Consider the following 53,264-nt stretch of genomic DNA (forward strand, 5'->3'; position numbering starts at 1 on the left):
CTGCTTTGACAATCCTCTGAAGGCTGAGCTCATCTCTATTGCTTCTGCACCTTTACCACACCTTTCTCTTCCAGTCAACTTTCCATAAATACACATTAACACAGCACTCTGAGAACAGCTTCTGGATATTCATCAATTCAGCAGTCTTCCCCATGACTGTGGTTGTGTATACTGAACCAGAGCGAGAGAATAAAGGCTCAGGAAACGTTTTGCTATATTGTTCAGAGCATTTTTATTTTTTCTTCACGACTCCATTTATCGTATGTACAATATGTAAACACGAACGAGACACAAGCCCATAACAGACATGCTCACAGGGAAGAACATCCAGCCAAAATGCAGATTTTGTTTACACCTACCAAGTTGTTGAACTCTAATGATCAGCTTTGGATAAACAGTTTGAACAGAGTTTGCTCTGAGCTGACATTCATGTGAAGCAATTTGTTTTTCAATAACTTTGTTTCGACACATAGAAATTGTGATTTATTTAAACATACTATAAAAACACTATATATAGCACTATAAATATTGTTCAGGTATTTTCTTACAAAAACTTTTTACAGTTTACATTTTTTAGTCATTTCTGATAAATCACAGATTTTTTTATGCAGGTTTATACAACAAGGAACTTCAATACAAAAATGTATGAGCCAGAACTGCCATCAAAAAGGAAACAGTTGAGACATGTCATGAAGTGGAATCAGGTTCAAAACTGAAATTGCATAACTCAAAAACTTCTGATGGCACCGTGATGAATGAGAAACAGCCAAGAGGCTGTTAAAAATGTATCAGAACATGAAAAATGTCTACAAAGTAAACAGTTAAGAAGTGCATAAGAGCAGCATTGAAAGTGTTAATGTGGCAGATATTCTGATTGGATACAATCTTGTTCAGCCTTAAATCGAAGTGGTAACAAAGCCATTACAAAACTACAGTATGAAAACATACAGACTCACATTTTATTTCTTAAGACAGACTACTTTCACATGGCGCATACCCACCTGAACACAGACCTGTAGATACTCTGGATGAGAGATGAACCAAAATAAGGGAATGAAAGTGATTTGTCACAGAGGTGCAGGCCTTCAAGCTCAAATTTTGACACGGCCAGCACAACAGTGGCCTTGCAAAATGTGCGAAGGTATTGGTAGTGTAGAAGTTAGGTCACAGTAACACCAGCACTGTCCTTATTCTTTTCCATGTATGCAGGAGAGTTGCTTTTGTCCGATATGGATCCTGCTCCTGAGGGCAGGGTCTGTGCAGAAGGCGACAGTCCTGATGTTTTGGTTGAAGGGTCCGAGTTGGGTTCTGCTTCTTGCTCCTGTTGTGAAGCTGTGGCTATAAGGAAAAGCAAAATATAAATGAGAATATCTGCTTGGTTTTCTGTCTATAGAACATACTTTATTAAACAGGTGTCTAAATTAGATCTCTATATTGAACACAGAAGAGCTTAATGGATGTGTTACCCGACTGTGTGCAGGACTTCATGTGTTCTGGCCAGTGGGCTTGCTGGCAGGGGTAATCACAGTAACTTGTATTCCAGCAGCAGTAAAAGATGGCCTCCTTCCTGCAGTTTGCACACCACTGTTTCTTTTTGGTCTCATCCACTGCTTGCTGCTTCTCAGACTCCATCTGCTTTTTCACCTCAGCCACCAACCGTTCTCTTTCCTGCTCCAGACTCTGCCTCATCTCTGCCATCGTTAGTTCTGCATTTAGACGAGGCAAAATAAAACAGTTAGTTACAGAAAAAATACCATCCCACTGGACTTCCACCCTCAGAGGACAGGTGAGGAAAGTAACTTACCAAGATTGTGCTTCATCTCTGATAACTCCTGCTGATGGAGCCACTGGAGCTTTTCAATTTCTATCCTTAAACGTCTTATCTGTTTTAAAAGAAATACACAGAAATTAAACTGTGTCCAGTTATATTAAAATATCATTAAAACCACCTAGAAGCTCAAATTTACCTCTGCGATTGTGTTTCCTGATGTGCTTTTGGAAAGGTCATTGTAGATCTCAGTCATTGTCCCTTTTATCGTGTCCATGATCTATGAAGTTTTGCCAAAAAAAAAAATCACATTAGTCCACAATAATTGTTTATATGGTGTAAAGAGCAGTTATGAAGTTTATTTAAGGAAGATCTGTCCTTCTGTTTGTGTCACATACACAAACCTGTGTAAATGTTCATTTTTGCAACCTTACAGAGTGTTTAGAGAAATTCACACAGGTTTTGGGATTTAAACTCACTTTGTTTGTGTACTTTGCTATATCTGCAGCCACGTCTGCCGAGACTGTCGGGATCTGCAGGTCAGCTGACAGGTATGAAGAGCTACCAGATGTGACCTGGGCAGATGTTGATGAGGATGAACTCTGGGGCGGGTCTTTTTGTTGCACTATAGGACAAAGGTAAAAAGAAAGAAGGTAAACAAACATTTTCCTGCACATTTTTTTGATAATGACATGTCCAGTGTTCAGCTATGCGTTGCACTCGCTATGCAGAGTGACGGACAGCCCATCAGGAATTTAGGCAAATGCCTAAAGGGCCACTCAATGATAGACAGTTTGGACCACCAAGAACGAAATATCATTCCACTTATTTGAAAAAGATCATACAAAAAGGCTTTTAATTGTAGGGTACAAAACACAGAGCACAAAAATGGGTACAAAAATGTTGATGAATGGATTTAAGACCAAAATTGTATTTAAATTATTGTTTTCTCCTGCCATCCCTCATGGTAGTAACAGTAGAAAGGTCAAAAAGTTTAAAGACAGGACTCAAATTTAAAGTTCACAAAGCCTCACTTGGCAAAAAAAGTTGATTTGGTATACTTAACAACTAAAGGGAAGAGGGAAAAAGAAGAACACTTGTTTAGCCAAAGGCATTTGGCGCAAAGATCATCAACAAGTGAGCTATCACACTGAGAATTACTCTCTCCTTTCTACAGTATGCTAGGCATTTTCCAAAAGACTACAGTAACACACGCTGTTGCAGTTTCTCAAAGCCAAGGAAGGATCCTAGAACGGCAGTTTTTGGAGGATATGACTGCCATTAGAGGATTGATAGAGGAGGAAACAGGGATGAGAGAGTGGGGGAGAGACATGCGGGAAAGCACCCACAGGACGGGCCCGAACCTGGGCTGCCAGCGCACATGTGGTGCACCTTAAATCACCAAGACCAGGAGACCTTTGAACAGAGGATCTTCAAGGATGGAAAGTTTCGTTTACTTGTAGTAATTATCCACAATCAAAAAATAGCGCAATATCAGGAGGAGGCAAGGTCCAATACACTTTCAAATATTCCGTTTCCAACATAAAGAGGTTATCATCCTAATTTTATGGCATCAAAAGTAAAGCTAGACAGGCAAAAAGCAGTGCCATTGAAAATGATTATACTCTATGAGGAATATTATATTTTCATATATCATATATAATGTGATTACATGATGATATAATAGCATATTGGACGGTGCTGGGTAAAAGATGTACTACGCTGCTTTTAGGACCATATTTCTGCTGCTGGCTATATGGGCGTGACCATTCCTATGACATAATCACGCACACACTTGCAAGCCTGTTCCAAATGTATGTTTAACAGTTGCCAGGGAGCTGCCCCATAATCTGTAGAAACTGGCTTAACGTTCATGATCATCTTTAAAAAAATCACTAAGATTAATTTTGAATTTTTCCAAGGTTATGTGTTCTTAGTGATCCACATATTATAATGAATGAAATACTTTGCAATTTACGATTTCATTACTCAAATGCCACTGCTGTTACATTGAATCAGCTGTATAGGCTGTAGGCTTTAGTTATCACATAACCACAAAGCTGTCGGTCTGTTCAGAGACAATCTGATATGAGAGGATGCACTGTAACAAACACTGCATTAAAAATGCTTTTCACTGATTGGTCAGATGAAGTGAAAATGTCTTATCTTGGACAATATTTTGGTTTCAATCTGATGTTGTACCAGTGAGGATAAACCTTACATCTCTGTGGTGCAACCACAACTTAACATACAACTCCTTAAGCTTTAATTTACCAGTTTCAATAGAAGGGTCAGTGAGGACTTTACATCACAGGGTTTATGCATAGTTGGTGCAACTGGCCACAGATTCATTATCATGCATGTGTTTGTACCTTTGACTGCCTGTCTGGTCTGATAGCGTGTACTTGAAGAGGAGTTCTGCTGCTGTGACTGCAGCTGCTGTGGACTTCGTGTCTGACTCTGAGCCTGTGTCTGCGCTGCTGACTGCTCTCCATGCTGCTGCTGCCGCTGCACCTTCTGCATGTGCCATTTCTGAGATGACGTCTGAAATTTGGTTGGATTCCAAACCACCGCCCGCTGCACAGCCTGAGCCGTCTCTTTAGGCAGTAGAGGGCGCTGTTTCTTCACAGCAGCAGGTGCTGGGGATGTCGTTGAAATGGAGCTGGGAGCAGAGGAGGGAGAACTGGTTGCCGTGGCGGTGCTGGGCTGACCAGAAGCTGCGGTAGAGACAAGGTTGAGGGCTGCTGTGATGGCAGGTTGTAAAGAGTCTTTCAGGTTAGAGGCGGCTTCCTGTGATTGTGCAGCTGCTGCAGCTGATGACGGCTGTTTACCTGCACGGAAAGAAAAAATCATTTCTCTTTAAGAGTTAGGCATTCTGATTTTAATACTGCTGGTACATATATTATTCAGCACACAGTGTGCTCACTTGAATCTGCATTGGGGGGAGACTGCATGTTTAGAAATTGTGTTTAAAAGTTAGATATGGGCATAGCACACCTATAAACCTTGCTCCCGATCGTTGCTTCAGCTCTAGGCCACATTTGCAGTCAACAATGCACTTCAATCCGACCAAACAACCATTTTGATTGAATAGAAGTGAGGGTATTGTGGGTTCCAAGTGTTGAAAAGAAAAAAGAATGTGTCAAAAAGTATTTCAACTACTAAAAGAGCAGGTATACAATAGGAGCACTGGTTTATTTTTGTTTGTTTTTTTTAGTTTATCTTACACAGAGTCTTTAAAGTGGAACATTAAATCAGCATAACCACTGATGCAAGACTCTGAACACACTTTTACTCAGACCCTGCAGAAAGTCTAATCTAGTTCACAGAGCATGGGGATAGACTGTTTGATGAAAGTGTATTTCCTGCTACCTTACATGTTAAAATACCTTTAGATTTGGTGATAGCACGTCATTATAGCATTAGCTTTGTAGTTACACGTCTTTGTTTGGTTAAGCATTAAAACAATGCAATAAATTGTTGTACTAAGTATTGAACTATTCAGATAATTTATAAAAATGCAGAAAACTTACTGATGTGTTTCTACATGACATAATGCTGTACTGACAATTGATTAAAAAATCAACTAACTGCATCACAATGAATCCCATATCTGCGAAACGATCTGAAATAATGTGCTTCTGAATGACACTGGAACTTTCTACAAGTCTTTGAAACAGCAACATTTATATGAGAAAAACTGCACACAGCATGGTAGACACTGACAGGTACAGGAGGAGGGTCTGAGGACAGATTTTCTACTTAATCAATGTCAGATTGCGTTGATCTTTTGAGTGGATGTTGGTGGTTGTGATATAACATCAGTGTCATTAATTAGCATACATTCTTAATCACATTATTCTTTCTTCAGATTAATTAATGGAATTTTTGGGCAGAAAAAGTAAAAATGTTTTTATAACTTTCAGTTTTAAAGATGCTTATATTAAAGACATGTTTATATTTAGGAGTAGTTTCTGTTCAAGTCCATTTACTGCCTGAGACCCTGCGTGTACATCTGAAGACATTACATGTTGGCTTTCCTACAACACAGTAATAAATTGGAATTTTTGAGATAATGGTCCAGAATTTCCATAAGAATTTAAGTAATTTGCCTGAAATGTTGGGGGGGATTAGCTTAAATATTATCAGGTGAAATTTCAGAGTATATCTGAATATATTGTCAGATTACATTTTTTAATACAATGTGGGGGGGTCTGAAATTTGACCATTTTTGTCATTTTTTTTAATTTTGGAAGGTTTTCAGAAATCTTTCCTGGATTAAGACAGTTTGGGGGATTTTTTGGGATGTTTGGGCAATTTGTTTGGACATTTTCAATAACTTTCTATGGATTAAAGGGAAATTTATTTTCAATTTTTTGGGAAAATTATTATAAATTCTTGGGTGGAATTTGCCTTTAGATGGAAAATTATCACGAATTTTCATGGTAATTTTAGGAAAGTTTTTGGGATGTTTTGGGGAATTTGTTTGGAAATGTTCCATGATTTCCCCTGGATTTTGGGGAAATGTATTAGTATACTTTTGGAAATTTGATTACAGTGGGGGGGGGGGGGGGCTTTGAGATTTTTGGAAAAGCTTTTGAAAATTTTTTAGAATTTCCATGGATTTTGGGAGATTTTTTAAATTAAAATATTTAGGCTTTTTCGAAATATTTCCCTGAAACATTTGGGAAATGTTAAAGACATTCTAAAAGTGGGATTTTCAAAAGATTCTCAAATATTTTCACAGAATTTTTGGAGGTTCCTAGTGCTTTGGAAATCTCTTCTTAAATCTTAATGGAATTTTTCCAAGACCTCAAGAACTTTTAGTAAAAAAACATCCTTTATCAAATTGAGTTCCAACAACTGAAGAAATAATTTTGTTGTGTACTGTCCAGTAAATGGGTCTATTGTCCTCATTTGCTGACATTTTTTGGTGGAAGCTACTTCTCCTTAAAGACAGGGCTTAGATTTTACACTTATCAGGTCCCAGATGTCCCAAATAAGTAGGAGAAACGTAAAATGCACTCCCAACATAAGCTCAGGTCTCAGGAGGTTGAGAGCTCTGATGAAAGCAGTTGTGAAGCCAGGGAAAAGATTTTTTACATTTTCTGCTCTCCTCAAACAAATGACAAAAAGAACTGAAACTTGACACGCTGGCCTCATTGGATACTTTCAGGAGGATGTTAAAGGACAAGGAGGTAGACACATGTAGCTGTAAACATTCTGCACGACAGGCTTATGCCTGCTGTCAATTTTGACAAATATATGCTACTCTCTTTTAAGCTATTCATTTGGCTCATACTTGGTTTGTTTTTATGTATGACTGGGGAAATTTTGATAACTGTGCTGCTGCCCGTCTTGGCCACGGCACTCAGTCTAGCAGTCAGTGAGGTTTCCCTGGTTAAACAAAGGTATGATAAAAATAAAGTCACAATGGTTACAGCTTTTTAAAAGCCTCTGACAACACCCAAATAAGACAGCCGAGAAGGGTTGATGAATACAGAATGATGCGTGGGACAATAGCTGTTTTGATGGACTGCATAAAAGTCTGCTCTGACCTGCATCCTGCTGAGTACATGTTAAATGACTGTCATTGTTCTTATAATGGAGGCACATGTCATCATGAGAAACAGAGGAGAAGCTGGTTTATAAGAGTATATAAGTATGGGGACTCACCTTCCATTTTGGCAGCATTAGACTCTTTGGGAGTTTTGGAAGCAGAGGCCCCCGCCTCTCTCCTCGCCCTCTTTGAGTCATGACCTCCATGTTCATCGCCCAGGTCAATCACCAGCTCTCTTTCAGAATCAGAGTCTCCCTCAGCTATTGATGCAGCAGCTGCTTTGCCCTCCTCTGGTGCTTTGGGCTTGTCAGCGAGGGCCTGAGATTGGGGCGTCCTGGGTTTTTCCTGGAGGTCCCGATCAGGGCCATTACTAGCTTGCTTGTCTTTGAGCACGGGTTCAGAGGTGGCTTTATCTGCTGTCCCTGTAATCCCCTCCTTATTCTCTCCCTCTGTGCTTGCTTTTGGCCTTTTTCTCTCTGTTCTGTCTTTGTCATCCTGCGTGGAACTCTTTGGCTTGTGGTCCTCGTCACTCAGATACTCGCTGTCACTTGAGTCGGATTTCTCAGAATCCTCAGAGTCACTGTGATCCACACCTTTGTACACATCTTCAGAAATCTCATCTATGCCTGTGTAGAGAAAAGCAAAGATTTTATGCCATAGTTTAAAGCTGAAATCCTTCAAAAGAGAGGGGTACAAGAAATGCAGATGTTTTCCTTCTGTAGTAGGAAAAGGGATAAACAGTATGACTAAAATAGAAAAATATCAAACATTTCTTATTAGAATGTGATAAATTCCTGTTTCACCAGTGTTGCACAGAAACATGAAATGCTTCTCTACTAACAGTTCTGTGACTAAAAAACTAAATGTAAAAACATGCATGTACCAAGCTGTGCCTTGCAGCTCTCGATAGTCTTGTCTAGACTCCTGATAGGTCTCTTTGGGGTAGGGAGGGCAGCTGAAGACCCTTGCTGTTGCTGACTTTGTTGTTGCTGCTGTTGCACCGACTCACTCAGTTCCTTCAGATCCATCTCAGCCTTTACCCGATCTACAAGGAGCAGGCTCAAATATTAAATATATTTGAAATTTGAAAAGTAAGATTTATCATTTCTCTATGTACATGTTGTTTGTACTGACCTAGATTAAGATTAAGAATGCCACCTGCGCCTGCAGTCCTTTCCTGCTTTGGCATCAGTCCGGAGTTAAGGGGCTTCGGGCTACCTGCCACACTGCCTGCTGGACCCATCTTCCCGGACACTGGAGATGCTGTCAATGCAAAAATAAGATGAAATCAAATCAAATCCATGTAATCTTTGCTCCACATGTTTTTTTTTCAAAAAGCACCAATGACATCGTGTCTCCACATTCAGATTGGTGTAGATTTTTTTTGGCTTTTTAAGGATACCAGAAATACATTTTAAGTTGTTAAAAGTAATTTAAAAGCAAACTTATACTCATTTATTCATTTTCATTTACTTTCCTCACCACCTTATGAACATAAGTCAGTATTATCTTTTAATCTTGCTCTGATTTGGTCCCAAATTATCACCTGAGGGGAATTTTGAAAAAATTAAATTAAAAAGTGTTATCCAGCTGATTGTCTATTGGCTATTTGGGCTCAGTAGGTAGAGAACAACAGGTTTACGAAGCGTTTTCCCAGGATGGCTGTAACTGTTGTCTTTGACCAGCACTGTCCACTGCATCAAGTATGAATGGACCAAACCTAAATGGCCTCACCCATTTGATTACTGAAGATGGAATCTGAAGTAAATTTATGTTTGTCAACGTATTGAAAACGATGTCTCAAACTAAATTTCTATCTACCAAGGCCTTGTCCACACTCAGGCAGATATTTCTGAAAATTGAGGTTTTCCTCCTCAGTTTTCAAAAATAATCCCATCCACACAAGACAATTCCTCAAAAACATCTTTGCCCATATGAAAACCCCAAAGCATACTTTTACATGCTGTAAGAAGTGTGCTGTGTCATCGTATTCTATGATAATTTATTATTACAGGTTCTTTGCATCACACAGAATCAGAGATTCTGATGGAGGACAGAAAGTAATCTTGCTACCAAAAGGCCAAGTTTCAAGCCAAGAGTTCAAAGTGCAAAAATATAAACATTCTTAATCCTTAAGCTACATTTGTGTCCTGTTTCCTCAGCTGATGTCTGCTAAGTCTCACTCATGACGGGAAATCCGTCTATTTAGAGAGATCCTGACCATTTAGATCAATCCACTAGACCAGTTTGGCTTTTCAAATGTGGATTACATAACCACAAAAGGATAGAGGAAAGAAAACTGTCCCGAAAACAGGAGCGAGTTACTGTGGCTAACTCTAGAGAGCCGTTGTTTCTCAGAACAGGCTTGATTGTGAATGGCACATCTTTACTTGATCGCTTACTCCACAAGGTTTATTTGGTTGTCAGTGCATCACTATTTCAACTAAAAGCATGTTTGTGACTAAATGAGGATTTCTTTTATATGTTAAAGGGGCTAAGATAGCCTTTTGCTCAGCTCAGGCTTCCCTAGACTCTTGTCTTCCTTCATCTAGCTAAACAACGCTGGACAATAGAAGGTCTGCAGGAAAGAGTCATTTGTAATATTGATCACCTCAATACCAGGTAAATCAGTCAAACTGCAGAAAAGAAAAATCACTTTTTTGTAAAGTGTAGCAATCGTACTCAATGTGTATAGAAATCTTCTGATGATAATTGCAGCATACAGGTCCATTTAGAGCTGTAAAGTACTAACTTTCCTCTGTTCCCATTCATTCCTATCAGCTGTCCTCCATTTCCTGACCCCTGACAGATATTCCAGATCAGGTGATTGCAAACAACCCGTAAACAAGTCCAGCTCACTAAGAGACAGCAACAATGTCCTTGGTGTGAACATTTCCTTTCTGTGTGAACCCTAGATGAATTTTTCAAAAAGGTGCATTTTCAACTAGAAAAGCACTCGGAGAGCGCAGACCTCAGCCATTAGCCCTATCTCCCAGTAGTAAGGAATCCTTTAAAAAATTCCTGGATCCAGACGGTGATCTGGATCACTCCCAAGATCTAATCAGTTCTTCCTTATGCCATTTCTGACATTTCCTGGAAATTTCATCAAAATCCATCCATAACTTTTTGAGTTATGTTGCTAACAAACAAACTACTTAAACAAACCCTGCCGATCACATAACCTCCTTGGCGGAGGTAATTTCTTAAAACACCACTTGCATGAGTGCAAAAGGCAAAAACACAAAAAAACCTCAGTTTTAGAAATCATCTGCCCACCTGTGGACAGGACCCAGGACAAAACAGGGAGGTGAAGCTGAGGTATGCCTCAAGCCTCCTGAAAAACAGCCCAAACCTGCAGGCTTGCAGTCATATCAGCAATGCCACTAATCTGCATAACTTGTATTCTTCTTCAAACCAAAACAAATAAGTGTTGAAATATTCTCCCCACATTCAGTGTGTGTCCATAAAAACATGATGTGTTCAGACAAAAATTGTTTTCTGAATTGGGCTTCAAACATAGTTACTTCGGCTGTAAAAATTGATATTTTAACAGGGTTGTGTATGTAGTTTCTGTTTTTTCTGCAGCCAGACTCAAGTGCAGTCATGAGTAACTATATTTTTTTTGCACTTCTGCACTAGTTTCCTTTTTCAGCACTGGAATGTACCACTTAGTCAGCACGGAAACAATGAGTATGATTGTATGATCATTAATTTGATAACTGAGAATGATCAGGTAATCTGATGTAATGTGTTTGCATGCACTTCAATAACCCCTTTTCAGCGAAAACCTCATTTATAGTTGTCTGTCAATAGATAAATTACCTTCCATAAGTAAATGACAAAAAATTCAAGCTTCCTGTTGTTTTCAAAACTGATGATTATCCACACAATCTGAAAAAAATCTAACTTGATTCATGTTGAGTGAGCAATTTCTGAAGTATTGGGTGCACTTTTGATAACGTTGCAAGTTGATACAACATATTATTCTGAGTTTCTTAAATTATGCACGATATATAGAATTAAGCAAAGCCAACATTTTTGGGGGGTTAAACTGTAACATTAAATTACATTATATATTTCTATTGGAAAAACTTTTTGCCAACTCAACATTTTGTAGCTATTAGCATGTTTTGGGCCCTTCAGCTCAAAAAAGCAGTGAAACTCATTACATAGCTATTTAACGTTGGGTCATCACATTCACTTTTACAATACAAAGCAGTGTTTGCCAAATGACATGAAGAGCCAAAGGAAAAAAAAGTTTTTTGAGAGGAAGTTTAGAAACTGTCTAGTTTTCAACATAATGTTGCTGTTGGCCAGGGCTGTGTTTGTGGAGTTGCTGCACATGCAAATCATGCTTAATATCCTTTTTTGTGTTGTCTCTATGACTAAAAAAAGGAACAACCTCTTAGTTGCAATCAATCAGCTTGCCACCACTGTTTGCATCTTTTTCCACTGTTGGTTGCATGCATTACTCATGCAGAGATAGAATAGAAAAGAAGAAACCAGTTTAAACTGTTTACATGCTTTGAATAATCAGATTATTGGGGTAAAATGCTCAGTGTAATCCAACAATGGGCTCTGTCTGATAAGAATATAGGATTATGCTGTTTACACGACAACTTGAGTAATCAGGTAACTCCACATATCAGATAAAAATCTGACCCATCTCTCAAAAATTAAAAAGGAAAAAACCACCCTGTGCAGACTAAGGTTAAAACTCTTCATAAAGCACCTTAATTACAATATTGTAGTGTTTTTGATCCATTATTATGATGCAGATAGATATTAAAGTAACTTCAACATTACTCACCAGTACAGTCCATTGATTCCTCTCCAGTGCTGTAGTGAAAAGCAGGGTTCCTGCTGGCCTTCTCCATATCCTGCTCCCCATCAGACCCTGTATGAACCGAGGAGTTTGTGCTCATGGGAGACCGAGGCATGTCTGTCATGGAGACCCTCCGGCTCATGCCACTTGGGGTCGAACTCTTGGAAAGCACCATTTTTGGAGAAGCAGTTATATCAAAGTTGAAGCGAAGTTTATCCGGTTTCTCCGTCTTTACCGTCCCAGCACTCGGGTTGGAGGGGTCCAGAAGCATCTGTAACTGGTTGTTGGGGGTGTAGGGTGTACGAAAAGGAGCGTAGTTGAATACTCCAAATTTCTTGCGAATGTTTTCCACATAGACTTCCATTTCCTGCATGGCACTGTTGAAAATGCTCTTAGTCTTTTTCACAGAGAAAGGGATCTCTTTGGACATGAGGTAGCAGTTGTTGATGGGGACCCATGCCCTGCATGAAAGCACAGAGAAAAGAACAATAAAAATGTTATAGCAAATATGATGCTTAGTTTTAACATCTCCTAGCTGTTTGTGACTGCTAACGTAGCTCTACTATTCTGCGGTATAAGTGTGAGAGATCTCATTTCTATGTGTGCTGATTGCATTAGCATTAGAACATTTCACAGTTATGACAGACACATGCAAGATAGAGCCTTTTACAGTGGCTGTGCATTTATCTCACCTGTCATGTTGCCCAAAGAAGCGTGCGTCTACCTGCCCATCCTTTTCCCGAAGTGCTTTTGCTGGCCAGAAAGGAAAGCCCTTTAGCTTAGCCCAGACCAGGGGATGGGGTTGACTCTGTCAGCCAAAAAAAAAAAAAAAAAAAAAAAAAAATCAGTGCCAAACATATATAAACTATAATGTATTATTTCTACTTTAATATCATATGCAAGGCATGTCAAGACCTACACATGGCTCACAGAACCAGTTGTCTCTTTTTTGGCATGAAGACAGATAGCACTCTGGACAAACCTCAATCTCATTCATCTGGAAAATCATAACAAAAAAGATGCTGTTCATTTTCAAATCGAACAAATCATCAGAAAAATCTCCTCAATCCATAGAACAAATCTTGCTTCTTTACCTCATGTTCACAAATCTTTACAATGACTTTCGCAGTCGCTGTTAATTTGTGGTTACCTGGAACAGAATGGCAAACTTAGTCTTTGTTGTCTTAGCGTGAATAGGGGGGTTACTGTGAAAGAAGGAGCAGCTTACCTCCATTATAGATGATGCAGTTGTGTAAGATCCATTTCATATCAGCAAGAAAGGCTTCTGTGCAGCCATACATCTTCTTCTTGATATTCTGTGAAAGGCAGAAAGCAGCAAAATCAAATGCAAGAAACATCAACTATGAAATAACACCTCAGAATGTAAGACCAGATCTTGCTCTGTAGTACTGTATGGTGCGTTTTCATGTTTAATGCACCTGTTTTAGTTATCAAATCAGTATATTTTTTAACCTATGGACTGTAGCTGGAAGTAGTTTGAAGTTACAGCAGAGTAAAAAAAAAGTTTTATTTTTATTTGTGTAATGTGTGTACCTGTGCTCATACTCTTTTAAATACAGCAACCTTCTGAATTATTCACTTTCTAGTTCCTGCCTGTACGTGTCTTTGATATTTTAAATCCTAAAAACTTTAAGAGAAGAATATTTTAAGGAATTTTGTGCTTTTAAACCACAGGAACCAGGGTCTAAATTTAGTTCTGGGGTGTTAAATCTACCCCAAAGTATAAACATTATTGCATCCCTTCACCAGATGTTTTACCTTTTATTGATTCTACAAATAAAACATGGTCAACATAATCTGGCTTTTTTGAAAAAAGTGTCTGCATAAATATTTACCTCCTTCAAGTCAGTATTTAGTAGATGCTGTGTGGATAGGTCTCAGTCAGGCTTGCACATCTGGACATTGCAATTTTACTCCATTCTTCTTCACAAAACTTCTCAAGCTCTGTCAGGTTGCACAGGGATCAGGCATGAACAGCCCTTTTCAAGTCCAGCCACAAATTCCCTATCAGACTGAGGTCTGGGCTTTGACTTGGCCACTCCAAAACGTCACCTTGTTGTCTTTAAACCACTTCTGTGTAGCTTTTGCTGTATGTTTTGGGTCATTGTGTTGCTGGAAAATAAATCTCCTCTCAAGCTGCATTACTCTTACAAACTGAATAAGATCATCTTCCAGGATTTTCCTGTATTGTGCTGCATTCATTTTATCTTCTACTTTTACAAGCTTTCCAAGGCTGGCTGTAGAGAAGTATGGCGTGTTTGTGGTGATGTGCAGTGTCTGGTGTCTACCAAACATCGCATCTAGATCACCATTTAGATCTCATCAGACCAGAGAACTTTCTCCCACTTGACCGTGGAGTCTCCCACATGCCCTGTGTCAAACTCCAGTCGAGATTTGAACATGAGTTTTCTTCAGCTATGGCTTTCTCTTTTCCACTCTCTCACAAAGCTTTGACTGGTCCTAGGCAACAGTTGTTGTATGCAGAGCTTCTTTCATCTCAGCTGCTGAAGCTTGTAACTCCTTCAGAGTAGTCATAGGTGTCTTGGTGGCCTTTCTTACTAGTCTCCTTGCATGGTCACTCAGTTTGTGAGGATGTCTGATCTAGGCAGATTTACACATGTGCCATAGTCCTTCCATTTCCTGATGATGGATTTAACTCAACTCCGGTGGATGTTCAGTGACTTGGAAATTTTTGGCATCCATCCCTCGACTTATACTTTCCAATAACTTTTTCTCTGAGTTGCTTGGAGTGTTCTTTTGTCTTTATGGTGTAATGGTAGCCAGGAATACTGATTAACAAGTGACTGGAACTTCCAGACACAGGTTTCCATGTACTACAGTCATACTTGAGACACATTCACCACAGTCAGGGGATCCCCATTTCCCTAACTGTGAGACTACTAGCACCAACTGGCTAGACATCTGTTTGTAGAAAACTGTTTTTACTTTTGACATTGATGAGGTATTTTTTTCTTTTTGTCAAAAAAGCCAAATAATATTGACGATGATTGATTCATAAAATCAGTAAAAAAGATTAAACATCACACTTTCTATAGACACTGTAGATCAAGCTCTTGATAACTTGTATGACTACAAACCTACACAGGCATCTTTTATTGTGTAATAGATTATAAGACTGTGTCAGTCCCCTGACCTGACCCTTCATTACAAATTAAAAAAATTATAATTAACATTAAAACTACAAATAGTTTCTACTAAAAACCTGACCATAACATTTTGTCTGTAAATAAATATATTTATTTGTGTGTATTTAAATATTTGATCCTTGGCATCTAAATCTTTAACAGTAAAAGAACTGATACCACACAATAATCATCACTATGTCTTCCTGTAACCTGGCTGTGTCAGGATGCCTGATCTTTCAGGACTTTATATCTCACTGGAAACCCAGGCAACAGTGGGTCACAGGAACCATTTAGGCCGGCCACACACTACAGGATTTTAAGCCCGATTTGGGGCAAGATTTGCCTCCCCTGACGATCATGGGGGCGTATACCGACTGGAGCCTCATTGCAAACGATTATTTGTCTGAGCAGTCTGCATGTGTGTGGTGTCAACACGATTAATTTACTGCTCCAAATCGCATCGTAGCCTCCCAAACCCTGAATCGTAAATATCAAACATGTTTGATATTTACAATTCTAGGTCGTAGTGCTGCTGACAGAGTACGCACAACACCCAGTGAGAGCGAGCACATCGGGTAGCGTCACCAGACGAATTTCACCGCTCACAACCATAAATAAAATGGTACCTTAATTCCAGCCAGGATTTTGTCCTGAGTCTTTCCCTTGTTTTATTGTTGCTGCACCTGTAACGCATGCCAGGACACTCTGTTGTGGAGAGACAGCAAGACGGTATCAAGAGACATCCGTGTTTTTTTTCCTCAAGTCACGTGATCAAGTGAGGTCGTAGGTGTGAAGCCTCCAGTGATCTGGCAATATGGCTGAGACGTCTAGTGTGCGCATTCAGAGGATTAAAGATGATAAATCTCTGGAAATTTTCCTGAAGTCTGTGGTCTCTCATGGTTTTAAAATCGTTTCAGATTAAAAAATCGTCTAGTGTGTGGCTGGCCTTAGAGCCTTGAGGAGAAGTTCGTAGGACTAAAAGTCCTGGGTAATTTTGGTAGAAAATAACCTTTGGTCCCTTCTGCTCATTCCAAATTTTTTGTATAAATTAATTAACTGAATTTGAAAAAGATGTTACCTTCTCTAAAGTAGACAGGTCCATGGGATGGAAAATGTACTCTGCATAATCTGGATGCTGCTCAAGGGACACTGGCTTCTGGAAAGGCTCAGTCTGCCCACATCAGACAAATAGAATGAAAAGAAATGGATGTATTAGACAGTTAGCATCTTTTTTTCTGTTTTGTGTTTAAATATAAAGCTATTTGGAGGACAAAGACAGCTTTTAAACAAGCAAACTATAGGATGGACTTACCCCAGGCTGTTTGATCTTTTGGAGTGCAAATTTCAGCAAGTAGGACAGTTGGTCTATTGTCAGCATTGTCATGGCCTTGCTTTGGGTTTCAATGCACTCAGCAACAGTTATTTTCTGCAACAAGAATAAATATTTAATGATTTATGAAACAGATGAGCATATAATGACAAAAAAGTTATTAGAGCTAGTCTTTGGTCATTTAGGTGTTAAATTTATAAATGATCTGTGGCTGATTTAGCATGCACATACACATACATGAGTGAATCATAAAAAATAGTAGTAATTTGATTAAATTTAAAGAATAAGATTCAAAATTACATTCTTCAAATATTTAGATTTTTTGTTTGAGCATTCAGCTTGCAGGGTGTCACACCATGTGTCATGGAGGGAGAAAAACTCATGTGTTTGTGGATTAACCACAGATAAAAGCAGGTAATATCATTGATTTTCTTCCTTGTTGACTGACACATGGTCTGACACCCTTTTTCAACTAAGCAAGCAGGTTTGTGTCTTGATCCCACAATCATTTGTGTACCATCACACACATACACACGTCTACAGCGGGATACCTCACACTCGGGACAGAACCAGTCGCCCTCGGGCTCGGCTGGTAGTTTGAGGCACTTGGCGTGGTACACCCTGGGGCAGAGCTCACAGCAGAGCACCTGGCCCTCGCGGTGGCACAACCAGCAGTAGAAGTCATTCCTGCCGTCCTGCGGTACAACATCAACAGGGTCTGTGGTGAGTGCTGGCTGCTTCATATAGTAAAAGGGACCATGTCTTAGCTCTGACTGAAATGCAGGCAAGAGAAACAGGGGGGCAGGTTTCAAAAAACACGCAGGAACACAAAAAAGGTGCAGTGCAACAAAAACAAGGCAGCAGTGAGGTGGGGGAAGCAGGGAAAGCAGCATAGAGGGAAGATAGAGGGGAAAAATCCAACACAAGACATTTCAAAGCACAAAAGTAAACTGAGCAATCATACTGTGACTGTGTGTGAAACTAAACTCACCTAACAGGTTTAGGGTGTGGGCTTCAGGAAAACTCCTTATCCTTTTACATGTTCTAAGTAGAAAGCTCATCTTACACCTCAGAGTTTACACAACATACACTCACCTATCAGTTTATCAGGCACACCTGATCTGCTGCTCATTAACATCTTATCAGCCAATCACATGGAGGCAACCAATGCATGTAGGCATGTGGACATGGTTAAGAGGATCTGCTGAAGTTCAAACCAAGAATCAGAATTTGGAAAAATTGTTATTTTACTTTTAACTAGAGTAACTGTGCTTTTACTTGAGTACAATACTCTTGTACTTTTTTCCACCTCTGTTGACTACACATTAGCACATAGAGAGAGAATGATTCTACATCACATTTCAAAAAAGTAACCAACAACTCCAAAATGCTCTCGTGGACAAGTTGTGACCTGCACATTCACCACACTATGAAATAATAACGTATAATTATGTAACATTACGACACATGAAGCAAATACTCTGAACTATTTCTTGAGTAAACTACTGGGCGGAGTGACACAGTGCAGCAGCCATGCCTGGAGTGTAGTTCCGGCTTTGCATTTAGCTTTAAAACATCTCCGTCTCGTAATGTTCCATGATTATTTCATAGCTGGATTGTGTATTTGATGAGCTTGATGAGGGAAAGCCAGAATACCATCTGCTTACATTGAGTTGGCACAGCAGGTCTGAACTCAGCAGCGGCCTATCTAGAAACAGCTTGCACAGGCAACTGAAGGTAACAAACCTATTACTAAGACAATAGGAATTATGGCAATGGACGAATTTGCCAAAATGTTGAAGTATCCCTTTAATATAACTCCCAAAGTGTTATTTAAACTCCATTCTGAGTGAAATGGTCTTCAGTGTTGGAAATTATTTGATAGTGTTGATCCACCAGTGTAAGTTCACCTGTAAAGAGTTAATTGATCTAAGCTCCATCCACTGTCATCTCAAATCTGGGGGGATGTGTGGATGATGTTTCCAATCATGCCCTTGGAAAGAGTGTTAAAATGTAAGCTGTAAATGTGTTTAGTTGTGTATGGATGTTGCCTGATGTACTTATCCTTTTTGAGATTCATTTGCTTATGTTTCTGATGGATTGTTGTCAGTTTTGATGCAAGACACATTTGCACCATGACTGAAGTTATCAACTGAGTTAGGGTTCCAGTCTGTGCCTTAAGTTATTCCTAAAGTATGCATTGCCTTGCTATGGGGATGACTAACATTATCAATATTGTAGTTTAACTATATGCAGTGTTGACCAATATAAACAGTTTTACAGTGCTATTTTTACTCTATATGCGTTTTCAGTGCTGGGCTCATCTGAGTATTTCAGAAACTGATGATCTACTAGGATTTCAGCAAAATATCTTTGAGGGCAGAGGTCATGACAAATGGGCAAATTGATTTGCTCTTATAGAAAGGCAACAATATCTCACATAATCACTCTTTACAACCAAGGTATGCAGAAGAGTATCTGTGAATGCACAACATGTCAAACCAGATGGGCTACAGCAGCAGAAGACCACACCGGGGGTCACTCCTGACAGATGGGAACAGGAAACTAAAGCTAGGGTTCACAAAGGGTCACCAAAAGTAGAAGAAGACTGGAAAAATGTTACCTTGTCTGATGAGACTCAATTTCTGCTACAATATTTGAATGTCAGGGTCAGAAGTGGCATAAACAACATGAAAGCATGCCAGCCAGACCAACAATTGCAGTCACATTTCTTGGTTTGAACTTAAACAGACTGTCTTGACCACGTCTACACGCCTAAGTGCATTGGTTACTGCCATGTGATTGGCTGATATTTGTGTTAACAAGCAGTAAAATGGGTACACTTAATAAAGAGTTTTCTTACTGAACTGTTCACTGATGAGTGCCATACTAGAACTTGACCAACATTACACTCATCAATAAAAGCTGATGTTTAGTAAATGTCAAGATGATGCTTCAGAGTCTAAACAATGCTAAACTCTGAGCCTACAGGAAATCTATGTTTTCAATTATCATTAATGGTGGTTGTTCTCCATCTTTCAACCAACAACCATTCACGAAAGAACAATCGACATTGTATAAAATACTAAGAAATTATCTTTTAGTTTCATGCAAATTCAAGGGAAGGTCTAACTAATCCACAAAGGGAATCAATCACAACCAAAGTAATTTTGCAAGCAAATTAGAAAAAAAAAAACATGTCAGGGATTCACTCTTACAAAAAACAAACATTTTATTCATTCTTTATCAAACTGTAACACAATTACCATAGGTGATGGATAAACAACACAAATATGCAATGTGTCTGAAAATAAGTAACTTTAAGTCAACCATGCATCCATAGCACTGCTCCAGACCCACGCAACACACCTTTTACAAGATGAACACATACACAAGACTCTACAGGTAGCACCCAAACCCGTTTGTCTGTCTGTAATCTAACAGCATGAAGTCACTATCAAAACTGGCATGCTCTCGCAGGCAATGTGGATCAGTTCGTAAGTTCAGCACTTGTGTTAACAACTGGTATATGCAAGAAAGGACAACTTAGACCAGAGTGTGGTTTTGCACTCAGAGGTGTCTTTTCAAGTTGGTTTCTACAGGAAGAAGTGTTTTGTGTGCTGCAAACGCACCCAGAGCACCATGTGTTTTTGCACAATGTGCTGTGAACGCCTCTGGTTTACAGACCTTTAACTTGAAGCACCCAGTGTGACTTTATTCCATTTCCCACAATCTAAAGGACGGCCTTCTTTTGTGGTGGTGGCAAAGCTCAGAGTGGCTTGGAGACGGCTGTCTTTGAGAACAAAAACTGAGGTTGCAGTAGGAAAGATGCCTAATCCTTTATGGCTTTATCTAGTTCCCATGATTTAGGTATTTCATTGTTTTGAAAAACTTTCGATAAAGGTTGTTGATTATTTTAAGAACATTATTTGTCACATTTAGTTTCATTTTTAGGATGAACAAGGAACTTAAAATACTTCCACTGAAATGAGTGACTAGATGTTACGTTATTTGAAGATAGTAAGACAGTGAAGGTTTCAGTATCAGTAACAAAACTGCTAGTTTAATGGTTGATTGATGAAGTATATGCTGTATAAAGCAACCATCCCACATTCACACCCACTATGCACATACTAGATAAGACAGGAGAAAGAAGTAAATGTCTGAACTTCTTTTAAAAGTGCTCTTCAGCGAGTACTTGAAATATAACAAGTACCCCCAATCACAACAAAGGCAGTCTTTCAACTCCATCTTCGAGACTAACATATCAAACACACACACTTTTGGTGTGACAACAAGGGCAGACAAATACTCCTATGATCTGGGTTTTTAGCATAGCCTGTTTGGTAGCAGTTTATGGATGCTTTCTAGCAGAGTTTCAGTAGCACTTTTGGAGGTGTTTTGCCTCTCATTTGAACGACTTCTTAAGTTGGAAATATCTTCAAGAACCTCGTCTACGTTCAGTGATCTTTTGGGCTAAACTTTGATTTACTATAACCAGGGGTGGAAAGTAACTCATTACATTTTCTTTAATTACTGTAATTGAGTAGGTTTTAAGGTACTTGTGCTTTTTAAATACATTTTGAAATTGGTACTTTCACTTCTACTTAAGTACGTTTTAACTAGAGTAACTGTACTTTTACATGACTACAATACTCTTTTACTATTTCAACTCTGTAAATTACACAGTGGTACATGGTGAGAGAATGATTCCACATCACATCCCATGACAGCTGTTGTACACAGAGAAAAATGGACTGTTGGTTTTAATGTGTGACACATTGGCACTGTGAGCGAAGTTATCCACTGAGATAGAGCTCCTGTCTGAGATTTTAGGTGCTCCTAAAAAGACATGCATGTTTGCAGGGGGACCTTTGCAGAAGGGTGTTTTCCCTACCATTGCTTTCCCCAAATTGACTCCATTGTGAGCTCAATGCCTAATAAAACAATCTTCTTCCTTGATAATTGTTTCACACACAATAGGTTGTTTGCAATCACGTGATCCCCAATGCTCGTTGGGGTTCAGGAAGTGGGGTACAGCTATTAGGAAAAAATGGGAATGGAGGAAAGTTAATACGTAACAGTTCTAAATGGATCTCTACGCTGCAATTATCATCAGCATATTTCTACATGGTCCCTAAATGGTCATTTTTAACACCATGTAACAGATCTTTATCCCAAACACTCAGTCCTGCATACCTCCTAGTGTCGTCTAGCCAGATGAAGGGAGACAAGAGTCTAGTAGAGTCAATCATGTTTTGTCCCAAACATGCCTTTAATTGAAACGGCATGCACTATCAACCAAATAAACCTTGTGGGGTAAGCAACCAAGTGATGATGAGCCGTTCAAAAACCAGCCTGTGCTAAGAAATGTCTCTTTTATGTTAGCAGCGGTAGCCACCTCCCACTTGAGTACCAGTTTCCTACTTACATCCTTTGGCTTTTTAAATGTAGATAAAATAACACCATACTGGTACTAAATAAAGAGCCATCTTGGAGCCAAACAACCATTTCTACCATGCGTGGTCAAATGATCTGGGTCTTTTAAAAGAGACAGATTTTCCATCACAACAAGCAAGGCTAAAGGTTGGTGAGACGGACAACAGGTGAGAAAACGGGTAAAATCATGTTTAATGTGCTAAATCTTGGCAAAACTGTGAAACTGTGAAACTTTTTGTGGAAGCAAACCATACACTCCAAGGGATGTTCTCTGCTGCTATTGTTAAGGTGCAGTGTTTAGTATTGCATTGCCAAAATATGAAACCAACAACACTCATGTTGTCTTTCTTTCTCATAATTTTTGGCCCTACTGAAGTCACTAACTCCACTTTAAGGTGTGGAAGGACTGACCGCCTGTAACAACCTGTATGCTAGTGTTTTTTCCCCACAGCAGCCACAGCCTTTGAGAGCACGCCAGATGTTGAGGTGAGCACCACGGAGCCCTTACCTGGTCCTTGCTGTTGCTGTTGATGGCCCCGGGCTTCTTCTTTTTCTTGATAGGGCTAGGGGAGGTGTCTGAGGGAGAGTGTCCATTGGAGGAATGTGTGGGGCTGGAGACCTTTCTTTTCTGGGGTGCACTCAGTCGTTCGGCTGACCCTGCTGGATCAGGGACTGGATGCAGGGGGAAATAAGGTCATGAGACAGGAGACGGACTTGTATTGCTCTCAGGTCCAACACATTACTAACACTTAAGAAGATTAAAAGGCGGGCCTGCCATAATGGTCATTAGGCTATTCTTAGAGTTTACCTAGGGGAGAAAAACAATGATATTCCCATCATCCTATACTTAAATCTAAGAAAGAACAAATTAGATCCAAACAGTCAACCAAGGATTTCATGATAAGGGGCTGCATTCAGCCTTAAAATTCTCTCTTCATGATAACATTAAAATCTACTGACAGCAATTACATCGGATCTAAAAAGCAATTACTGAAGATGCCAGTTAAAAACATTAAATTACCACTTGATAGTAACAACAGCTACAGGGCTCCCTCTAAACTAACTACACCCTGTGTTGATACTTGACACAGATTCTAAACAAGCAGACAGCCAGGCATAATGGATTTGCTCTGTGATCTAAAGAGACAAGCAAAATGCATTGCACCACCCTCCTAAATATCCTCCCCATCGTCTCAAACTGACACACCTAAGATGTTTGACTCTTAATGTGAGCTGCTCGGCCTCGGAGACTTACCTTTGGATCGTGCAGATGCATCCATTCCCTCTACCACATCAGACTCTGCCTTTACCTCCTCCTCAGCCAGACTGCAGAGCGCCGAACAAGAGCACACAGGAACACAGAAAGAGAGGCAAACACAAAGTCAGAAAAGGCTGTTCACAAACCACATCAGCATAACAGTAAACAAGTGGAACACCACCTAAGGCACCCAGGTCCCAGAGGGTCTGTCAATAGGGACTCTGCTCTGCAGGTTTCCATTGTTATTGTTTTCACTTGATTTCAGCACATCCCTGACACCGGGGTGCCGAGTTCAAATCCTTCACTCCTTTATCAGTGACAAACAAGCTTGAATATTGTCTTTATGTTTCAAGAATGAAAATGGTGACAATCACCATGGCAACGCTCCTCTCTGCCGAGCACAAGTTGATATTCACAGCAACACAAAGGGCAATTTAGCAGACATTACTCTGCACCTCCGTCCTTCAGTAGAGATCGAGGCTGCAGATTGTACTCAGACGAGGTCCATGCTTTGACGCTGACAAATACTAAATAGTCTACTCCAGATTACCGGAGGGGCTGTGTCTCATGGTGATTAACAGTTTCTGCAGCCCCTACTGTAACAACAGGTTAGCCCCTGCAGGAATTGGGCCCTTAGTCCAATAACAAAGGCTCAATCTAAGAAACCTTACACAAGGTTTATGTGAATATTTTTGATCTTAATCAACTGTGCATGTATATTTCAACTAGCTGCTGCTGGCAAATGTCGCAAATATATGTGACAATTGGTAGACACCTTTTTAAGATCTATTCGCAACTGCTGAATCAAAAACAGGACTCAAAATGTGCCTGCTAACTAGACCAACAAATGCGTGTTATAACTCAATCAAACTGCTGATTATGATCTGTCCAAATACTACAAATTCAGTGGCTTCAAACACGTATCAAGCACAGGAAAAACCTGATTTCCCAGCCCTCTGGTTCCACTCTCATCTCATTTCCTCTGAGGAAAAAAAAGATGAGAATAAAAGGGGGTTCTGGCGATAAATGAAAGTCTTTGAGAGTTTGGCTCCTCCTTTGTCAGTGCCACAGAAGGGTCTGGTTCCAAGGATGTAGCTTTTATTCTCCAGCCCCAGGGAGAAAACCCTCACGAGGACCCCTGACAGGTCACACACTTGACCAATCCATAGCTTTGGCTGCAGCTCTGCTTTCCAGCTAGGGTGATGGGTTTACAGGCTACGACTCAAAGGTCAACCACATATGAGGGATAAGCCTTTTTCTTCTCTTCTGAAAGTTAAGGAATGCTCTTCTAGTCCCCTCCTCCACACTGAAAGACACATTCCTCACCTAGTTGATTAAACGTCAGTTCTGATAGGAAAAGAGAGGTTAAGTACATATCCTGGATGTGATTACATCAGCTACAGAAGCCAAAACAACTCAGAGGTTTCATAAAAATCTTCTTTCTCGCACCAGATTGACTCTGCTGCTCAGAACCATAAATGCCATCAAGGCTTAATTTAATCACAGACATATTAAAAGTTAAAGAACATATCATAGCTTGTGTTGTTTAAGATATGACAAAGGTCAAGCAGAGGTCTATAATAGAATGGCCTATGGGTGTCTAGTTTCAGCCTGCCAACAGTCACACATACACAGAAGCACACCCCAACCTCCCCGGGGCCTTCCTGTTCCGGACTGAGAGAACAAACGAGGCCCACATGAACACAAGAAAACGTTAGCCAGGTCGCTCTGCTGCATGAAAAGAGAGAGAGCATTCGCCACCACCACCAGCCACAACCCTACATTATAAACACTCTCATGGCAAGACACTGCTGCAACTACCAGGCCGACAGGATGATCAGCAGGAAAAGGTGTGAGCTGCTCCAAAGGGCAGATCAGGAGCTATGATCCAGGAAGAGTTAGGCAAATAAATCCTCAGCAGAATCTGGGATAAATTCCAGAGAGAGACGTGGGTTCGAGAAAACACTGACAGCATTCCCCTCTGCATGTAGTACCTGATGGATAAAAAGGAAACAACACTGACTCAATGCCTTCAGACTCCACTCCTGTGAGAGAGACGAGCAGGGTTCTCTCGTCACAGAAAATGGAGGCCACAGCTTGCTCCCCTCCCCCCTCTCCCCCATCCCCCACTCCGAGGCTCAGACTCAGGCACTGGCACATCCATGCAGGAGGACCACAGAGATCTGAAGAGATTACAGTCCAACAATTTAGAGAAAAAAAACACAAACACGGCTATGTCAAGGCAAACCTTAACTGGTCAATGGCAGAGGAAGAGGAGAAAAAGAGGGAGAAAATCCAGCAAAGTGAAAGCACCAATCTCTCTGGGTTATTTATATATTTTGTTTTTTTCTCCTCATGTCCTCGATCTTGTCTTCCCTCCTTCCTTGTGAATATTGCTGTCATAGAATAATTTGATTTCATTTTGAAGAAAGAGGGACCAACAGTGGGAAGCCACGCTCAGATCAAGGCAAAGCTGCTCTCCTTTCCTTAGAGGAAAGGCAGATTCTTACATATTAATATCTATAAGGCAATCCATGCAAACATATTGTGCCTTTTTCACAAGAAACTCTGTATTTGAAAATATCCTTTCTTGCCCTGGTATGATAAACTCTCTAGAGAGATTATAACGTTTTGTAAGAAACATCGAGCTCTCACAAGATGAACAAACACATGCAGACAAATGAGGAAATGCAGTCTCTTTCTTTTAGTTTCTGAAATTAACAAGCTAAAACAGCTAATAGCCGAGGGTACAAATGATATTCTGCATTTTCTATCATAATCAAAAGACGCCTCTTTAAGCACAGCACATTATGAATGTTCAAGTATCAAACTACTACACCTATTATCACAGATTATGCTGCAAATAAAGAGAGATTTGACCTGGATTTCATATAAAGCTGTAAAGGGTGAATCAAAGATGGCTGTGGAATTTTCCAGAAGGCCCTTGCTCTCCCTGCTGCTCTCCCTCTGATTGTCAATCTTTAACCTCGACTGCAGCTGCAATTGGCTGGAGGGCCAACAGGGTGGAACATTATTGGTCGGCTGAGCTGTGCCACACGGATCACAGTGTGCAGGCTCCCCTCTTCCTCTTAAAAAGCATTTTTTGCTGCAATGCAGAGATTTCCCCCCTACGTTACGCGATTCATATGCCTTTATTTATCTTACAATTGTCTGCAGAAACGGTATAAACAAAGAGGGGTTTGAAAAGGGCCCTTTGGGTGATCACATTTGTGGTTGTGATGCATGACTTCACGGCTGTGCTCTTTAACATCTTCCGTCCCGTTTATGGGTTAAAAAGGGAGGCCCGGGCAAGTCGCCCTAACACAATAACTCCAAGCACTTCTGAATTTTTAACTATTAATAGAGCCCTTGTGTTACAGATTCACAAGAGCAATGTGGAGTGGATTGTTTTAATTTGGTAGCTATAGATGACTATTTGGTTTCTGTTTCACAGAGAGAGTAAGTCAGTCGTAATCTGAGAGGAAACTTTGGTTTTATCATTATTTGCTGGCCATTGTGTAAAGCCGTAAATGACAAATTCCTTGCTTCCCACGCACTGTTGAGATAGATGATGTAACTCTGTGCACAGTCTATAGAAGGGAAAAGCTTCCTCATACATCCTATTTCTTATGAATATCCGTATAGCTAGACAAACGTGTGAGTACCTCAATCTAAAAGGAGCTTTATATTCTCTCAGATCCACAAACATTTCATGTAAAAACATGTACTGTCTCTATGTTGTGTTTAGCACTGCTGTCTGAGCTGTGAATAGAGGACTCAAGTTTTCCTAATAAGAGCCCTCTGTAACACAAAATGGCCTCTGTGTGCCTGTCTGGGGATCAGACGTGGAGTGGAGGAAGCAGTCACAGCAGAGCTCTGGAACCGACATGCTCTAAACTTAGGGCCTGTAAATAAAGGTTACATGTTTTTTTATTTCAGGTTAGACTGTAAGAGTTGGAGGATTTTTCAGGGCTGTTTCAGTAATCCTCAGACGAACCTGTAGTGCAGAAACTCAGCTCAGTACATTTCAGTGTGTTCATAATTATGCAGCTTTAGTGTCTGAATAATTTACTTAGAAAACCCGTTGCAAACTAGTATTCAGTTATGGCCCTTGTCCTCCTAACAAGCACATCTGTTGCCCCCCACGACTCTTCCCAACCTGGCTTGACGCACAAGAAAACAGCATAGAGCCAATCCATTTACAACGGGTACATAATACCCCCTCCTCCTCCTCCTTCTTCTTCTTTGCCCATCCCCCATTCTTTCTCTGCCAGCCTACAACACAAGACTGCCAAAACAGAGAGGAGATGTGGGTGCCATTTCTAACTCTAACTCTCTTTTGCATTATAAAAAAGGAAAAGGATTTGCCATGGTCCACTCTGCCTCCTGTATGGCAGCCTGGTTGTCTGGGGCACCCATGTGACCCTGAGACACAGGGAGAGAGCAAGGGTGAGAGTCGTTACCCAACCCCCCACCCTCCCTCCTCAGCCCTGTGGAGCTGAGAGGCCTGCCGAGGCCTCCAATCCACCCCAACTCCTCCTCCCTCCTCCTGCTCATGCACACTAAACTGATTTTAAGGTGTGCACATTCATCATGAGAAACCAACAGTCAGCACAACAACAAGAAGGAAGCCATGTCGTTATCAGAGAGTTGAGATAAAAAAGACAGAGCTTACCTCTGTGGATGCATGGCTGCCTGACACACTGTTATGTCAACACTTATAAAACATGGAGGACACTCTCAGCCCTCAGCCGGGGAAGGCTCCGCTCTTCAGGCAAGGCGATCAGGCCCCAGTGATGTTAGCCAGCTCCTGACTGGTCGATTTCCTCACAGGCTAGATGCAAGGCGGCGTCTGATTGGCCGAAATGTTTCCTGAGTAATTATCTTTGTTCAGTGCAGGCAGGGGCAGCACTGTGAGTGTCAGAGACAGAGGAAGAAAAAATAAGCACAGACCCAGGCCTGAAAATCGCAAATTCTAGGATTAATATAAGTATTTTCGACATACAAACCCAATATGACAACATAGTCAAGCTTCCTGGTGCAGATTCTTGCGGTGGTTGTCTTATTTGAAGGCTTTAAAAAGAGAAATGGCAGCTTCTGGACAGGGGAGCAGGACACTATGGCTTCTCTGCACAAGCCTCCATTTTTTATGTGGAGAGGGCCTTTGTTTAAACTCCTCCCTCCCTCTTGGCTGTTTCCAGAGAAAAGAGAGGCTGTAGCTCCTCACCTAATTTGGCTCTTCAGACTGCAAATAAAGAAAAGAAAATTAGGCAGTTAAAATGAGGAAATTTGCAGTCAGACCACTTGTGTGATATAAAGGAAACAACGTGGCTCTTATAATAACCCTAGTATATAATGACCCATTAAGCAGTTTCCAAACACAAAAAAAATTACAACTAAATAATTTAATGTTTATCCCCGTTGCTGCCTCAATGTGAAAATAGATGTTTATGTGTGTGGAATGTTCACTCCAATATCACTGCAATAGAAATTGACTATCTAAATCAAAACCAGGCTTTATTTAACCATTAATTTTACCGCAGCATCACTCAGTTTGAATTAATACGCCATTTCACAATTTGTCATGCCACACTGCATCCAAAAATTTGAGACACATAAAAACACCATCAGATCAGGAAAAAAACTGTATCATGATGCAGTCCTATACATCACAATAAGAATTATTTGTGAATGAATATACAATCACACTATCAAGTTATTCTCATAATGCAGATTTTACGGTTATTTTAGAAGGCTGAATTACACTTAAAGGTATCCAGGGGGTTTCTCCCCTCCAGACTTTGAAGAAGGGAAGTCCAAAAAAGGGGGAAATTTAGAGAAATGTAATATGTCTCCAGTAATTATTGTATCTTATTGAATAACCCCATTGTATTCATACATAAAATTCAAAGCTGAAATGCAGCAAAAAAAAAAAAAAGCAAAGAAAATCATATATTAAACTGTGGTTTAGGGAGAAAAAACCATCTCGCCCAACGTGGGGCTCGAACCCACGACCCTGAGATTAAGAGTCTCATGCTCTACCGACTGAGCTAGCCGGGCGCTGAGCACTCATCTCCGCCAATTCCAATAATATTGAATTGATTCTATTTTTTAGCTTTAATTGTGCAATATCTAAAGCTGCGTCACGTTGCTCTAGTTTTGCAAGACTAATACCGAGACGGGCAACGTAAAGGGCCTGTTGCTCCATCCCTGTCTCATACTACCCTCTAGCGTCGAAGAACGAAAAAAAAGGATGCACTTTACTCCAAAATGTCATACCTCACACTAGCATTTATCAAATTAAAATGTCAAAAACACAGCAGTCAACATTATCACTAACCAACTGACAAAATGGGTATCTTAGTCAGTGTATTTACAGAAGCTTCCTGAGGTTAATTAAAGTCATACTTGAAGGTGAATCCGTAAGGTCGCCAGCACAGCGGACGTTAGCTAGGCTGCACTTGTTCGCAAGCAAGAGTACCAATCGTGTTTAGTTTCTTTAGCACCTTAACCTGACTGTTGGCTTTCTTTATAAATCATTCATTTTAGAATGAAGAACACATAAGCACATTACGGGACTTTTACCTGGAAGTTGCCTTCAGCTGACTTTAAAAGAAGAGTATGGTCAACAAGTTATTTTCCCAAAAAGTAGCTTCGAGCTGAAAAAATATAAGGGTTTGTAGTCGGTTAAGTATCAACGCAAATTTTAAACTTAGACCATCATATCTGTGGCAAAATATCGAGTCAACATTAGGCTGACCCTCTTCGTCGTGTCCTTTGAAGCAACAGCTTGTGCCACACCAGCCTCGAACCAGCAGTCTCTGGATGTTAATCCTGTGGTAGCCAAATTGGCTCTTCTAGCCAATCACCGATCGCCTTTTCCAATCACTATCAAAATAAAACATCGGCATGTTAAGAAGAATATTGTGGTTAATTTTAATTTCTTGTTACGTATGCGTTGCAGTTATGCATCAGACACTTTGGAGTTACTTACTTCTTGTTAGTATTTACTTTTTCAATTTTGCCATGTTGCAGCCTAACGCTGCAATGGTTTACATTCAGTTTTTCCCTACACCCAGTACCTCATGATGTCAAAGTAAGAACAGAAGCCTCAAGACTTTTTTTCGACAAAAAGTAATCAACAAGCACTGCACACCTGGACCAGGGGAATTTCTGCCATTCGTTTTTGCAAATCCTCTCCAGCTTTACAGGTTAGATGGGGACAGTCTGTGGACATGCATTTTCAGGTTTTCTCCAGGGATGTCCAATAGGCTTCAAGTCAGGGCTCTGGCTGGACTACTCACAGAGTTGCCCCCAAGCCACTTCTGTATTTTCTTTACTGTGAGCTAAAGGTCACTGAAATGTTGGAACCGGTTTACATTGTGGGTATCACTGTATGTTGCCCCATTCATCTTTCCCTCAACTATATATACAATGTGTTTTTCAATATATACTAAATTGGAAAAACAAAAAAAGAAATGAAATATTCTACTTAGTATTTTTTTATTTTTGGTGTATTTTTACTTTTTGTGCATTTTAACATTTCAAACAAATTGCCATACCTCTACTGTTAAAAACACATTTTGTGAAGAGACTCAAACTGCAGTAAAATTATGATAGAACAATGTTTGTGATTTTTCTTATTACTCTTTTCAAATGGTCTTTAATATTTTTAATCAAGAATTAATCAATTAAATTGGAAAAAATAACCTTTTAGATGCCAGATTTGTTCAGAAATCTACACCCTATTGTGACATATACTCAAATAACTTTTTATTATAATTTTCACCAGCTGACCAGTCTCAGTGATATGCTAGAATACTTATTTTGGTAAATGATTGCCTTTTTTCTTTTAACAGTGCAGGGCTAAACAAAACTGACACAATTACTGTTAACAACAAATGAGTAAATGGGAAAATACATAGAAATATTAGTCATTAATTTTGCTTTCCCTTTCTATGTATCAGTATCAACTTCAGCTCTGATCATGACCAACGAGTTTTTTTGCTGAAGAGCGGCTGCACCTGCATAAACAAAAATCTCTCTGTCTCAGCCTTGTTTACTCTTTAGCTCCTTGCAATTGGCTTTGCAAGGAATTGTTATGGAAAAGCTGTGCGGGTATTGGCAAAGGGGTCACAGGGGTCGTGTTGAAAAATTATTTGCATCAAAGGGGCTTGAGAAACTTTGTGATCTCTGAACTTCAAAGGCACATGAACAGAATGACTTAAAAGTATTGTTTGGGGTAGACTTGTTCTCTGGGCCCCCATAGTCTTGCTTTTGCTTTGCTTGTAAGTGGACCTGACTACACAGGTCCACTTATGTCCAATAATGTTCCACCCTGTTGGCCCTCCAGCCAATTGCAGAGCAAGATGAGGATGATAAAGGAGCAGAAAGCAGGAATAGAGAGCAAGATTATGATTATGGAGGAGAGGAAAACAGGGACAGAGAGCAGAAAAGAGTCTTTTACTCTTTTTCTGCAATTATTTTTATTGCTATGGCAATAAAACTAATTGATTTCCATGCCAATAGAGCTATTTGAATTGAACTGAATTGACAGAGAGCAAGACGAGGCTGATAGAGGAGAAGAAAGCAGGGACAGAGAGCAAGATGAGGATGATGGAGGAGAAAGCAGGGATAGAGAGCAAGATGGGTCTGATAAACACATAATCATAGTTAAAATATTGCTCATTAATATAGGAACATAATAGTTAAAAATAAATGGAATAGAATAGATATTCTTAAAACAACCCAACATTTTTTGTTTAGCTGTCTGGCTAAGCAGGGCTTTTTGACATCTTTTTTCTAGGGTCCAAAAATCCCAAGCTACGCCCCAGCATGGGGGGTACTCTACACACAAGTATGGTGATTTTTGAAAATCACTTTGTTATCTCGAGGTAACAAGATCAATAAGGGTACTAAAGTTCAACAGATCTGTTTATGAGACCTTAAACAATAAGTGATAAAGCAATACAAGTCATCTGAAGAAGACGATTACGTGGAGCACGTGAAGGCACCACAGGCCTGGGTTCTCCTTCTACGTCAATGACACTGGGCGGTTCATGAATGGGTCTCTCAAGTGGGAGGGCCATTATCTGACTTCACCAGGCAGGAAAAAAAGTGGGTGTTGCTGCGCCGTAGTGTTTGGTTTGGTGCGATGCATCTTCATGACTGTTTTTAAACACAAGAGTAGCGGTTCACTGTGCTTAGGGACTGCGGTGAAGCGATCCGCCTCGTGCAGAGCAAACATCCAACCGTTGAGACGTGCAGGCCACGCGCCGCCGTGCAGCGGGGAAAAGCTAGCTCCAACCAGGCGAGAGGGGAGAGCCTTGTCGGTGAGCCATGGGTTTCCGCAAGAAGAACAAGAGCCCACCGGTGCTGAGCCACGAGTTTGTGATCCAGAATCATGCCGATATGGTTTCGTGTTTGGCCATGATTATCCTTCTCGGCCTGATGTTTGAGGTACTGTGTGAGTGGACAGGACAGGAGCTGTTGTTAACCGAGTGATGCTAGCTGCTGCTAACTGTCGTTAGCTTGACATGACAGCAGCAGCACTCCAGGGGCAGGGCGCTAGCGTGTCTTTCTCTTTCCCTTCTCATGTGTCTCACTGCCTGCCAGAGAAGATGGCGAGGAGGCCCATACAGCTGACAGGTCATTTTACAAGAAGGCAAATTCACTGCCCCCTTTGCAAATCCATACCATAAGATGAACGAGGCCTGAATCAACAAGGTAGTCAGGCTGTGTGCATGCAAATCATATAATAGCCCGCCCTCGGCTTTGACAGAGCTGACTAGGACCTTGCCACGTTTGAATGAAATAAGACAGCTTTCCCATAACTTGTCATCAACCAAATCCAAGCCATTTCAATTTTTAATAATATGGAAATTCACCAGATTTAGTCCTTATCCACTTTTACTTGTTAAGATGAGGGTAGTGTAAGCTTGAACGGAGTGAAGACACAATAATCCTGACACTATAAAGATAACACAGCAATCACAGTGAACTTTTAATGCATCAAGGTTTACTAGAGACCCCTGGCAGCCCCTTCAGACAGCCCCTGGTGGTCCCAAGACCCCTGTTATAAGAAAGAGGAGGTTTAAAGCTGTAATACTGACTCTGCAGCCTTGGCTCATTACACATGTGCATAACATTATCCCTGAATTTTCACTATTGTTTGAGTGATGTTGGAAGACTTACATTTTGTTCCTGGACAACTGTGAGAATAACTGTATTGTCACAAGACCAGAATATTAAACTTTGCTGTAATGCTTGTAAACTTCAAGTATTATCATTCATGTTTTGATACAAACATTAAAGAAATCCCAGGCACCTAAGTCTGTAAAATGACCTGTTGCTAATCAACAAAATCGCAGGCAAGTTTACAGTTAGGGTTCTTTTCTGTTAAGGGACGTCAGTGGTCCGGTGAGGGTTTTTTCCTCTCACTAAAATGCTGTTGTAATTCTATTTGTGTTTCAGGTCACAGCAAAATTTGCCATCATGTTCATCACAGTCCAGTACAATGTAACACAAGTTCTTGGTGAGCCAAAGCAAACATTTTGCCTTTCACTCATCTTCATTGACTGTACATTCTGCAGTCTTAATCCATAATCTACTCACAAGTGTTTTAACTTTGCGTTTTTCTGTGTTTTTGCAGATGAGAAGAGTGAGCCGGTGAACCTGTACCAATACGGCCCTAAAGATGTGGCCACTGTGTTTTTCTACCTGCTGATAGCAGTCATCCTTCATGCGTTAATACAGGAGTACATTCTTGATGTGAGTACATTGACCATATAATCTGCTTCTTTTGTTGTTTCTTACACCGTGGCTCTCTTCTTTATATTTTTAAGTTTTGTTGCTATCAATTTTATGAGGGAATTGGAATGACTTTAAAGGAGCTGATCTGATTATGATACCATCTGAAGAGCTGCCAAAACAGCCTAAAAGTGGAATCAGCAAGGACAGCAACAATGTAAAGATGGAACGCAAGAATGAATCATCCCCCCTTTAACATTAACTGATTTGTTTTGTCTCCAAAAAAGTACTCTAAGCCCATATGCCAGTCATCATCACCTGGCAGCCCAAAGCTCCCCATTCAGCCCAAAAAAGTTGATTAAATTCAAAAAATGGGAGGGGGAAAGAAAAGATATTGTGGTTTTATAGGGTATTTTTTGTCTTTCAATCCCTACAGCTATCAAATTAACCCCCAATCAGGATTGCAACAGTTTTATCTGGAATGACTTCATGTTTGAGCCACCTTTTTACAGAAATCAATCTGTCAGAGATTATTAGTGAATCTGATCCATGATAAGTATGTACTTGCCTGTCCAGTCCTGATAAAAATGCAGTTTTCTGTGACAACTTTGCACTTCATGCTCTTGGAGAGTGGGATTTTCCTGCCTGATAATCAAAACAAAATACCTGTTTCCTCCATTTGTTTTTCACCAATCAGGTGGCTGCATATTAGCATCAAACCTAATGATGTACAACATGACAGATCAAATCATTTGATTGCCCATCGTCAATAGGGACTGATCACTCTGTTGATGCCAAGAAATTTACACACATTTTGAAAGAAATTACAAATACTAATACAAAAAAACAAATGTAGCTGATGACCCCTGCCATATACTATAAATTATGGCTGCTACTATTAACATCTGCTGTTTTTGTAACCTGACACGCCAGATGGATTTGTTTCACACATCCATCTGGGAAATCTTCAATAAGAAACATTTGAGAGGATTTGAAAAAAACTCAGTGTGACTGGATGAACGTTCTGTCTGTCACATCTCTACGGGCCAATAAGAGCAACAAAACACGTGACATAGCAGTTATTGAGCTGCACATGCGCAGCTACTAAGGAATAACGCAAAACATGGCGGCTATAGACATGTTAGTACTTGACTTTTGTCATTTTTGAAAAGAAAAAAAACTCACTGCTGTTCTTTGTTCTTCTTCTAACTAAGAAATGTTGTCAAGTTCTGATAAAACTGGCGCTTTAGCAGCATCCACGCTAATCTCTTCCTCCATAACTGCACCAGCTCTTGCTGCTGCTTGTTTACGTCACGACTCTGCTGCGTCTGAAATTGCTGCCCCTCGTCCTGATTGGTCCTGTCACTTTCTAATCGGGCCCAAATGTTTCAGATGGGTGCTTAACAAGATGGGTTTGCCAGTGAAAAACAAGGAAACGGGCGTGTCCATCTGCTTTGCACGGTTACTGTTTTTTAAGTTATGTAGAAGAACTGATTTCAGATTATTTAATTTTTTTTTTTTCAAATGTATCAAAATGTCAGCAACAATTGTTTTCCTTTAACATCATTTTAGCCTGTGTATACAGCTCCAGAAATAGCTAAGAGACTTCTGCAAAAAATATCTTATTCCGTTGTTTGTAGGTTTTTTTGTTTGTTTGTTTGTTTTTTGTTTTTTGTTTTTTTTTTTAGTAAAATGAATATTTTTGTTTAATTGTAACCAACATTCCTCCCAACTTCAAAATGCAAGTGTCTTATTTAGGTTGTTTATTTAAGGAAAATAACAACCGGTCAAATAATAATCTGCAAATAATGCAGGGAAAGAAGTCCCCATACAAATTTAAGCCAACGCATGCTAATTTGATTTATTTATTTGAATGAATTTGCCTTATATAAAGATAGGCTCACTCAGCACAGCGGTATACAGTATCTAATAATGTAAGGCATTGGGAAGATACATGCATATGTAAAACATCACCATAAATGATCAGCGGCAGCAACGGGCCTTTTCTTTGCAACAAAAGGAAAAACAAGACTTATTCTTAAGTAAAAGCCCAGTTGAACTCTGACTTCTTTACAGTTTGCTCAGTATGAATTTCAAAAGCCACAGAAACCAAAAACCCAAGGTATTTATTAAAAAACTCAGACCCAATCACATCACTACTAGGTGTGGTAATGGTAGGCAGGTTAAGGCTTCTTCTTTGAGTTTGAAAACATCATGAGTTTGGTTTTGTAAGGATTAAAAAACTATTTTAACTTACGCATTGTGTCCTGTGCAGCATTAAAAGCTTCCTTTAAGCAACAGAGAGCCTGATGCTGTGTAAGAGCAGAGCAATAAATCACAATTTCATCTGTATACAAATAAAAGTTTACATTACATATGCATTTTGACCGATACTGATGATATAAAGTATAAATAACAGCGGTCCTGAGACTGAGCCCTGAGGCACTCCATTTTTAACTTCTTTAAGATATTTAGAAGTGATTTTTTTTTAGCCTGCACAAACTGTGCTCTTTTTGATAAACAATGGTCAAATGTTTTTACTTAACAACATTTGATTAAATAATTTTTACTTGGTCCATTTAATATTGAAGAGAATATCTCAAGTGGTTCTAACAGACACGGAAGCTGCTCTTACCAGTGTCTATTGACTTTCAACACATGTACACCTCAGGCATAACACATGCTGAGTTGATGATCGCTTGACTGGATGGCTTTTTATACCTAGAGTGACACAAGATCACATCACAGTAATGTGAAAGGCTGTGTGAGGTGCCTGTTAATCTGTATTACAGCTGTATTCAAATAAGAGTATTTAATTCTTAACTTTTTCCAAGTTTTCCCACTCTTTCCAAGTCTTATATTTGACAAAAATGAATAGGTACTTGTTTTGCTATCAACATGTCAAACATTTTTTTTCAGTATGCAGATCTCATAGTGTTTAGGTCATGCCCAGTGTTTTATTGCTTTAGTCCTCCAATCAGGCATCCAAAGCTACAATCCAGTCTATGTTTCCTTTCCCCCTTTATCTTTCTTCCAGATTTCAGACACAATCTGCTGTAAGATCTCTCTAATTATTGCATTAAACCACCAAAAAACAAGATCTAAAATAAATGAATAAAAGGCTGACACAGCTGTAAATTATATATTTAAAGACCCCGTGAAGTGAAATCCAAAATTTGGGTCTTAACACACTTGATATGTCAGAATATGGTTGCAACATGTAAAAACACTGAGATCTACATGTGACTGAATTTTGTATTTAGACCATTAGAAGGTTTTCACCTCTTTCCTGGCTTGGTTTAATTTGGGCGGGGCTTATGATGTCACAAGCTCACAGTGGGGAATGACTCCGCCCCTCTAACACTACAATATAAATTCACCAGGCAGTTTATCTCAGTACAGTCTGTTGTTAGCTGATGTCAATGCTTTTATTGAAAGTTAACATTCAGTTGAATGCTGTTTTTTGCTCATTGTGAGGTAAATTGGCCAAAGCTATCAGCTACAGTGGTCTATGGATTATTTAAAGTATCATAAGAGAGATTTGAGCCAGAAAATAGACTTTGTTTTTTTCTCTTGCACAGAGCCAGGCCGCTGCACTGGCTAATGGCATGAGTGCTTTTCTCCATTCAGGTTGTAATATTTTTTTAAAATTGAGAGGGTTGTATATTTCCTGAGTGGGCGTGGCTTCAGCTCATCCAACAGACACACCAACACCTTCCTGGAGCAGTTTTTACTGCCTCATTTTTCATGATTTTTCAATTTTATAAACTTGGAGTTGTTTTATTTAACTGAAATTTGAACTAGGGGGTTCATAACACAGTGACCTGTCATACAACAAACCTAAATACAATTTATTTTCACTTTATGGGGTCTTTAAATGTTTATTTATTACTCTAGTTTAAGAGGAGTGCTGTGTATCAGCTAATTCTGAAGTCAGCGAAGAAAAAGTGTGTCAAAAATGGCATTTGAACATCTGTAACAATAGAAGGTCTTTCAGTCTCTTATAATAGCAGATACAGGCACTTTGCTCACTTTGATAATGTATGTGTAGTTTTTTTCATACTCAGTATCAAATCATACAACATGTGGTCTCTGGTCTGGTCCATGATTTTAGTTTTGAGTTTGTATGTAATCAGGCCAAAACCTTCCAACTATACAGAAGCAGAATGACAGAAACATTACTCTTGTTTTTCTTCTCATCTTTTGTCTTTCATAAGACGTATTCCCAATGGATGCATATAAATAGTAGTCCAACAATAAAGTCTTTATGGACCAACAATGTTGAAGGATTTTTTCAAACATCTGCCTCTGTTTGAACAACAGGAGTCCACTTTACCTGCTGTTCTTCAAACAATAATCATGAGCCTTTTTAATCATTGAAACAAAGTGTGGCAGTTAAGAGAAGACTTTCCAATGTGTAACTAACAAAAATACTTTTAGTGTACTCTTAAAAAAACTCATTGTGAAAGAACTTGTGAAAAATGTATGAGTAACTAAAGTGGAGCATACTTTCATAGTTTAAAAAAAGTAAAGAACTGCAAGTCCCCCACATCAACCTTTGGTGTAAATGTGTGCTTTATTTCAGAAAATGAACCGGAGGTTGCATCTGTCAAAAACCAAACACAGCAAGTTCAACGAGTCTGGACAGCTCGCAGCGTTCTACCTGTTCTCCTTCATCTGGGGCTGCAGCATCCTCACAGCGGTACGAGGGTCATGACCTTCAGATACACAATGTCCCAGCATGCATTAGGCTTTATCTTAAATTCTCTCTCTTTTTTTTCTGTCAGGAGGACTTTGCTACAAATCCTACTTTCTTATGGGAGGGTTACCCCCACACTCACATGGTGTAAGTAAAGACTTATTAATACTTTTCATGTTTAGTAATGAAAATTTTAAACAAATCATACTGCTAAGAATTTTTAAATCTTGTTTAAATTGTTGGGATCTGTGTTTTTCTCTTTTACTAAAGTCTTGTTTTAATATTAAATTGATAAGAGATACATTTTTTATATACTGTCCTGTTTTTTACTCCATTTTCTTTACTGGTTTGACTTATTGTGCATGTCCCTTTATTTTAAATAGAGGTTGGAGTAAAACATATTTCATAGAATTGAACTTCTGTTCTTGCTGAAATAACACCCAGGCTCTAACCTTTGCATAACTTTACTTCTGACTAGTTTTCAGGTCAAGTTCTTCTACATTTGCCAAATCGCCTACTGGCTCCATGCACTCCCCGAGTTGTACTTTCAGAAAGTACGAAAGGTGAGTATCATTAAAAAACGAGAACATATACTCGGGGAATGAAAGTTTTCTGTAGCTGTTCGAGTCGAGACAAGAAGCATGTTATTTATGGTAATAAATGTGTTTGTTGAACTGAGTTTGGGATCTATGATGAGAGCAGCAGTGTTTACACATCAGTCAGTTAGGGTTTCCTCTAATCACTGCTGCTTCTATCAGCTTAGGACTATGCAAAGATATGCATCTATTGCATTCATGCACATACAGTTTAAAATGTCTTATGCTTGTAGGACTAGCATGAAGGTGCAATCACTAATTCTTTGATACCGCATAAATGTGGAGTGATTTGCAGGCGGTTTCTGCGTATATACATAGTTTCAGAATGAATAGGTGTCAAACAGACATTAGTCAGGAAAATACTCATGAATGCCACAAGTAAAAGTTGTGTAGTTAGCTGAAAGGTTAAAGCTGCAGACTTTAATTTTAAAATGTATCCTGAGATGCCTAATTTCTAAAGTTGAAACAGCTTTTCATAAGAAAGTGTTTTAGAATTCAGAAAGATGCTGCTGTCTGTAATATTGATGATGTTCTCCCTCTGTCTTTGTGTTGTCTCTACAGGAGGACATCCCCCGTCAGCTCTACTACATTTGCCTTTATGTTGTCCACATCACTGGTGCCTATGTCTTAAAGTGAGTCTTCTTTTCGAGCAGATACTTCTAAGATGAAAAAAATAGATCTTCCTGAAGAAGAGTATTCCTTTAAGATCTCTGAGAAAAATTGTAACATGATCAAGACGTTAACATAAGATGGCAAGTAGAGCCGCTTGTCTCAGTTCTGCCCACCTTTGTGGTTTACTTTCTGTTGTGAACTGAGGACTCTTCAACAAAAACTGCACTCCATAAGATTTAGTAAACTGTAAACTACCATTTCTGTTTCATGAAAGAATTTCACATAATGTGGGAGAAAAGCTGTTAAAAGTGGCCCTGTTAGTTTGCTGGCAACTTTAAATAGCTTTCTATCCTTAAGTATGTGAAATTCATCCATGAAATGAAAACTGTTTTACCGACTGGGCAACAGAATACACAGTTGATGGCAGAGAATAATCATGGTCCATCACAAGTAAGCAGCATGACATGAATGAGATACAGCAACAGAACGACAGCTTCCTTGATCAGCAGTCTTTGATGTAACATCCAACATTTCCACAGCAATGCCAGCTAGTGCTAACCTGTCCAACAGCACACTGGCCACCGTGGCATTAGACTTCTGCTTACAAGCTTCATAAAGATAATGGCAAAGCCTGCCCATCACTCCAACTTCTTGCTCAGTCACTGTTTCGTTTTCTCCTGTAAGACTCATCCATTTCTTAGTCTTAGCCTTTTCAAAGGCCAAAGGCTGATGAGTAAACTTACGCCACTCTCTTGCACTTAGGGCAAGAGACCACATTGGTCTGTGGAAATGCCAGCTGATTGGAAAAAGTTATTGTATGATTAGAAGGACTTTGAGACTTTTTAAAATTATGGAACATTTACATATTGTTGCTTTAAATTTAAATGTACTTCTTGAGAAGTGCTAATAACTTGGTGTTTCATATTCAAAGTAACCTGTATAAACCAATAAGCACTGGGTTATACTCACAGTAACTCATGTAAATCCATAAATGTTGGATATTTGCAATGATACACTCCAGGTCAGGGTTGCGCATCAATGCACAAACAAATTTGTTTGTGTCCTAGTGTGTCACAGCAGACATGGAGCAGAGCTAAATAGTAGAGGTGAGAATCTTTAGGCACTTCACAATTTGATTCGATTATGATTCATAGGGCTACAATTCGATTCTGAATTGATTATCGATGCATTTTGATACACTTGTTTTTTTTCTTACATTCCTGTTGTTCTCATGTTGTCAAATATAATAAAAACATTACATTTGTGTTGAGAAAAAAAGAGATACATTTAATTTCCACTATCCTTTAATGGGAGCTGTGTGTAAACTGGAAAGTTACATGTATTTAACCAAAGGGAGCAGCAACCTTTCCTCGTAACATATCTGAAATTACAAACATGAAAATGTCTTTTTTTCACAGATAAACAACTGGTAATCTAAATCTTGCTGTTATGCGCTGCATGTCAGGGTTCCACTTTTTTGTTCCTGATATTCCACAGTATGAAATATTTAAATAATCAGTTATTATTGATTATTGGACTTTTTAAAAATTGATTCTGACTATTCCACATCACAATGCATCTAAGAATTGATTTTTTTCTCCCACCTCTACTAAATAGTCTGACATGGATAGTGATGGTTTTCCATTCTGTTTAATGGTCAGGCTTCCTGTCTAGTTGAAATGTGGTGTGATAAAGGATTTAAAGCCTGGAAGTGTTTGGTTCAGGTACCTTTATATGGTTTGGAAGTACGGGGGAAAAAATTGCCCTCTGCCTGATTTTTTTCTTTTTTTTCTTTTTGCATATGTGTCACTTAAATGTTTCAGTTCATCAAAAAATTATGATGACATGAACTAGTCATATATGACTAGAGTAAATACACCTCTCTGTTGAATCAAGAAATCACTTAAATAGAACCAGTCTGATAAAATGAAGTTGGCTAAGAGATCTCAAAAAGTAACATATCACAATCAAAAGAAATTAAAGAATACATGAAAAACAATTCCATTGATATCTATCAGTCTGGAATGAGTTAAAAAGCCATTTCTTAGGCTTTGGGACTCCATTGAACCATGGTGAGAGCTATTATCCACAAATGGAGAGAACTTGGAACAGTAGTGGACCTTCCCAGGCATAGTCGGCCTACTAAAATTACTCCAAAAGCGCATCAACAACTCATCCAGGAGGTCACAAAAGAACCCAGAACATCTGATGCCCTTCTGTCCTCACCTGACTCCATTAAGGTCAATGTTCATGGGTCAGGAATAAGAAAGAGACTGGGCAAAAATGGCATCCATGGGAGAGTTTTAAGCCCAAAACCACTGCTGACCAAAAACCTTCCAGTGCGGCTGAATTAAAACAATTCTGCAAAGAAGAGGGGGCCAAAGTTCCTCCACAGCGATGTGAAAGACTCATTGCCAGTTTGTGCAAGCATCTGCTTGCAGTTGTTGCCACCAAGGGGGCACAACCAGTTATAAGGTTTAGGGGGCAATAACTTTTTCACAAAGGACCGGGTAGGTTTGAATGGCTCTTTTTCTTCAATAAATGACGTCGTCATTTATAAACTGCATTTTGTATTTACTCTGGCTATCTCTGTCTAATATTAAAATTTGCTTGATGATCTGAGACATTTAAGTGTGACAAATATGCAAAAAAAAGAAGCAATCAGGAAGGGTGCAAATACTTTTTCACTGTACTTAAGATGTACTTTTACAAAGTTGAACAAGCTCTGATCCACTAAATGTCACACCTGGAACCAAAATATTACATTTTACATGTCCTGGTGAATATCCAGCTCTATGAGGAAAGTAGTTTTTTTTACTTCCTGCAATTCCTGACGTGTCTTTGGTTCACTCTGTCGTGCTATACCTCTCTACGTACTGTCACGTTTAGCCTCCACCGACTGGGCCTGGTGCTGCTGGTCCCTCACTACCTGGTGGAGCTCTTGTTCCACGCTTCACGCCTTTTCTACTTCAGTGACGAGAACAAGCAGAAAGGGTATATTTCTGCCACTCATCTAACACACAACTTATCTCAGTTTAGTAAAGTGTTACCGTGCTTCCTTTTTGATCTGAACAGCCTTTATGTGATGTGATGTTTGTTTACAGATTTACTCTTTGGGCGCTGCTTTTTGTCATCGCCCGCCTCCTCACTCTCACACTCTCGGTTCTGACGTTTGGCTTCGGGCTGCCCCGTACGGAAAACCAAGGCTTTTCTCTAGCAGAAGGAAACTTTAATGTACTCACCATAAGGCAAGTACTGATGACAAGTAACAAGAAGAGCTCTTAATATCAAGCATTAGGCTAGTTAGCCATGGAGTCAGGCATCATTTTGCCTTAAGTTTTGTTTTCCTTTTCATTAGTTAAATCACTTTCACTTTTGTTCTTGGTAAACTGTTTCCTTCCCATCCTTCAGGATGACTTGTCTGGCAGCTATCTGTCTGACACAGGCCTGGATGATGTGGAAATTCATTAACTTCCAGTTGAAAAAGTGGAGGGAGCACAGTCAGAACCAGGCGTCAAAGAAAAAGGTGGTCAGTCCAAAGAGCAAACCCCACAAAAGAGAGCCTACAAGGGGTGAGTGTTCATGATTATTCTATCATGATGGCAATCTATGAAGGGTAAAAGTCACTAATATTTACTGATAAAAATGGAAGTGATAAAAACTCATGTGGATTGAATAATGGAGTGATAAGAATTAGTTAATTATGAAATTGATTTGATTTATTCGTGGTTAATTTGATGAAAATGGTTGCAATTTAATGAAAGTAGTGGGAAATGATATCATTGTTTTTATTCATTATTTATCATTAACAGCTCAAACATTTTCATTTATCACTTAAGGGAAGACAAAAGCAACCCAGATCTCAGAGGGTTAGGGTTAGACAGAAGGTGTATTTTTCTGGTTGCTAACCATGAAAATATCACTCATTTTGTAACTAAATTTTGAATTTATATCAAAGTGTTAGTACAAAAGCCTGGTTATTGTTCCATCGCTCAGACCTTCTTTGAGGTTTTTGGTAAGAAACTGACGGGTAATGTTTACAGTTTTACAGACATAAACTAATCAGAAATGCCCTGCAGTCTGCATGGACATGGGATTAAGTTAAAATATCTAAACTTTGATAGAATTTCAAAGGTCTAGTGACAAAGCAGTGGTGTCTTTACGTGTAGAAAACCAGAAAAATACACGTTCTGCCCAAGATCCTTCTGCCGGTTGCTGTGGTCTGTGTTAATGTCAAGGTTAAGGGTCAAAAGGTGTGTCTTATCTGATTGCTGGCTTATTTCACCTGGCTGAGCCTGGAGCTTGTCAACTCCGAAAACACGAAGCATATTTCCAAACTGTAAATACTAAAAATCAGCAATGCCAGTTTCTTGCCTGAAAAAATCCCAAAGGTTAATTCAGTGTTAAATAGTAACTAAAAGTCTTAAAAAACTCTCCATCACTGCTGTGAAGTTTCAGACATTTAAGTCAAGGAGGGCCAAGATCTTTGGGATCTTTTTTCTAAGGTGAAAGTCACAAAAATTACATGTTGTTAATCAGTGGTTTCCAACCCTTTTCCTTAGGGTCCAGTGTATCTAAGAAAAGCTAAGCCCCCCATTGACCCACTTGGAAAAAGTACATATTAGTTTTGAATCTTTTCTTTGACAAAATCCAAACACAACTGGCCTACATACATTCGTTCCTGAAAAAGATCTATTCATAAACTATCCATTACGACCACATATTAGGGCCACTCTAAAATAAAAAGATGTTCAAGAAAAAACTCAGAATTCTCAAGCTTAAAAAGTTAATTTATGAAAAAAATTAATTTCTTATAAATAAAATATATTAATAAAGATATGTATATGAACAAAAAAGAAGAATATTTAAGTTAATACAGTAAAAGAATCCAACCCCTAAATACAGTTTGGATTCTTTTTGAATTTCTGTATTGACATTGTTGTAAATTCACAATTTTAAAAACATTCTAATGTCAAAATTTTAGACATTTTAAACTCTGAAATTCTAAGTTTTGTTTTCATGTAAATATGCAGCTTTATATATATATATATATATATATATATATATATTCTCAAAAATTTTGAATTATGTTTTCTGCTCAAGAATTAGCATTCCCTTTATTTTTTTATCCTTTAGGTTTGCCCTAATACACTATTGAATATTTTGTTTATTATCATGATCTTATGAAAATATATGTACAGTTTTATTTTGACAGCGTCACAGCAGACAGAATCCTTTTAATCATCACTTTTTGTCAGTTTTACTCTTCAGGCCTCTGACTGTCAAAGATAAATGAAAATGTTTGTGCTGTTAATGATAAATGATGAATGACAAACAAAATGATCAAATTTGCCACTATTTCCATCAAATCAGTCACAAATTAATAAAATCAATTCATAGTTAATCACTTCATTTTTAAATTAAGGTGCATTTTTTGATCCCTTCATTATTCAATTCATTCAGGTTTTTTTACCTCCACTTTTTTCTTTTAATTTTGTTACTTTAATTCTTCATATAGTCTAATCCTGTCTTAATGCTTTGTACTCTAAATGTGTCTGATTTTTTCAGAGTAATGCTCCTTTTTGAACACATCTTTTCATTGTAAAATTTTCTGTTCACTCATCAGGAGGTGCTGCCAACGGGGTTGTGAAGTTAGAGGATAAAGCATCGCCACGGGCACGAAAAGCCAAAGCTTCATAGAGATGGAAGAATTAGAAGAAGGAAAAAACTGAGTGAGGGAGCTCTGACAATGTGACATTACGTCTTTACACAACTTCAGATTCTGTCTACTGCTCTCCAAAACTAATGTTTAAGCGCACTAAGAAACCTTACGTAACTGTCCCTTTGTAGTCGAGACTCCTTTATGAGAAAGGTTCAGTGTTACTGTCTGATAGAAGTGTTTATTATTGCTTTGGGTTGTCTGCAGATGGGACTTTTGCAGGACAGAGGTGGTTTTTATGCTTTAACAGGATAGATTTAGCTCTACAAAGTGTCCTTTTGTGTTAAACGGGCTGGGTACTTTTAACTAGGTTGTTCTTGGATTATTTGATGGATCAGTTCACCTCACAGTACTGTTAAAAAAAGCGGATTCTGACTTCAGGGCAACTTAATATAAAGTGTTAAAGTACAGATTAGCTGTACGGGATGGTATTTTAAGTTTGGCCTTATTTAGTTTAACTTGCAAGCCTTTCTCTGGAAGACAACACTATGATACTCTGCTGTTGTCTGAAAAAGATCCTAAATTATCTACTCCAGAGGAATATTTGTGCTATTTAGATATTCAGCAGCCAGAAAACTGAAGCTTGTACTTAACTCCTTGATCATTTACTGCCATTATGTGACAGCCTCTGCCTTTGAAATCCTACATGTTACAGGATGGAGGCGCTATAATGTTTTTGCTTTTATCACTAGCCTGGTTAGCACCTTGTTAAAGGGGCTCATCCAGGTTTGGTGACTCACCAATAGGAAGCTGTACTGTAACCTGTGCTGCTGTAGTGTATGCACGCAGTTCAACCCTTATAATGGCATGATGGGAAAGCAAGAAACTGTCTGAGGCTGTGATGAAGTCTTCTGTGCGATAATGTCAATGCATGATGGTTTGAGGCTAAAGACTTTCTGGCTGTCTCCTAACTGTGCTGTTGAGTTTGCATCTCTCTCTCACACACATACACAAACACACAAGCATTCAGTGGCCTTTTTACAACTGCTGCAAGAGGTTTGAGTTATTTATTTTTGCCATATACTCCAGAAGATATTATTTTGTATGCTTTGAGAAGCTATAACCAGCAAACACGGCGGTACATAGCAACTGCGTTTAGTTAATCCAAACAATACAATCTTTCTTCAAGTGTCCTTATAACGTCGCTGGTTTGTATCACTCGTTCTGCTTGTGTTGCGTTGTGTTTGCCTTCTCTGTTTGCTCTCTTATTCTTGGGTATCAGGGGAGATGCTGTCTTACCCTAGAAGTACCATCCCATGATGCAATGGGAGGTGTGTTTGGAAAGATGGATGTGTTTGTATGCCTGTGCACTTAACTCTCGTGTGGACAGTATTGTTTTTTGCCTACTGTGTATGTGAATTAACTGGGCGTGGATGATTATGATGACAACGATGTTTACTGCTTGTCTCGTAAAAAAAATTATATATATATTGCCTGCGTGCAGAGCATGAAATGTGACAATCTGTTTATGGACTCCTGCCCTCCTTGATGGATTTCTCCATCATTTCTCGTCTTTCCGTTCACTTTGGTTCGCCCCGTCTCAGCTCCAACAGCACCTCTGTGTGTGAAACACTTGAGTTGTGGATCGGTGTGTGGTCTATAGGTTACTAAATGCTTATGTGCTCAATGTCTTCACCTCTCAGATGACCTTTCCTGTGTGAGAGAGAATCTGTGCTTTCTGTTTGCCAAATGTGGCATGTGTGGTCCTCTTAGCTTCACCTTTTCAATGATTCTGACACTGCTACAGAGTGAACGCACGGAACTGTTGTAAGCCACATCTCTCCACTCATGGACTAACTCCTGCCCTCATACTGGCTGTGCTTAAGCTGATGACTGGTTGCTGTCAGAGACAGACAACCAGGCATGCTCACATTCACACCAATAGACAGTTTAGAGTCACCAATTAACCTAATGAGCATGTTTTTGGTAGCCGGAGTACCCGGAGAGAACATTCAAACTCCTTACAGAAAGGCCTTGACCAGGAAGTGAACTAGGGACCTTCTTGCTGTGAGGCAACAGCGCAAACCCCTGTACTGCCATGCAGCCCTTAAACAATAGAATATCCACAATTTTAATCATGAATAATACTGAAAGGTGAATAAGCTTTAACAAAACCCCACACTGAAATCAGAGGGTTGTCTAAATTGCACAGATAAGCTGGAAACATTTTGTCCAACAGAGCCGGGCACACACATCCCTTGATCTATTAGTCCGTTATTCTAATAATCTGTTTATTTTCTGTATTAAATATCAATTAAAAATGATAACTGAATGCTTTAACTTCCATAACAGTCAGTTTCAGGGCGCTGATTAAGCAAAGTGGATAGAGCAGGTACCCCGATATAAAGTCTCCTCAGTGCACTGGTAACGGGATCAATTCCCAGTCTCATCGCTATTTGGAGCTCATCTTCCCCCATTCTCACTCTCCCCAAATTTCAAGTCTCTCTCCAGCTGTCCTGTCAGAATAAGAGCAAAGCACCCCCCAAAAAAATTATCTTAAAAAAGAAGTTGAACTTTTGATTAACTGTGCCCACCTCTGGTTTCCAACATATTTGTGTTTTAAAAACAAGACATTACCAAAAAATTATTTGGATCTCTTTTTGGGGATTGTCTAGGAATGCCTGATATTGGATTTTTGCCAATATCTGATTTTGATATCCGTGTATAAATGTAGTTGAAATTTCCATCCTTCAAACAAACTTTAAAGTTTAATGAGGAGGATGAGGAAAAAAGAAAGAAAAAGACTACAGCTGACGTAAGCCTGTTGTTCCTGCTTCAGATCCATACATTTTTTCATGTGTACGGCTGATATTTAAAGATAATAAAGGCTGATTTTTACAGCCAATATATCAGTTGCAAAAGTCAGCATAAATTTTATAACCTGTGGATACTGCTGATTTTATACCCAGTATCTGCCAGTACCAACATCGTTCATCCCTGGATTTTTCTAGTTTTGAAAAAACAGTAATAGACACCATTTGAATTTTACTTATATTAAACCCAGATAAGACGAAGAAAGGAGATGGATAGTATCATATCAAAGGTTAAAGCTCCTGGGAGAAACTTAGAGGTTATGCTTTTGACTTGCTCCTTTTTAAATCTGTTTTCTGAGCAAAAAAAGTATTTGTGTCCCCTTTATTTCAAGCATATTGTATAACTTGCAACTCACAATAACTCTTTGTATTTTAATATTTCTTCAACTTGTTGTCAGTAGCATCTGACACCTACCCTGCAGCAGGAAAGATACAGCGCCTATAAGAAATAATAATTCCCATGGATGGTTGATCTTTCATTGGTTTTATTAATCAATCTTGATCAATATAATTTGGGTTTTTTGTCAAAGTGAAAACAGATTTCTACAAAGTAATGTCAGTCAGATAAAAAAAATGTAATGTAAACTTAGTGGCTACATAAATATTCACCACTTTCAAGTCAGTGTTTAGTAGAAGAACCTTTGGCTGCAATCACAGCACTGAGTCTGTGTGGACAGGTCTCAATCAGGCTTGCACATTTGGACACTGTAACTTTACTCTATTGTTCTTTGCAAAACTGCTCAGACTCTGTCAGGTTGCACAGGGATCGGGTGTCCTTTTCCAGTCCAGCCACAAATTCTCTTGGATTTTGATTTTGGTTTAGACTTCCCCACTCCAGAACATTCACCTTGTTGTCTTTACACCGTTTCTGTGTAGCTTTCGATGTATGCTTCAAGTCATTGTCTTACTGCAAAATAAATCTCCCAACCCGTAGTTGTCTTGCAGACTGAATAAGATTGTCCTCCAGGATTTCACTATATTTTGCTGGATTTATTTTACCCTCTTCCTTTACAAGCCGTCAAGGGCCTGCTGTTGAGAAGCATCCCCACAGCATGATGCTGCCACCACCATTTCACAGTGGCAATGTTGTGTTTGTGGAGATGTGCAGTGTTTGGTGTCTGCCAGACATAAAATCTTGTCTGGTGGCCACAAAGCTGTGTTTTAATCTCATCAGACCAAGGAACTTTCTTCCACTTCACCATGGAGTCTCTTACATGCCTTTTGGTGAACTCTAGTTTTGATGAGTTATCTTGAACAGTGGCTTTCTCTTTACCACTCTCCCATAAAGCTTTGACTGGTGAAGAAAGTCTCTCCTATCTCAGCTGCTGAAGCTTGTAACTCCATCAGAGTAGTCGTAGGTGTGTGTGAATGTTGTTTTGTTTTCAGGGTGTAATGGTAGCCAGGAATACTGATTAAACAGACATGGGTTTCTTTATACTACAGTCACTTGAAACAGATTCACTACACTCAGGTAATCCCTGTTTTTCTGATGTGAGACTACTAGCACCAGTTGGCTGGACCTCTGTTGAAGTAGGTCAGCCACTTTAAAGAGGGTGAATATTTATACTGAACTTTTTTACATTAAGTATTTTTGTTTAATAGATATTACTTTGTAGAAATCTGTTTTCACGTTGATACTAAAATAGTTTGGTTTTTTTTTAAATAATTTTTGTTTTTACTGAAAAAGCCAAATTATATTAACCATGATTGATTTATAAAATCAATAAAAGGCTAAAACATCCAAGGGTGTGAATACTTTTTATAGGTCTAAAATACCTATAGAAGAATAAGTGAGCTTCTCTGATGCTCTTTTTTTCTTTTGTACCTCATAGAGAGGCAACAGTATTTAATTCAGTCTGTTTCATAACCAACTAAAACTCCTCACAGAAGCTTCAATCTCTAGCATCATGACAACCTTACCTTATGTGGCTTTGAGTGGTTTTTAAAGTCCTGTGTGTGTTTGGCAGTGTCAAAGGAGAAAAGAAAAAGCAGAGGACTTTTCTTACCAGCCTGTTATTGAACTGTCTCAGATGTAAAAGAGAAAAAAAGTAACCCTACACTGTACTAAGACGTGTCAGATTTTTAAACTATTTTTATAGAGGGGGAAATTCACTGTTGTTCAGTACTCACGTGCAGATATTTGTTTTGCATCCATATGAATTGATATGATTTTTTTTTATATGAGAATGGAGCTTGCTAAGCTCTTAGCTTGGGTATACATCGTGGTATGAGTGTTAAAGTCTACTTAGCCTGATGGTTTATTTACCTTCATGGCCTTATTAGAGCAAAATGAACTAAATTGTATAACAAATAGTGCTCACTGAGCAGTATGCTGCAGACTTCCACTGCAGCTTTCACAATACATTTTTTATGATAGTGACCATCATAACCATCATCCTCATATAAGTTTAAATATATGATAGGAGAGGAGGGATTGATCAGTGTCGTGTTTTGTTTGTTGAAGTCCTGCAGGTGTTTTTTTCAGTTATCGGCGTGATTACAGGCCCAGCATGTGGAGCGGGACGAGTGAAACCATCCAAAGTCAGCAGACGATCCGGCTCTGAAACATGAGCCTCTCTGCAGTTCACGCCCCCCTCCTCGCTCTGAGACACAATGGCCTGTATAATCCCACAGGAATGCACTTTTTGTTTGCATAATATGCATTATGTCAGAGCATCGCAACACAGCTTCCTCACGCGAGCTGAGTTGATTTACAAAATTGGAGTTGCTTTATTTAAAACTGTGTGGTTGGACTCTAAAAAAAAAAACTGCAATGATTTAAATGTATGAGCATCCTCTAGGTGGCAACAATCATTAATGCATTTGACCAGGACGTCACTAAAAAAGACATGCACTTGTATTCTCTAAATTCTCTCTGCATTGCTCTTGATTTGTCTTTATTTTGCTGCTTGTTTTTAGATGTTACGATATATATTTCCTTTACAAATTTGTTGTCTCTGAACTGCTCTGATGGTAAATATTTATGCAAATTCTTGTGCGTTATGATCATTATTTTCTTTGTCACTATTTTTTTATTTCATGTTTGAATAAAGCTTTTATTCATAACACCAACTTGTTGAAGATGTTTTAACACACTTGTAGTAATTTCACCATGGAAAATCAATGTAACAAGAAAAAAACATTGGAGTTTCAAAGTGCAGAGTGAATTATCCACTTCTGAGGTGAAGCAGCAGTGAAATTCATACCACAGTATTTGATTTTTAGGCTTCCCCTGACTCCTGCTCAGTACAATTTTACACCTCTTTCACTTAAGGATATATTTGAAGAGCTACTCACGTTTTTAGATTTTCACTCATTCTACCCTTTTGAAATGGTGTCAGGAGGCTCAAGGAAATATTGGTCAAATCCTACTTTCTGGCTAATTACCACCAGGGGGCAACACTGAGCTTCAATGGCCTGAGGGAGAGAAGAAGTCTGCAGGGGGAAAGCTGCATTAATAAATCACCAGTCAGTGAGAAAGACTGAAACATTGTCCTATCACACAGTATGCTGCTCAACATGCATAAACAGGCTTTAATATGAGGAAAACTAACTAAATGAAGCAGCTGATCATTAATAATTTAGATATTTGAGATGGTTGTGCAGTTTTTCTGTTAGGTCACTGTAAACATGACATCCGCTGGGTGTGAGGAACGAGCACTGCCAAGAGAGGAGACACCTGCAGCTCACTGCTAATGTGTTGTGTTGTTTCAGAGTAATGGCTTTTCTCTGGGCGATCAGACAGCATGATGGATCAGAGGGAGCCAGGGAGGCAAGCTCGAACTCTGCAGGGTCAGCACAAGGACAGGAGTTCACATATACGCTCTCCATCACAAACACACATGCAGTGATTACTCTCATTCCAACCTAAACATACATGACCTGAACTGACTGGGAGTGTGTGCTTTAGAGGCAAACCTGCAGAAAGAGTTGGTTCTAAGAGTCTTCTTTTATGTAAACGACAGGAGCCAGTTCCTGTTTGAGACCTGTTTTCCTTTTTATTTTTCCTTTTTGTCGTTTAATGGCCAAATCATGGACTGATCTTTTTTCCACACTGCTCAGCCCCGTTCCACACTCTGCAGACGCATTCCTGAATGTATACAGTGTGGGGATAACATCTTACAAATTAACCTGTTAGATACTAAAAAAAAAAGGGGAAAAAAAGTATTTTTATATAGGGGAGACTGGGGTAGGATGAGCCAAATTTTACTTACATGCACACAGTTTTGAACTTGTCAGAACAACCACCAGTGATTTTCAAGATGCTGAACAATCAAAACAGTCATTCAATATTCCGGTCGTTGAGGTTGCAGGGGAAAAATGAATGTTCATCCCTCCTTGCAGTTCCTACAGCCGTTAGAGGTTGAGGTAGCTTTGTCTCTTGGATGTAAAGTTTAGGATAACAAAATCACCAACTAACAGATCAGAGACGTCTGAATCCCTTTAATCAAAGGACAGATCATGTAGCCAAAAACAGGAGGGAAAAGGTTAGACTTTTGTTCTGATTTGTAGTCAACAAGTCATGACCAAAAAATTCCTTGGAACACAAACAGAAGTACCAATTGTCTCCATTTCTAATACTGTAAGGCTCTGCCCAGTTTGTTGTAAGATTGTTAGCATAATTAAGAGCTGTAAAGGTTGCCACACAGGTTTTTCTGGTATTGATGCAGTTAAAGATTATGGGCTGTAGAATTACGGTAGAGTTGACACATTTAAAAGTAAACATACG

General features: G+C 39.2%; 2 protein-coding genes and 1 non-coding gene across 11 annotated transcripts; 1 reads left to right on the forward strand and 2 right to left on the reverse strand.

Annotated features, from left to right (window-relative positions):
- Nucleotides 1-221: 221 nt before the first annotated feature.
- LOC121517146 (protein kinase C-binding protein 1-like) lies at nucleotides 222-28,562 on the reverse strand. 9 transcript variants are annotated; one of them, XM_041798690.1, is made up of 21 exons: nucleotides 28,357-28,562; nucleotides 28,023-28,258; nucleotides 23,345-23,415; nucleotides 22,598-22,761; nucleotides 17,202-17,423; nucleotides 16,633-16,746; nucleotides 16,399-16,491; nucleotides 13,382-13,469; nucleotides 13,248-13,303; nucleotides 13,073-13,150; nucleotides 12,846-12,961; nucleotides 12,139-12,614; nucleotides 8,463-8,591; nucleotides 8,212-8,373; nucleotides 7,445-7,954; nucleotides 4,141-4,599; nucleotides 2,248-2,393; nucleotides 1,968-2,048; nucleotides 1,805-1,883; nucleotides 1,467-1,706; nucleotides 222-1,338 (listed from the first exon to the last, which is right to left on the reverse strand). In XM_041798690.1, the coding sequence occupies exons 2-21, from the start codon at nucleotides 28,034-28,036 to the stop codon at nucleotides 1,160-1,162; spliced, it is 3,477 nt and encodes a 1,158-aa protein (XP_041654624.1). In that variant the 5' UTR covers nucleotides 28,037-28,258; nucleotides 28,357-28,562; the 3' UTR covers nucleotides 222-1,159. The 9 variants fall into 9 exon arrangements, with proteins under 9 accessions (XP_041654624.1, XP_041654629.1, XP_041654623.1 ...); XM_041798695.1 differs by having other exon boundaries at nucleotides 17,202-17,345; nucleotides 28,353-28,562; XM_041798689.1 differs by having other exon boundaries at nucleotides 28,353-28,562.
- A 772-nt stretch (nucleotides 28,563-29,334) lies between these two features.
- trnak-cuu lies at nucleotides 29,335-29,407 on the reverse strand. The gene has a single exon. It is a non-coding gene; the product is annotated as a tRNA-Lys (tRNA).
- A 3,031-nt stretch (nucleotides 29,408-32,438) lies between these two features.
- zgc:113278 (uncharacterized protein LOC541528 homolog) lies at nucleotides 32,439-49,826 on the forward strand. The gene is made up of 11 exons (XM_041799337.1): nucleotides 32,439-32,806; nucleotides 33,821-33,881; nucleotides 33,999-34,117; nucleotides 38,682-38,798; nucleotides 38,884-38,942; nucleotides 39,274-39,358; nucleotides 39,953-40,023; nucleotides 42,893-42,997; nucleotides 43,108-43,251; nucleotides 43,415-43,575; nucleotides 45,630-49,826. The coding sequence occupies exons 1-11, from the start codon at nucleotides 32,687-32,689 to the stop codon at nucleotides 45,701-45,703; spliced, it is 1,116 nt and encodes a 371-aa protein (XP_041655271.1). The 5' UTR covers nucleotides 32,439-32,686; the 3' UTR covers nucleotides 45,704-49,826.
- The last annotated feature ends 3,438 nt before the right edge of the window (nucleotides 49,827-53,264 follow it).

This window comes from Cheilinus undulatus, linkage group 11 (genome assembly GCF_018320785.1).
Source record: "Cheilinus undulatus linkage group 11, ASM1832078v1, whole genome shotgun sequence".
Taxonomy (NCBI): Eukaryota; Metazoa; Chordata; class Actinopteri; order Labriformes; family Labridae; genus Cheilinus; species Cheilinus undulatus.

Excerpts from the sequence above, each read along its gene's own strand:
- zgc:113278 (XM_041799337.1), top strand. The coding sequence starts at position 32,687 with ATGGGTTTCCGCAAGAAGAACAAGAGCCCACCGGTGCTGAGCCACGAG. Across the intron at positions 34,118-38,681 it reads TACAGGAGTACATTCTTGAT|AAAATGAACCGGAGGTTGCA; the intron begins GTGAGTACATTG and ends GCTTTATTTCAG. Across the intron at positions 38,943-39,273 it reads TACCCCCACACTCACATGGT|TTTTCAGGTCAAGTTCTTCT; the intron begins GTAAGTAAAGAC and ends ACTTCTGACTAG.
- LOC121517146 (XM_041798688.1), bottom strand. The coding sequence starts at position 23,587 with ATGGAAACCTGCAGAGCAGAGTCCCTATTGACAGACCCTCTGGGACCT. Across the intron at positions 17,424-22,597 it reads ACAGCAACAGCAAGGACCAG|TCAGAGCTAAGACATGGTCC; the intron begins GTAAGGGCTCCG and ends CCTGCATTTCAG. Across the intron at positions 12,615-12,845 it reads TTCTTTGGGCAACATGACAG|GGCATGGGTCCCCATCAACA; the intron begins GTGAGATAAATG and ends GCTTTCATGCAG.